At 43.6% G+C, this 72,089-nt stretch overlaps 1 protein-coding gene across 3 annotated transcripts; it reads right to left on the minus strand.

Annotated features, from left to right (window-relative positions):
* Window positions 1-1,550: 1,550 nt before the first annotated feature.
* kcnj15 (potassium inwardly rectifying channel subfamily J member 15) lies at window positions 1,551-31,958 on the minus strand. Of its 3 annotated transcripts, none has more exons than XM_033032486.1 (2): window positions 31,527-31,958; window positions 1,551-2,936 (listed from the first exon to the last, which is right to left on the minus strand). In XM_033032486.1, exon 2 carries the CDS (start codon window positions 2,918-2,920, stop codon window positions 1,814-1,816), a length of 1,107 nt encoding a protein of 368 aa, XP_032888377.1. In that variant the 5' UTR covers window positions 2,921-2,936; window positions 31,527-31,958; the 3' UTR covers window positions 1,551-1,813. The 3 variants fall into 3 exon arrangements, with proteins under 3 accessions (XP_032888377.1, XP_032888376.1, XP_032888379.1); XM_033032485.1 differs by lacking the exon at window positions 31,527-31,958 and adding an exon at window positions 18,539-18,903; XM_033032488.1 differs by lacking the exon at window positions 31,527-31,958 and adding an exon at window positions 14,599-14,611.
* Between the last annotated feature and the right edge of the window lie 40,131 nt (window positions 31,959-72,089).

The raw sequence follows: 72,089 nt of genomic DNA on the forward strand, positions 1-72,089 counted from the left end.
TGAAAAAGTCATGAGATTGAATGGAAGAGGACAAAAAGATGGTAGACACAAAATGCTGGAGTAACTCAGCGGGTGAGGCAGCATCTCTGGAGTCCAGACCCAAAACGTCGCCCATTCCTTCTCTCCAGAGATGCTGCCTCACCCGCTGAGTTACTCCAGCATTTTGTGTCTACCTTCGATTTAAACCAGCATCTGCAATTCTCTCTTACGACAAAATGATGTGTGTGGAAGGAGAGAAAGGGGTTGATGTCGGGGCACATCAAGTGAGGCAATGTCTGGATTGAGAGTCTGGAGGGGAGTGGACATAGCTGCCAGTCCTATTTGTGCAAATCAACATAGTTCTCTGCTGCTCAACATTCTGGGCAAATAGCTTGAAGCAACAGAAAGAGAGCCCTCTGTTCTCCTGTGCCAATAGTCCAAACTCTGAGAAGGCATTAAGGCTGCAGTGTTTGGCACAATGGCAGTATGTTTTCAGTATGTGACCTGCACTAACATAAGATATTACTTAATCAAAATGGATGGGATTGAAAGCCACTAATACCTCAGCCATGCCTACGAAAGGCAGAGAAATCAGATTCCCAAAAAGTTAATTTGCAAGTAGAATTGGTAGTAAGGAAGGTAAATATAATGCTCTTGTAAATTGATTTCAAGAGGACTTGAATTATAAGGCACTTGTCAGACCACATCAGGAGTATTGTGAGTAGTTTTGGGCCCCGTATCTGAGGAAGGATATGTTGGTTTTGGAGAGGGTCCAGAGGACGTTTACGAGAATGATCCTAGGAATGATTGGGTCAACAAATGATGAACGTTTGACGACACTGAACCTGTACTCGCTAGAGTTTAGAAGGATGAGGGGACACCTCATTGAAATTTACCGAACAGTGAAAAGCCTGGATAGAGTGGATGCGGAGAGGATGTTTCCACTAGTGGGAGAGTCGAGGACGAAAGGTCATAGCCTCAGAATAAAAGGACATGCCTTTAGAAAGGAGATGAGGGGAAATTTCTTTAGCCCGAGTGTGGTGAATCTGTGAAATCCATTGCCACAAATGGCTGTGGAGGCCAAGTCAATGGATATTTTTAAATTCTCGATTAATGTGGGTGTCATGGGTTACGGGGAGAAGGCAGGAGAATGGGGTTGTGAGTGAAAGATAGATCAGCCACGATTAAATGGTGGAGCAGACTTGATGGGGCCTAATTCTATAATTTGTGAACCTATGAACTCATGAGAAGGTGATGGTAAATGGGTTTGGAATAGATGAATCCCTGGTGAGGATGGACGGAATGGGCAAAATGATTCTGTGTGGTGTGATATAATTCCATGATTAGTCTACGATTCCTATCTGGTAAGCACCAGTTAAGACACAATGAGATAGGTTGTAAGGTGAAGCCAAGAGTGGAGCTGATTGCAGCTTTGAGTAAGGCAGAAAACGAACAAAGCATGCGACAAAGTTAAAAACAGTAGCTATCATTGCTTATTTAAAGATGAGAAAGAATAATAACCTGAACTAGATCTGAGGAACAATGATCTCGAAAAGGTGCTGCTAGAAAAGTTAGGTACATCATGAAATTTTAAGAAAGCAGAAAATCAAATGAAAACACTAGCAGTTTTCCCCCTTAATGTTTTTTTTACTATTTTTGATCTTGATGCATAAAGCCACTGGGATCCTTGCGACATTGGCTTTAACTGAAGGATTTCTTTCAATGTAGGTGTCCTTACTGAATGTCTATGATGTACCAAACAGATGTCTGTTAATTACAAAGCTTTCAAAAGGCATTGAAATTGTCCGTGTCATATTGGGTCCTGAAGATATTGTTAGACATTGCTATGAACTGTTTGGATTCGACTGATCAGGTTGTTCTGTTCATCCTCTCGGTACTGCTCTTCAAGCTTTAGCTTGTCAATGTCCCCGTACCCAAGGACATTGGAGGCAAAGTAAGGATTGGAGCTCTTCCTGAGCTTATCGAAGAAACTGAAGTCCACCAGGTATTTCCCATCAGGTGACAGTGACATGAGAGGCATGAACTCGTAGCCCCAGAGTATCTCCTCGGGCACGTAAGAGGTTCTGATCTGGCAAGCGGCACCAGTGGACTCCACCGTAGCATTTAAGATGACGACCAACTCAAAGTCCTTATTCCTCAGATTAGCTGATGTATACCTGTTCAGGGGGCTTTTCTCGTCAATGCTGTGATAAAAAGTCAAGGGGAAAATGAGGAATGGACTCACGGAGCCGGTGTCCACTTGAAAGTCCACGTGTTCCTGCCTGAGTTTAATGATCTCCCCTTCCTCTGTGATGTGGTTGTGTAGGAATTTCCCAGTGAGCTGGCACTGGAGGAGAAGGCTCTTCCTCATGTTGGCCACACGCAGCATGAGGCACAGCTTGTTGTCCCGTATGGCGACGGCGGCGTGGTAGCTGAACCTGATGGTCTCCGAGCGCTTTTTCGGCCTGGCGATCTTGGCCAGGAAGGTGCCCGTGACGAAGATCTCCGCCAGCGTGGTGATGACCAGCTGAGTGATCAGCAGGATGATGGCGAACGGGCACTCCTCCGTAATGCAGCGGAAGCCGTAGCCGATGGTCGTCTGGGACTCGAGGGAAAACAGGAACGCTCCCGTTAAGGTCTCGATGTTGACGACGCACGGCGTGTGGTTGGCCGGTGGGTGGAGTAACTCCAAGTCCCCGTGAACGAACGCAATGGCGTACCACAGGATCCCAAAAAGAAACCAGGTCATCACAAACGTGGCGGTGAAGAGGGTTAGTTTGTAGCGCCATTTCATGTCGATGACGGTGGTCCAGAGATCTTGGAGGTAGAGGAAGGCCCAGCCGTCTACTTGGTCAATCTTCACGTTGTTGTGGCCATTCTTCGACACGACGCGTCGTCTTATGCTGTGGGAAATCATGCTAACGTTCTCGGAGTTCTCCATCTTGAAAAGCAATGATCTACCGGACAGATGGGCAACAAAGAGGTTTGTTAAATACTCTGGGAATGTTGCAATGAATACTGCACAGATGCGCAAGTCAGTAACTGATATAGAAATACGTATGAAAACAAGCACTTTAACAGAATATAGTTCATTTGCAACACTTAATTTCCACATGGTTCCAGTTACATTTATTCACTTAAACATCTTGTCTAGAAACGTACGGAGTTGGTATATCCTCTGCACGGAGTTTGTACGTTCTCCGTGCGACTGCGTGGGTTTTCTCCGGGAGATCCGGTTTCCTCCCACATCCCAAAGACATACAGATTTGTAGGTTAATCGGCTTCGGTAAAATTGTAAATTGGCCCTGGTGTGTAGGATAGTGCTAGTGAATGGGGTGACCATTGGTCAGCACCGACTTGATGGGCCAAAGTTTCCACACTGTATCTCTAAAGTCTAAAGTACATCCCTTAATGGTTTTATTCAATGATATGCTGGAAAGTCAGTTGATTGTATTCCAAATGTAACTATATTTCATTCCTGAAAGCTTACACAGATAATTTTTCTCTTAATTAATCTCTTGGACCTCCTTTGCTGAGCTCTAAACTATGTCTGGTCCAGTATTCTGCTTTCTTGGGCCATTTATCTGTCTCTTCTATGGATCAAATACTATCCCTAATTCTTCTTCTTGCATATGGCGTGCACAGCCTAAAGTTGTAGGACAACTCGTTCTATTTGATCACGTGGACCACGTGAAGGTTGCAAGTTCCCACCCCTATCCCTAACTGAGCCACAAAGTACTGGAGGTCTGGGGGCTGTGAGGTCAGCGGCTCAGGCAGCTTTTCTGAGAAAAAGGATGGGTGACGTTTCGTGTCGGGACCCTTCTTCAGGCTTTTCAGTCTGGAGAAGGGTCCCGACCCAAAATGTCACCCATCCGTTTTCTCCAAAGACGCTGCCTGGCCCGCTGAGTTACTCCAGCACTTTCTGTCAATCTTTGGTATAGATAATCATCCTTGTTTCTTGTTTCTACCTGACCTAATTTCCTGTAAATCCCTGTATATTATTCTGAACTCTATCCAGCCCTAATGACATCCTTCCTGCTGAAAGTTTGACCAAAACTGAATGCAATTCTCCAACCTTCACCTCACCAACGTCTTGTGCAACAATAACATCATGTTCGAATGTCCGTACCCTGGCTGATGAAGGCCAATGAACCCAAAACCCTCTTTACCACCCTATCTACCTATAGTGCCACTTTCAAGGGATTGTGTGCATGAACTCAATAGACAATTGGCAATAGGTGCAGGAGTTGGCCATTCGGCCCTTCAAGCCAGCACCACCATTCAATGTGATCATGGCTGATCATCCCCAATCACCTGATCATCCCCATGGCTGATCATCCCCGTTCCTGCTTTCTCCCCATATCCCCTGACTCCGCTATTTTTAAGAGCCCTACCTAGCTCTCTCTGGAAAGCATCCAGAGAACCGGCCTCCACCGCCCTCTGAGGCAGAAAATTCCACAGACTCACAACTCTCTGAGAAAAAGTGTTTTCTCGTCTCCGTTCTAAATGGCTTACTCCATAATTCTTAAACTGTAGCCCCTGGTTCTGGACTCCCCCAACATCGGGAAAATCCTCTGCTTGTGGTTGACCATGGAAACCAGAATAAAGTATAATAACATTTTGGACAGCATGACTTGACTCTCGACTGTGGGAGAACCTGACGGAAACGCACGCAGTCAAGGAGAGATCTTGCAAAGTTTACGGAGACGGGACCGAAGGATGGTATTGATCCATTGTCACTGGAGCTGTGATACAGGTGCACTATTTGTGGGGGCCGCTGTACCAACTTTAACAATGGGATCATTGATATTCAGGATGTACAGAGGAGCTTGGCGTAGTGTTTCATATAAAAGACTAATCTCCCAAAGTCCAGCAATAAAGTTTTGTATTTGGTTAGCTATTCAAAGGGGTTACAACGCAGGTTTAAACTTCAGTTTTGCCGGTCAGATGCATTTGGAATCACTCTCGTGTGAGGTATTTTGGACTTGGGGCGGGCTCAGCAGAGCTTCACCAGAATGATGCCAATATTAAACATGGGTTACACAAGGAACTGCAGATGCTGGAAACTTGGGTAAAGCACATAAGTTCATAAGTGATAGGCGCAACACTAGGCCATTCAGCCCATCGAGTATACTCCGCCATTCAATCATGGCTGATCTATCGTTCCCTCTCAACCTCATTCTTCTGCCTTCTCCCTGTACTGTAACTCCTGACGCCCATACTAATCAAGAATCTATCAATCTCCACCTGTGCCAATGAATTCCACAGATTCACTGCCCTCTGGACTAAAGAAATTCCTCTTCATCTCACAGTGCTCAGGGAATGGAATGGCTATGTTTTGTTTCGGGACCCTTCTTCAGACTGACGAGAAAGGGCTAACTTCGCAGATTGCATGAACATGATTTTGGTTTGGTGCAGTTTACAGGGTGATGAAGGAGTTCGACATTTTGACAGATGGGTGAAAGAACATGTTTTTCTCTGGCGAGTAAAATTGATAGCAGTGAGACATGTTTGCGATTGAAACACGATCATTCAGAACGTAATTGAATGGCATTCGGTGCCGAGGGAGTGGCAAGACCATGGGAAAAATCCCCTCAAAATGCAATGAATACTGCGTAGTGGAACTTTCCATAAGGATGGAAGTTGACAAGATTTTTCGTCAATAAAATCAGATCTGTAGAACTCAAACATATCCTTCTCTTTGATTTCCAGATATTTGAGCACTTGATCTCAATGACCAATAGGGAATAAAGAGGAGTGGTAAAATCTCTGATTTTGAGGACTTGCGCCAAGGTACATGAACACTGTAAGATACATAGAAAGTAGGTACAGGAGTAGGCTATTCGGCCCTTCGAGCTAGCACCTCCATTCAATATGATCGTGGCTGATCATCCAGAATCAGTACCGTTCCTGCTTTTTCCCCATATCCCTTGAGCCCTAAGAGTAGCAATGTTACAAAATTTTGAGATTTTAAAAATCAAGTCTGCAATTTATCCCATCAGATAAAGCATAAAAATAAGTTTAATTTGACACCTAATTCACTTTCATATCTCAAGTATTTAAAACGTTATGGCCATTTTCATACTCGGAAATGAGCATCTTGTTCCCTATTGATTTTCTATGGACATAACAAAAAAGCTGTGATCGTGAACAGTCAAAAGCCCATAACTTTCTTAAAAATTAAGAGAACTGAATGAAATTTTCAGTTATCATAGATTGAAGCATTCTGAAACAAATATAAAATAATCTTACTTGGATGACCTGAAATTAAAGCATATAATTAGTTAGTTACCTAATTGTAGCTAATTTCAGACTTCAATTACTAGATCTAAACGTCTATCCATTTCTTAATAAATGATTAACATTTTTAAATAGCCTAAATGTCCAAATAATATTCATAAATAATTCACAATAAAACATGATTTTTAAATCTCATTTACATTAATTTATAGGCCAAATGGAAGGAATTTAGTGTTCAATTGCTGTAAATTAAAGTCCATTTAAATCAGCTTTCTAGTGGGTCCCTGTGAACGCGCTGGTTTAGAACGTTCACATTGCGGTAGATTTGTGCCTCAAATGCCCAGAAAAATACTGCGGGATATAATGGGCCCAAAATGAGCTACTCGCAATATTAAACTTTGTATAAAGGGATCTTAAGAAGCCCTTTTTAATGTAAAAATATACAGCCTACCTTCAATTGTTTGCTCTATGAGACCCTGCGGTTGCTGGTGGTCGCGGGTTTAGAGATTGATTTTTAAACTACTATAACTATTATACGAGGCCTTTAAAACTAATAATAGCTTTTGCGACGGGGTCTTCCAGCGATTTTTCGTTAATAATTAACTAGGCTGAACATCTTCGATTTGAACAGCCTAGAGAAAATCGTGTTTTAAACCCGCCCCCCTCTAAACGGCACCAAAATCGCGCACACCCGCAGCGACAGATTTTCAGCGACGCTTCAGGTAGGCTTTGCAACATACCTACTAAGAGTTATATCTAACTCTCTCTTGAAGTACAGACTCCATCATCAGCACCTTAATTCCAACCAAACTCATGTCCAAACTCTTGGACATTGGACTAAGTACCCTCCATTGCAACCTGATCATTGACCTCCTGACCCATAGACCACAATCAATAAGCGTCAAGGAAAGAGCGTTCACGTCGCGGCCCTGTTTACACCAATCTTTCCACCACCACACACGAAGCGCAAGACAGACACCATTGTTTGCACATGCCGTCTGGCTGAACGACTTCTAATCTTGTGTCCGGGCTCGATAGAAGAAGAATAAGGGTCGCTGACAATACATCCTCCATGAGAAATCTCACCATTGACACCCCACTAGGTTCTGTTCTTAGCCTCTTACAATGCTGCCTATACACTCACCCCTGTGCAGCCTAATTCTGCTCTAACTCCACTTACAAGTTCGCAGATGATACCACCCTAGTGGGCCACATGTCAAACAATATTGAGTTAGAGTACAGGAATGAGATAAAGAGTTTAGAAGAAGGTGATAAGGCATCAACTTCTCCCTCAGCAAAATGAAGGAGCTGGTATTGACTTCAGGAAATGAGGTGGAGTTTGCACACCAGTCTGTATCAATGGTGCTGAAGTGAAATTGGTCACGAGCTTCAAGTTGCTTGGTGTAAATCTCACCAACCACATTGAAGCTACGGGTGAGAAAGCATGCCAACACCTCTATTTCCTCAGAGGGGTAAGGAAATCTCTACACGTCTCCAATGACTATGGCCAAATTCCACATATACACCATAAAACGCATCCTATCTGGGTGCATTACAACTCGGTATGACAACTGCTTGTGGCGCAGTGGTAGAGTTGTTGCCTTACAGAACCAGAGACCCGGGTTTGATCTGGACTATGGGTAATGTCTGTATGGAGTTTGAACGTTCTCCCCATGACCTGAGTGGGTTTTCTCCAGGTGCTCCAGTTTCCTCCCACACTCCAATTTGTAGGTTTATAGGTTAATTGGCATTGATGAAAAATTGTAAATCATCCCAAGAGTGTAGGTGTGCGGGTTGGCATGGACTCGGTGGGCCGATGTGCCTGTTTCTGCACTGTATCTCTGAAGCCTATCATCTAAAATTAAGGTTCAAGGCAGAGAACTAGCTTCTGTCTGTCCCGTTGAGTTACACCAGCATTTGGTGTCTGTCTTCTGTGTAAACCAGCATCTGCAGTTCCTTCGTACACATTTTGCCGGCTGCAAAGTCTGCTCAAGGTATGACAACTTTGATGCTCGTCCCAAAACGTCACCCATCCCTTCTCTCCAGAGATGCTGCCTGTCTCGCTGAGTTACTCCAGCATTTTGCGTCGATCTTCGTTGTAAACCAGCATCTGCTGTTCCTTCCTAGGCATAGTTAGGCATAGAGAAAAACATTTTTCACACAGAGAGTGGTGAATCTGTGGAATTCTCTGCCACAGAAGGTAGTTGAGGCCAGTTCATTGGCTATATTTAAGAGGGAGTTAGATGTGGCCCTTGTGGCTAAAGGGATCAGGGGGTATGGAGAGAAGGCAGGTACAGGATACTGAGTTGGATGATCAGCCATGATCATATCGAATGGCGGTGCAGGCTCGAAGGGCCGAATGGCCTACTCCTGCACCTATTTTCTATGTTTCTATCTTTCATTTCTATTGTTTTCATCTTTGCAACTGCCTGCACTGAGGGCAAAAATAAATAAGATTTGGCTGCACAGAAGTTGAGCTGGTCTGAATAATGAGTAATAGATCTGCAAGAACTGACACAAAGTGCATTTGTATTGGTGACATTAGGTGTTGCTAATGTTGGTGTGTGAATATTGCTTGCCATTAAAATGGCACTTCATTACAATGAAGTGCCACAGCTACAGAGAAAGTACAGATTAAAAAAATAACAAGAGCTTCAACTTTCCCTTCAACTCTTAGTGTCAACAGAGGAGTAGCTGGACTTGCACAGAACCAGGCGCCCCCATGGAAAATATACCTCATTTTCTATCTTCCCTTCATTACAATAGTGGCCACACTTCAAAAGTACTTAATTGGCTGTGAAGGAATTTCAGGTCATGAAAGACTTTCATGAAGTAAATGAAGACTTTCCTTTATTTTATTTTCATTACCTCTCACATTAGTTAGAGTGGTGAGCAATTGTAAAAACATTCTTTGTTGAGGAATGTTTTGCAAGGAAAGTTAGAGTAATGTGAGAAAGAAAACCATAGAAATGTAAATGTACTCACAAATGCGAGTGATTTTCCAAACCATTGCTGCATAATGCAGTCTCAGAAGGGTGTACAGGAATTTTTAAAAAGTTCTTAATTTATTTAAATGCAAGTACGTTATGTTTAAAATGCTACAAAGCTCACAGTAGTTTGGAAACATCAGAGTTTGAAGAAAGTTAAACTGATAATCACAAACGGGAAAATACTAGTTTAGTTTAGAGATACAGCACCTTTGTTCCACCGAGCCCACACTGACCATCGATCACCCCTTCACACTGGTTCTATGTTATCCCTCTTTCTCTTCCACTCGCGACTTGCTAGTGCCAGTTTTACAGAGGACAATTAGACCACAAACCCGCACATCTTTGGGATATGGGGGGGAAACCAGAGTACCCGGAGCAAACCCACACGGTCACAGGGAGAACGTGCAAACTCCACACAGACAGTAACCAAGGTGAGAATTGAACCCGGATCTCTGGCACTGCGAGGCAGCAGCTCCAACAGCTGTGCCACTGTGCCACCTTACTGAATTTTCAGATTAGACACAGTATTTAATTTCACATCCCAAGGGCTATAAATCGCTGGAGGTGTCGGGTGTTCCTTTACGTTTTGTTTTAAGTGCAGTTTAACTTCAGACAAAAGTTTAATGTTAACCTTTTCCTATATTTTCCAACAACAATCAGAACTGTTGTCGATGTCAACCTAGTACTCTGCAAGTGAAAACAATTATTTGCAAACTTTTTAAAAAGGTTTGATATACCTATAAAATCTCATTCCAAATTCTTTGCAAACCTTTTTCTAAGATGTCACTGAAGTGTGGCAACACTTTGCCAACAGCTGAGCTGAATAGTATTAATAGTCATAAGCGCTGAAACACACTCTTCATCCCAGCTTGTCCATGACAACCAAAATGCCCCTTCTAAACTAGTCCCATTTGTCCACGTTTGACCCATATCCCTCTAAACCTTTCCTATCCATGTACCTGTCCAAGTGTCTTTTAAATTCTGATACAGTACCTGCCTCAACTACCTCCTCTGGCAGCTCGTTCCATATACCCACCACCATCTGTGTGAAAGAGTTGCCTTTCAGGTTCGTATTAGATTTTTTAAGTTTAGTTTAGTTTAGTTTAGTGATACAGCGCTGAAACAGGCCCTTTGGCCCACGGAGTCCGTACCGACCAGCGATCCCCGCACACCCTACACTATTCTACACACACTAGGGGCAATTTTACACTAATGCAAACCAATTAATGTACAAACCTGTATGTCTTTGGAGTGTGGGAGGAAACCGAAGATCTCGGAGAAAACCCTCGTGGTCACGGGGAGAATGTACACACTCCAGACAGCTTCCATAGTCAGGATCGAACCCGGGTCTCTGGCTCTGTAGGGCAGAACTCTAATGCTGCGCCACCACGCCGCGCTAAAGGTAGTGATTCAACTGGAGAGGAGGGGGCAGAAGCTCTTGCCCCTTTCACCTCAAACATATATATGGAAGATAGACACAAAGTGCTGGAGTAACTCAGCGGGTCAGGCAGCATCACTGCAGAAAAGGAATAGGTGACGTTTTTGGTCGGAACCCTTCTTCTGACTTAAATATATATACACTTGCTTTTGATTCCCCTACTCTGGGTAAAAAAACACTGTGCAATTCACTATTAGATATACACGTGCTTTAAACTCCTGCACTACACATTGTGGGTGCTTACACCAATATGGACTGGTTTACTAGATTGATGATTTTCTATTATAAATGTACTGGTTGTGTCATTGTATTTAATATGTCTATAAAGTTGTAGCATGCTAGGATTGTTCCCGTCCCAGTACTTATGACAAGTGAATACTTTTGGCTATTGACTTGCAGTAGCATAGAAATCTGAAACCCACTATAACACACAGCTAAATTAGTCAATCCATTAACTACAGAGAGTCACTAGCAACATTGGTTAACGTTGCCTGCCCTAAAGTCAGTGCAATAGTTTGCTTATAAGCTTTCACTTGTTCAGATTCCTCATCCACTCCACCTGTTATAAAATAACTGTGTGAGGACAGATACTGCAACTGAACTCATGTGTTCATTTGCCAATGGGATTTTTATTCCCTGGCAAGCCACAAGCGTGCTGGAGTTAAGCCCCTGTCCCACTTAGGAGACCTAAACAGCAACCTCTGGTGACCTTGCCCACCACCCAAGGTTTCCACGAGGTCACCGGAGGTTTTGGTCACTCTCCCTAATGGTCGAAAGTGGTTTCCGCGTGGTCGAGGCTTCATCTAGGTTGCTGCTATTTTTTCATCATGATTAAAACCGGCCTCGACTAAAAATAGGTTGCCGTTTTAAAAACCGATCATTTTTTTAGTCGCAGGTCTAGTCGAAGCCGGTTTTCTTCATAGTCGAGGAAGGTTTTCAACATATGCGTGGGAGGTGGTAGGAGGTTGCAGGTCACCTCGACCTTGATTTTTTGTTTTGGGTGATGGGCAAGGTCACCAGAGGTTGCTGTTTAGGTCTCCTAAGTGGGACAGGGGCATAACTCAGCAAGTCAGGCAGCAACTCTGGAGAACATGGATAACTGACGTTTCGGATCGGGACACTTCTTCAGCCTGAACTCTGACCGTCTCCTGCCTGGGTTTCATTCAATAAGGAAGAGCAGAATCTAGTGGAGTCTGGGTTAAAGGGAAAAGAACAGAGGACAACTGATGTCCAACGCCGAGTCCGAGCTGGAGGACAAACGTCAAAAGAACTCAGGATTCAAGAATGAGGCCTAAGCTGAGTTTTGCCGGCATTACTTGTTTTTATCCTAAGCAACAAATAACGATGCCACTACAAAATGCCAAACAATGACCACTTCCACCAAAAGAGAGCGTCACCATCTTTCTTTGACATTCAATAACATTACCAGCATCCTGAGGACCACCAATGACCAGCCACGTCTGACCAGCTACAACTATAGACAGGTCCAAGCCAAGGTACATTGTGACAAGTGGCTCATCTCCTGATACCCCAAGGCCTTTCCACCATCTACAAGGCACAGCCTTCTACAGCCATCAGGGCTGTGATGGAATACACTTAATTCGTTGATCATACATCTTTCCGTCATTATTTCCACCCTCTCCACATGTCCCTTCTTCCCGTTTCAAAGCTTCTCCCCATTCTAATCTGACAAACCGAAGGCTGTGGAGGCCATCAATGGATATTTTTTTTAATAGATTCTTGATTAGTATGGGAGTCAAGAGTTATGTGAAGAAGGCAGTAGAATGGGGTTAGGGGGGAAAGAAAGATCAACCATGATTGAATGGTGGAGTAGACTTGATGGGCTGAATGGCCTAATTCTGTTCCTGTCACTTATGACCTAATGAGGTACCAGTCCAGTATGCAAGTATCATTGTATGTACATGCATGTGGATTTGGTGTGGTGACTGGAAGATGTATGGATTTCTCAGCTCCATGCACATGCACAAAACTCAGACTTTAAGACAATACTCACTCACAACACATCACCATTATAGATAGACACAAAATGCTGGATTAACCTTCTTCAGTCCGAAGAAGGGTCTCGACCTGAAACTTAACCTACTACTTTTCTCCAGAGATGCTGACTGACCCTCTGAGTTACTCCAGCATTTGAGTTATTTCTTTGATGTAAACCAGCATCTGCAGTTCCTTCCTACACATGACCAGTATACCTACTCATCTGCCATGCAACATGGTGTGAACTCAGGGACTCTTCCCAGTACATTATTTGCCTCGGAACTGCCTACATCAATCAGGGGCTTTTGGTCAGATTGAATGAAGGACAGACTCTAGGCATTATTTACCACACATCCCATGAAAATGCATAAAATGGATGAGGAGAAAGAAATACGCAGCCGTGTACACAAAAAAGTAGAAAATTACAACATGTTTGAAGGTTACTAAGGAAACACAGTGACTCCACACTCCCCAGTGTACAAGAAGCTCAGAACATGCCTGTTTTCTGATAGGAACAGACATGTTGAACATGAGCTGAACCCTCCTGATCTGGGTGTTCCTCTCAGAAGGAGAACATGCGTAGAAGATTGAGGTAAATTACTGAGGTGACGTTATACTCGTCTGGGTGGTGAACAGGTTTAAAAGTTCAAGTTCTGGGTACAATAACACAAGATATAAAGTGGGATTAAATCAAAGGCTGAACTGAAAATGGTGAGCGCTTGACAAAGAGGATGAATGGAATGAATTTGGGAGTGTTTTGGGAGAGAAATGGGAAAAGATGATATAAATCAGTGCACAAATAGGGCAACTTGAAGAGGCAAGGTCTCCTGTTATGGGTAATGTTTTAAGCAGTAAACAACCGTCAAAGATAGAAATTGCTATTTTTTGCATTGTAATTTTGAATTAATTAAATATTTACCTGTTTTTTCAAAACCACGTGTTATCATAGACTATTGAAAAATCTATTCATTTATCTTGGATAATTCCTCCTATGAAGTCGAACAATGTCATGCAAATACACTTGTGTATACTCAGACTATTGTTTAATACACACACATGTGTCATAAAAATACTTTGTTGACATTTAAAATGAAACAAATCTTCAACATATTCAGGACAACAGAGTCATATGTTCATATGTTCTAGGAGCAGAATAATGCCATTCAGCCCATCAAGTCTACTCTGCCATTCAATCATGGCTGGTCTATCTTTCCCTCTCAACCCCATTCCCCTGCCTTTGCCCCACAACTCCAGACACCTGTACTAATCATAAATCTGTCAAACTCCACCTTAAAAATATCCATTGACTTGGCAATGAATTCCACAGATTCACCACCCTCTCACTAAAGAAATTCCTACTCAAAAATGCTGGAGAAACTCAGCGGGTGCAGCAGCATCTATGGAGCGAAGGAAATAGGCGACGTTTCGGGCCGAAACGTCGCCTATTTCCTTCGCTCCATAGATGCTGCTGCACCCGCTGAGTTTCTCCAGCATTTTTGTGTACCTTCGATCTTCCAGCATCTGCAGTTCCTTCTTGAACAAATTCCTACTCATCTCCTTTTAATGGTGTGTCCTTTTATTCTCTGGAATTCTCTGCCACAGAAGGTAGTTGAGGCCAGTTCATTGGCTATATTTAAGAGGGAGTTAGATGTGGCCCTTGTGGCTAAAGGGATCAGGGGGTATGGAGAGAAGGCAGGTACAGGATACTGAGTTGGATGATCAGCCATGATCATATTGAATGGCGGTGCAGGCTCGAAGGGCCGAATGGCCTACTCCTGCACCCATTTTCTATGTTTTTTTTTTCTATTCTGAGGCTACGGCCTCTGGTCCTAGACTCTCCAACTAGTGGAAACATCCTCTCCACATTCACTCCATCCAGGCCTTGCACTATTTGAGCCCCGAGAAGTTTGATTTATTCAGCATCCATTCATAGATACCATCATTGTGAAGTACCTTCAGAGAGAAACTCCATGCAGATGGAATTTGAAACCACACACACCCTCTTGCTAAACCCAGGGGAAAAGTGTGCTTTCAATTAATTACAGCATTGGAGAGGTCTGCTGCTTTCCAATGTGGTGGAGGAGTTCACTACAATTGAATGGAGTCACTCTGGGATACATCACTGCAACGTTAGCAGTACCGCAAATCCTTGTAAATTACTACCTCAGACTCCTTCCAGGCCGTTAGATTCAGTGAGACACATGCGCAGCAATAAAGCTGAGTGTAAATATGTTTCTGGAGAAGGGGGGGGGCAAAGTCTGGGCTCCTCAGAGTCAGGCTTGTGTCATCAATCTTTACTTTAGAGATACAGCGTGAAAACAGTTCCTTCCGCCCACCAAGTCCGCGCCGACCAGCGATCGCCCTGTACACTAGCACGATCCTTCCCACTGGGCACAATTTACAAGTTACAATTAACCTCCAAACCTGTATGTCTTTGGCGTGTGGGAGGAAACCGGAGCACCCGGAGAAAACCCATACAGGTCACAGAGAGAACGTACAAACTCCACACAGACAGCACCAGTGGTCAGGTTCGAACCTGGGTGCCTGGTGCTATGAGGCTGCAACTCTACCACTGCGCCACTGTGCCGTCCTAATCTTAATAATCTTTAGGTATGTATGCACACTGTGGTGCAGCTATAGTAGACGGGGACACTGTTTGTTGTGTTTCTTTGCACTTCTGGCGAGACGAAACTTCATATGAACACTGACCAGTAAACAGGATGTTGGATCACGTAACAATAAGGTCATTAAAGCCCCTGTCCCTCTATCCCGAGATACTCACAAATTCTCCCGCGTTTTCCTCTCGATTCAAACTCGGAGAATGGCCATAGCGAGTCCATAGGAGTCCGCAGCGAGTCCGTAGTTGGCCGTAGGAGTCCATAGATATTTCGTAGCGGCTCGTAATATTTACGATATATATGAATGATTTGGACGAGGGAATTGAATGCAACATCTCCAAGTTTGCGGATGACACGAAGCTGGGGGGCAGTGTTAGCTGTGAGGAGGATGCTAGGAGGCTGCAAGGTGACTTGGATAGGCTGGGTGAGTGGGCAAATGCATGGCAGATGCAGTATAATGTGGATAAATGTGAGGTTATCCACTTTGGTGGCAAAAACAGGAAAGTAGATTATTATCTGAATGGTGGCCGATTAGGAAAGGGGGAGATGCAACGAGACCTGGGTGTCATGGTACACCAGTCATTAAAAGTAGGCATGCAGGTGCAGCAGGCAGTGAAGAAGGCGAATGGTATGTTAGCATTCATAGCAAAAGGATTTGAGTATAGGAGCAGGGAGGTTCTACTGCAGTTGTACAGGGTCTTGGTGAGACCACACCTGGAGTATTGCGTACAGTTTTGGTCTCCTAATCTGAGGAAAGACATTCTTGCCATAGAGGGAGTACAGAGAAGGTTCACCAGACTGATTCCTGGGATGTCAGGACTTTCATATGAAGAAAGACTGGATAGACTCGGTTTGTACTCGCTAGAATTTAGAAGATTTATAGAAACTTACAAAATTCTTAAGGGGTTGGACAGGCTAGATGCAGGAAGATTGTTCCCGATGTTGGGGGAGTCCAGAACAAGGCGTCACAGTTTAAGGATAAGGGGGAACTCTTTTAGGAACGAGATGAGGAAAACATTTTTCACACAGAGAGTGGTGAATCTCTGGAATTCTCTCCCACAGAAGGTAGTTGAGGCCAGTTCATTGGCTATATTTAAGAGGGAGTTAGATGTGGCCCTTGTGGCTAAAGGGATCAGGGGGCATGGAGAGAAGGCAGGTACAGGATACTGAGTTGGATGATCAGCCATGATCATATTGAATGGCGGTGCAGGCTCGAAGGGCCGAATGGCCTACTCCTGCACCTATTTTCTATGTTTCTATGTTTCTATGTAATGCTAGCCGTAGGTACTCGGGGCATCAGGTAAGTCGGGACGTTTTTTCAGCATGTTGAAAAATGTCCACGAGTAAAAACAATAGCCCCGAGTACCTATAGCTGGCATCTCCGAGTTTGAATCAAGGGGAAAACTCGGGAGAATTTGTGAGTAACTCGGGAAAGTGGGACAGGGGCTTTACAGAAAACATTCATTCTGTTTGTCTCTCCACAAATGCTCCTGGTTAGTTAACTATTTTCCAGCGTCCATTTGTTTTCAATGCGTAGACCCTAAAGTTCATTCCAAACTAACGTTTGTGAATTACCAGAGACTTGGAGGCTCAGGAATGATTCCAGGTGGGATGAAGGCAGGCAGATTTCCACTCAGGAAGTTTGATACATTTTTCAATAGACAACAGATGCTTTTTGTTATGCTGTAACATCTTGGAAACTTTGAATCAAGCAGCATAGAAGGAGACCATTTAGCCCAGCGAGCCTGTGCCAAACCTTTGAATATGCAGTCCACTATTTCTCCAGAGTGCTACAATTTTAAAGTTTTTCAAGGTTGAACCCGACCTTGTTATGAAAGTTATTAATGAATTGGCAAGCGGCCATCCTTTCAGTAAGTGCATCCTAGATCAGAAAAAGGCACTGTGTATAAATAATCAGCATAGATTCTTGCATAGGTATTTAAATGTCCTGTTCTCCTGTAAACTTGCTTTAAAATTAGGAACTGTAATCAAATAGGCTCCATTAAAATTAAAGGAATTAATGCAGACTTAATGATATGGTAGGTTGCATCTCTGGAGAACATGGATTGAGGCGTTTCAGCTTGAGACCTTTCTTCAGACTGTTCTAAACAGTCAGAAAGAATGGCTGATCTATCATGCTTATTCCAAGATAGATAAGATTCGCTTAAATGGTACGCTCCCCAGTTTTGATATCTTAGTTTAGTTTACTTTAGAGATACAGCATGGAAACTGACCCACGCCAACCATCAATCACCCATACACGCTAGTTCTATGTTATCCCACTCCCTACACACTGGGGACGTTTTACAGCAGACCATTAACGTACAAAGGCCCGCAGGTCTTTGGGATGTGGGAGGAAACCAGAGCAACCGGTGGAAACCCACACGGTCACAGGGATAACGTGCAAACTCCGTACAGACAGCAGCCGAGGTCAGGATCAAATCTGACTCTCTGGCGCAGTGAGGCAGCAGCTCTACCAGCTGTGCCACCCATCTTAACCGGGTAGATCTGATGAAAGATCTTTATCTTTCAATGTTACCAATGTTTCCCTTTCCACAGAGGCTGTGCGACCTCCTGAGTGTTTTTCTGCATTTTCTGTTTTTATTTCAAACCCAATGCCTGCAGTTTGTTATATTTCCATTTATTATATCTGTGCTACTTCGTGTATGCCGGTTTTAACCGTTCTAAGGAAGTGATTCAGCTACATTTTGAACGTTTGCACTGAATTCGCACTCACCAACCCTCAAATGTCACTAACTTTCTGCGTGAAAAGAAAGAATCTTAATTCACTAATTTCTAACCTCATTTGTTGCTCATTTGTGCATTTCATTTTCCACAACAATTTTTATAAAAATCGGTCAAAAATCAATTACATTTTTTAAACGCCGTTTTAAATCAATCAAAAAAATAACAAATTATGAACTATTTTTTTCCCTGATAACAGAAGGAATCACCCACCAAACATGTATTGTGCCTCTTTACTGCATAATATTAGCTGAAGGATAAGTACAACACCATTCAGCAGATTTCCTTTCATCCGTTTTGGATAATTTTCAAGAGATCTTTTAAATCTATCAGGCAGATTTGGGGCCTCGATTTAAAATCACATCCATTACCTCTAACATTCTTTTTTTTTCTCCCCAGTAACGAGCCGAGATACAGACTAGTTTGCTTTTCTCAAGCCCAGAAAACAGCTCAATCATTTTCTCCGACTCCTGAGGTAAGGGCACAACCCAATACTTACATTAAACGAGTGACTTACAAAAAGAACTCACCGTGTAAACATTCCTGCCAAGTAAGAACATACATTGGAGTGGAAAGCAGAAAATACTCGGAAGAGACGAATAAGTGAACTTGATCCAGAAGATCGATGAAAGATTGTTTGTAACTTCATTGCAAGAAGCACAGCCCAGACGAAGTCCCTGCTATAAGTCAGGACATGCCCAGGAATGCAAGAGCGTTTGCTTTCTTGAGCAAGTTGTGATTTGTCCCTGTTTGGGAGCTTCCCACTGACAATTCCAGTCCGGGGGCAGGCTGGAGGCCAAAGGGATATCCTATCTTTCTGCTTCAGATGCTGATCAACTTGCGACCAGCACTTTGTCCTTATATTAGATTTCCGGCATATGCTCTGTTCAGTTAGCTGAGTGATCGGCTTTCGGTTGCCGAAAGTACTGCACTTTCAGAAGATCATATTTAAAGTTCTAAAGTAACATGTAATTGGACAATAACTTATGACTAGAAACGGAGCCAATGCCAAGACAGGAAGTCTATTTCAACATAATATTTTTAATAAAGTGGAGTGATAAATCAATCCTAAAAGTGCACGACTTTGTTGAGTGTGCCAGTTTTGGATAAACTAAAGCTGTCTGACAAACCAGGGGAGGGTAAAGATAACATGACACTATCTCAATGAAAAGCAAGGTAATTATCAAAGGGAAGACAACCAACATTAATTCTCTATCAACATCATTTGGAAGCAGATCGTCTGGCATCAATATATTTGTGTTTGTACGAGCTCGTGTTTTTAGTTTTAGTTTTTAGTTTTAGACATACAGCGTGGAAACAGGCCCTTCAGCCCACCAAGTCTATGCCAACCATTGATCACCCGTACACTAGTTCTATGTTATCCCACTTTTGCATCCTGCACACCAGGGGCACACCAGTTTGTAGATCAATTGGCACGTACAGAAAACCTGCACGACTTTGGAATGTGGGAGGAAACCGGTAGACCTGGAGAAAACACACATGGTCACAGAGAGAATGTACGAACTCCGTACAGACAGCACCCAATGTCAGGATAGAACCTGGCTCTCTGGCGCCCTAGGGCAGCAACTCTACCGCTAAGCCACTGTGCTATCCCATGTTCTAATTTATTTGTTGGAGGTGATGTTTTTCACTAAGGCCAGCGTTACTATTGACCCCCTATTCACACTTGGAAAGAGAGTGTCAAGCCTTCTTTAACTGTAGCAGTCCTTCTGGTGAAGGTTGCTAGTTTCAGATGGTAGCAGACACTGGACCTTGCATCAATGAATGAATGGGAATATTTTTCCCAGTCAGGCTGGTGTGTGACTGGGAATGGTATCCGTGGACATCAGTCTGCGGGTTCTACTGAGGCACAACATGTTTCAACCCAGCTCGTAGTGTCCATTGTGTGCAATGTCTACTGAGAACAATGCCCATGGAGTGTGCACTTTGATGAGTAATGGCGTGATTTCATGGCCGGTATTTATTTGATATTCCAGTTCTAAGTTTCATAATCTTGTACGTTTCAGTCACAAGTGGTAAACAAGCATGGAGCGGTGGTAGACAAATAGCATGGGGCCTGTGAGTCTATCCATTGATTTAGTGACCAGCTGGAACTGGTTAACTGACGTCAGCTAATTCAATACTTGTGGCACCTGGGAATCTATATCGATGGTTCTCCAAAGGCAGAGGCTACAGCAACAGCATGCGGTGCCCATGGATTGACAAATTCAATGACATGGGGACAATAGTAACATTTTATGATAGAATAGAAAAAAATCATTGGAATATATATATACACACACACACACATATACAGACACACATATACATACACCCACACACACATATGTGTGTATTAAAAAGTTTGTTTTAAAATTGAATACTTTGTAACTTTCTCAGCGTCCTTTATGTGGCAACTCTTTTCATACCTTATGTGTGCAAAACAAAGAACATCGCTGTGACTTGTCACATGTGACATTAAAGTAGAATTCATTCAATCATCTATCTATCTATACTATTACTAAAACTCTCATCTTGTCCTCTTCCGGTTTGCGTTGTTTTCAAATTTGCGCAAAAACGGTACCCTATATCGCTCGGATTTTTTCGCCACCTTACTCACCGTTCTCCTCTGCTCCCAGCGCACCAAGTTTTGTCCCGATCGGTGAAATATTAGAAAAATTATGGGTCTGTTATTCGCCGGGACGGCGACGCCCCTTCCGGCACCCGCTGTCAATCAAGGCGCCGAGAATAAAGCTGAAGGAGGGGGGAATGCGGGCTGTGTTCTACAGGTGGGGGCTGGCTGTGTTCGCGGGCGGGGGCAAGCTGTGTTGGCGGGCGGTGGCTAGCTGTGTTCATGGGTGGGGGCTGTAAGCGCGACAGGCACTGGGGACGGGAGCCGCTGATTGCAGAGCCGGGTCATGCAGCCAGTAAGTGCAATCGGAACTGGGGCCGGGAACCGGTGAGCCCACACCCCCCCCCCTCACACACTCCCCCTCCACCACACCCCCCCCCCCTCCCTCACATACCCCCCTCCCCCACACACACCCACCTCCCCCTCACCTGTGAGTGAACAGTGAGCCCACAAGCCGTGACTGAGTGAACTGTGAGTCCACAAGCCGCAACTGAGTGAACTGTGAGTCCGCAAGCCGTGACTGAGTGAACTGTGAGTCCACAAGCCGTGACTGAGTGAACCACGGGTCCACAAGCCGTGATCAGGGGTGTCACAACGGGAACACGTCAGTCGCTCCTGCCCAGTGGGGGGCTATGCGTGAGTGGTGGAATATTGGAATTGGTGGAGAGGTGGAATAGTGCATTGGAGGACCAGGCTTCCCGTGTGAGAATGGGATCCAAAGGTTCCCACTTAGTCTATTAGAATATATATATCACTATTGTCCCCAAATCACTGAATATATATAACTTTTTTTTGGTTATTATGGGTTTTACAGGGTACTACGTTTACATATCTGCTGTGTTGCTGCAAGTAATAATTTCATTGTTTTGTTTTCGGGGCAAACGGCAATAAAACACTCTTGACTCTGGATTAACAAATGTTCTGGGTGGAAGATTGCAACCTTCACGTGGACTGCCCTGTTTCAATGAATGCAATCAACCCGGCGTGCACAATCAAATAAGATCAAATAGACCAAGTTGTCCTACAACTTTAGGCTGTGCACGCCATATGCAAGAGCACTTACACTTTATGTGCAATGAGACGAATAATACTGTAATGTATTGTATTGTATTATTTGGTATTAACCTAAAGCTTACGAGAGACTTAAGCCTGGATATTGAGGAAACTTTGGATTTCAGCAAAGGTGACACAGTGGCGCAACTGGTAGAGCTGCTGCCTCACAGTGCCAGAGACCCAGGTTCGATCCTGACCTCGGGTGCTGTCTGTGTGGAGTTTGCATGTTCTCTCTATGACTGCATGGTTTCCTCCGGTGCTCGGGTTTCCCCTGACATCCCAAAGAGTTGCTGGTTTCTAGGTTAATTGGTGAGCAGAAGGGCCTGTTTCCATGCTCTATCTCTAAACTAAAACAAAGGAGGATCAGGGAGATATCTAGCAAGAAATATTAAAACAGTTATGTTATAAAACAATTAAAAAAAAGGAAATTAAACATGTTTGTTTGTCTTCACAGAAGAAGAATTGGATAGTCTTCTGAAAGTGAATGAGAAGCTGAATTAGTGTCTATGGAGCTAATGGATGCACTGGCTGTCATCTTCTGAAGGTTCAGAAATGTCAAAGATTTTAGAATGGTTGCAAAGGTGGGACGAAAACAAGCATAACCGTATTATTTATGAAATAAATGATAAGATAATGAATGATAGCTGGACATAAGGAGTATCAAAAATGTTTGAATTTATTGTTACAAAATGCTAACAGAAGACCTGGAATATAATAGGATTGAGCACAGACAAAATGGATTTATTAAAAATAGATCATAATTTGACCAATCTTTTAGAGATATTTGAGGCATTTTGCAAAGTGGAAAAGGGGGAACTAGTAAAAGTGGTGCGTTTGGATTTTCATATGGCCTTTGATGAGGTGCATATTGGTTGAAGGACAGACGACTGAGAGTTGGAATAAAAAGGTCATTTTCAGGTTGGGTTATTGGGACAGGTGGGTGTCATAAAGATCGGTGTTCGGGCCCAAGCTTTCACTGCCTATATCAATAATCTGTTTGAAGGGATCAGGAGCAATAGGCCCTGAGTGTTGATGTGGTTCAAAGAGGAGATATAGGAGAGAGCACAGAAGTGGCTTATCGAATATGGTAAAAGATAGAAAAACTACTAAACTAAACGTCTGAAGAAGGGTCTCGATCCGAAACGGCACCCATTCCTTCTCTCCAGAGATGCTGCCTGTTACTCCAGCTCTTTGTGTCTATCTTTGGTTTAAACCAGCATCTGCATTTCCTTCCTCCACATTACTATCTACCTCATTGAACACCCTCTGACTATCTTTGATCGGACTTTACTGGACGTTATCTAGCACTTACCATTATTCATATTATTCACTCTATCATGTATCTGTACATTGTGGATGGCTCAATTGTAATTACGTATTGTCTTTCCACTGACTGCTTGCACCCAACAAAATCATTTCACTGTACCTGGGTACATGTGGCAATAAACATAACTTTTATTTAGATGCCGAGAAAATTATAGTATTGCTGTTTATAATAATAATAAATTTATTTGTGGGCGGCGCCTTTCAAAAGTCTCAAGGATGTCCTTTCACATGAATGAATGAATGAATGACTGTTAGTACACAGATACAGGAAGCAATTAACAAGGCAAATAGCCTCTTCGTCTTTACTGAAAGAAAAATTGGGCACAAGAATAAAGACATCTGATTGCAATTGTAAAAGGCTTTGGTGAGATTGTAGCTGGAATTAGTTTAGTTTAGAGATACAGCGCGGAAACAGGCCCCTCGGCCCACTGAGTCTGCTACAACCAGCGATCCCCGCACATTAACAATATCCTACACACACCAGGGACAATTTACACTTATACCAAGCCAATTAACCTACAAACCTGCACATCTTTGGAGTGTGGGAGGAAACCAAAGATTTCGGTGAAAAGCCATGCAGGTCACGGGGAGAACGTACAAACTCCGTACAGACAGCACCCGTATTCGGGATTGAACGTGGGTCTCTGGGGCTGCCAGCGCTGTAAGGCAATAACTGTACAGCTGCTCCACGATATTGTGTATAGTTTTGCTACCCAAGAAAGGATATATTTGCTGCTGGAGGAAGTATAAAGATAGTTCACCAGATTGAGCACTGGGATTATACTCCGAGGACAGATTACATAGTACGTGCCCCCACACTCGATTTTATATGAGAGATAATTTCATTGGAACTCACAATGCTCTTGTGGACTTGACAGAGATGGTGTTTCTCCTCGTTGGGATATACGTGGAACTTTGGGTCCATAGACAATAGACAATAGGTGCAGGATTAGGCCATTCGGCCCTTCGAGCCAGCACCGCCATTCAATGTGATCATGGTCATAGACTCAAAATAAAGTGTCAGCCGTCATGACAGAGATGTGAAGACGTTTCTGCATCCACACGACAATGAATCATTAAAATTCTCTGCCCAACAGAAATGTGCAAATTCAGGCACTGAGTATATTCACGAGAGCTTGAAAGATCTTTGGATGGCAAGGCAATTAAGTTTCCTGATGAGAGTTCTTTGACCTCTTTCTTTTTCCATAGTTGCTGCCTGACCTACAGGGTGTTTCCAGCAGGTTTTGTCTTATCTTCAGTGCCACAGCTGAAATGTTATCAGCTCCTAATAAGCTTTATCTAGTGCTCTCAACCTTTTTCTTGAAGTCTACTGTGATGACAAGTCATGTCATTACTTTACCAGTACTGATACTATGCTGACCGACCTATATTTCCCCCTGTGTTCAGACTCTCTTAACATGTTGGTATTAACGGAGCTATCTACTTTTTCCTCTGGCACTTGGCCTTTCTCCAAAGATTTATTATGTGTAGTAATGCCTCTTCTATCTCTTCCCCAGATTCTTTTAAAATGTGATACAATCCATCCAGATCAGGGCCTGAACATCGGACCGTCTGTAGCGGCAAACTGTGGAGGGTTCAAAGGCACCGACCACGGGTGAACAAAGGAGGAAGATGACTGAACTTTAATGCCTGCCATCACAGTGAGGAATGTTGATTCCACTGTGGTGGATGTTTATGTTAAATTTTATTTTATGTGTATTGTGTTGTTTTCACTTAGTATGGCTGTATGGCAACTCAAATTTCACTGCACCTTAATTGGTTAAGTGACAATAAATACAAACTTGAACTTTTATTCTTAAAGTTTGCTTGGCCTATTTAAGATATCCCATTTTTATATTTTAAATTCATCATTCAATGTTACTCCCATCTGCTCCATCTTCCCGCAATGTTCAAAATTTAAAATCAAATTTAATACATCTGCCACCTTTTCATTTATTCCAGGAGGTGCTGTCTTTTCTTTTCCTTGATGCCTATATTCCCATTCAAAACTGTTCTATTTAATTTGATATGTCTATGATATGTTTTTGTTTTTTTACGTAACTTGGTGCGGCCATTTCTAAGTTCATTTTCTGCCTTTCTATTTTTCTTATTGACTTCTCTCCAGATCCCCTAGTAATTTTTCTTATCATGTATTACTTTGTTGTCAATGCATTTACTGTAAGCCCCTTTCCTCGATTACTCTCTTATGTCTTAATTTATCCGACTCTCATGAATGGTTTTAGAAGATCGTATTTCTTTCCACACCCCGTTGAACATCATTTCAAATTTCCCTTCTGCTGTTTCGTCATTTTGTTTGTCAATGTTATTACCTATTTTCACAAGATCTCTTCTCACCCTCTCAAAACCATAAGTTCTCATCACAACAAGGTCCTTTTCTCTAATCAACATTTAATATTATGATTGTCATTGCCTCAATGTTCCTCTACTTTTACTTCTCTTATTAAGCTTGAAAGGATTCTGAACAGGTTTACGAGGACTTATGTCAAGTCACATTTATTTATATAGCACATTTAAAAAACAACTCTCGTTGGCCAAAATGCTTTACATTTGTTATAAGAATAGCACAACAAAACAAACTACATACATGTATACATGTAGCCATCACTCAGAGGACATCAGGAAAGGCTTGGGAGTATAGATAAGTCTTTAGTCTTGACTTAAAAGAGTCGATGGAGGGGGCAGTTCTGATGGGAAAGGGGATGCTGTTCCACAGCCTAGAGGCTGCAACCGCAAAGGCGCGGTCACCCCTGAGCTTATGCCTAGACCGCGGGATATTCAGCAGCCCCAAGTCGGCCGATCTGAGGGGCCTGGAGGTGGAGTGGTGGGTGAGAAGACTTTTTATGTAGGTGGGGGCAAGCCCATTGAGGGCTTTGTAGACAGAGGAGAATCTTGAAGTTTATACGGAACCGCACAGGGAGCCAGTGGAGAGAGGCCAGGATCGGGGTGATGTGGTCCCTTTTTCGGGTGCCCGTCAGGAGTCTCGCTGCGAGAGGGTGTGAGCTAGAGGGAGAGGTTGAGTAGGCTGGGCCTCTATTCCATGGAGCGCAGGAGGATGAGGGGAGATCTTATAGAGGTATGCAAAATCATGAGAGGAATAGATCGGGTAGATGTACAGAGTCTATTGCCCAGAGTAGGGGAATCGAGGACCAGAGGACATAGGTTCAAGGTGAAGTGGAAAAGATTTAATAGTAATCTGAGGAGTAACATTTTCATACAAAGGGTGGTGGGTGAATGGAACAAGCTGCCAGAGGAGGTAGCTGGAGGCTGGGACTATCCCATCGATTAGATATATGGATAGGACAGGTTTGGAGGGATATGGACCAAGCGCAGGCAAGTGGGACAAGTGTAGCTGGGACAATGTTGGCCGGTGCGTGTGAGTTGGGCCGAAGGGCCTGTTTCCACACTGTATCATTCTATGACTCTATGCTTTAGTTTGTTCCCCAATATCATCTCCAATAATGAATACTCACTTGTGGGACATTTTACAAATTGGGTTAAAAAGGATGCCTGCCCACAAATCAGGAACTGCATTCACAGATTCTCCATTATCAATCTTTCGGAACCAGGAATAATTACCTACCACCACCAATGTAGCAGAGCTGCAAATTTTTGATCCAAACTATGCTATCAATATAAACAAGGAACTGCAGATGCTGGTTTACAAAAAATGACATAAAGTGCTGGAGTAACTCAGCAGGTCAGGGATTTCTGAAGACCATGGATGTGGTGTTTTCTATCCATGGTCGCCAAAGATGCTGCCCGACCCACTAAGTTACTCCAGCACTTTGTGTCATTATTAGTTATCAAGTTGAGTAAATGTCTATTGCTGTTGCTCCCAAACAATTTGAATGAAAACTTCACATGTTCCCATCCATCAAAAACCCAAACCACCATAAACATCTGATGCTGCCCAAGCATGATGACGCTCTGTGTGCTGGTCCCAGATGTAGATGAGCAATCACTCATTACAATTGCTCCACTCTTTTAAATCTCTACTCCAACAGCAGCATTTCCTACTTTAATTATAGTCTTCTTAAGGGCCTGTCCCATTGTACGAGCTAATTCAAGAGTTCTCCCGAGTTCCCCTTATTCAAACTCGGAGAATTACGGTAATAGCCGCTCGTAGGTACTCGGGGCTCTCGTGGACATTTTTCAACATGTTGAAAAATCTTCACGAGTCTTCACGAGCTTACCGCATTTCCCGAGTACCTGCCGTTAGCGTTACGAGCTGCTAAGAGACGTCCCGAGCTCCGACGTACCCGCTACGTACATTCTACGAGCTTACCACGAGTTTTTTTAACTCGGGAGTGCTCTTGAATTAGCTCGTACAGTGGGACATGCCCTTTAATCTCCTTTCAGATCAGTCGATTCTCTGACTCTCAGGCAAGTGAACCATCCTACCAACAACTAGACAACTCCTGATCTACCTCAGTGGAGACCCTCGGACTAACTTTAATCGGACTTTACTGGACTTTGTCTTGCACTAAACGTCATTCCCTTTATCATGTTTCTGTACACTGTGGACAGTGTACGCATGATTGTAATCATTTATAGTATTTCCGCTGACTGGTTAGCACACAACAAAAAGCTTTTCACTGTACCTCAGTATACATGACAATGAATTAAACTAACTACCTACATGGGGATAGACACAAAATGCTGGAGTAACTCAGCGAGTCAGGCAGCATCTTTGGAGAAAAGGAATAGCTGACATTTCAGGTTGAGACCCTCCTTCCAACTGAAGAAGGGCCTCGACCCGAAACGCCACCTATTCCTTTATCTCCAGAGATGCTGCCTGACCCGCTGAGTTACTCCAGCATTCTGTTTCGGTCTTCGGAGTAAACCAGCATTGCAGTCCTTTCCTACATATTTTAACTAGAAGGGGAATTAGCTTTGAAGATTTTACGTAAAAGGATTTTGAATGCATTTCCCAGATGGATTACCAGTTGAGTAACTTAACCACAATGCCCTCCACTAACTAGTAGCCACATTTACACGGCTACAACAAGAACAACACTTCAAAATCAAAGTACTTCTCTGGCTGTAAAGCACTCCAGGCAGTCTTGAGTGAAATATCCTCCATACATGAAAAGCTTTTCTTTTTTTCTAAGTTTAGAAATAATGCTGGCAGTTAGAGGTCAGTGAGAGCCCAAAGCCATATGTGTACACGTAAAAATACATTAAAATAAACATTCTATCTTTCTGAAGTGTAAAAATCAATTTTACTTTCAAACCTCAGGATGTCCTAAAGTATTTTGCAGCAACTGAGGTATTTTTGAATTAATTGAAATTCACACACATTTAAATTAAATGACAACACAATAAATGATTGAATAATTTGTTTACGATAAGTGATCAAGTAATTATTAGTCTTCTAAAATTTCGTCATTTCAATTGCTTAGCAGTTCCACCACAGAAGCAGACCATTGGGCCCCATCTGGTCTATGCTGATGCTATAATTCCAGATAAGCCTGCTCCCATCATAGTTCAATTAATATAAGGTAGACACAAAATGCTGGAGTAACTCAGTGGGACAGGCTGCATCTCTGGAGAGAAGGAATGGGTGTCATTTTGGGTCGAGACCCTTCTTCAGATCAAGAAGGGTCTCTGAAGAAGGGTCTCGATCCGAAACGTCGCCCATTCCTTCTATCCAGAGATGCTGCCTGTCCTGCTGAGTTACTCCAGCATTTTGTGTCTTTCTTCTAAATAAGATGTCGTGGTCAGTATTAAAACCTGATATACATTGCGACCATTGGGTTTTCAAAGGCTGCTTCCTTCAAATCTCTTCCAGCCTTATCCCCATCTATGGTCACTTCACTAAGATCTGACCTTTACTTCTCTACAGATTCAATCACTCCATCACTGGTGATCAGTTGCCAAGCTCTAGAATACCTGCTTGTAACGTTTCCATTGCTTAACCTTTCATTCTACCTTGAAAACATTCCCCACTCACCCTAACTCTTCAATCAGACATCTGTCAGCTGTATTAAGATCTCCCCACATGGGTCTGTCATGTTTTGTTTGATAATATCTGAAAAAACTGAGTTCTTCCTGGGACAGGTCCAGGAGCAAGTCAATATATATGTTTGTCAATCTATAATGTTCCTTGTTTCTACATATGTATTTATACACATATATAGATATAGATATATATGGCATTTTAGTGAGACACACACATATTATATATGTATATATATATATACACACACATATATGTGTATATTGTGTGTCAATCTGTAACATCCATTGTTTCTATGTTTACACATATATATATAAACATATACATATGTACATACACATATATATACATATGGCATTCAATCTATATACTATTTAATATATATATATACTATTTTATATATCTATATCTATATCTATATCTATATAGATAGATAGATGGACTTCCATATGATTTAAATCCAGCTGAATTTTTGTTTGAAAAACAACTGAGATCTTGCTGTTATGAAAGTGCTATATAAATGGAAATTGGTGTTGGCAAGAACTTAAAATTCATTGTTACATAAACCATTTTTCTCACTTTTTTTTCTCTTGTTCTGTCACTCTATTTTACCTCAACTCCTACTCCTATCTTTTCTTTTCCTTTATGGCTCTCTCCCCCCCTCTCTCACCATTTACTGCCTTTTCACTATGAATTTGGACTTTACCTTCATCCTAACATTGCTTATCTCTGACTGCATATTCCACCGACAAATACCATCTCATGTTGATGATGGAGCTCACCAAAATATGACCTTGAACCAACATTAGTATTAATTGATCAGGCTACTACAGTGAGGTGGGAGTTGACAATATTAACTGCCCCATTGCCCTTTTTCACTACCCTACCACACTGCAGAAGGATGAGGGAGGATCTTATAGAAACATATAAAATTCTTAAAGGATTGGACAGGCTAGATGCAGGAAAAATGTTCCCCCTGTTGGGGGAGTCCAGAACCAGGGGTAACAGTTTAAGAATAAGGGGTAGGCCATTTAGGACTGAGATGAGGAAAAACTTTTTCACCAGAGAGTTGTGAATCTGTGGAATTCTCAGCCACAGAAGGCAGGGGAGGCCAATTCACATGATGTTTTCAAGAGAGAGTTAATTAGATTGAGCTCTTAGGGCTAAAGGAATCAAGGGATGTGGGAGAAAAGCACGAACGGGGTACTGATTTTAGATGATCAGCCATGATCATCTTGAATGGCGGTGCTGTCTCGAAGGGCCGAATGGCATACACCTGTACCGATTTTTCTATGTTTTTTTTGTTTCTATAAAAGCCTTCTCCAGGGCAGCTCCCAGGCTCTGGAACTCCCTCCCCCAACTGATCCGCAATTCCGTGTCCCTCACCATCTTCCAGTCCCGCCTCAAGACCCATCTCTTCACCTCTGCCAATCCTTAGCCCCACGACCCCCTCCCTTTTCATCTGTGCATTAATTGCCTCATATTGTGTTTTATATTGAATTCTGTCTTTACTTTGTGTACTAGTCATGTCTCTACTATTTATTTCATTCCCCTTACATGTTTTTCCTCTACCTGCTAAATTTTTGTAATGTGTCCTTGAGACTCTTGAAAGGCGCCCATAAATAAAATGTATTATTATTATTCAAGTGTCCTGCGGTAGTGAATGGCTCTGAAATAAACGAAATGCTTACGCTTCCTTACTGCCAACTGCTGCCTGTTAAGATACTGACCATCCTGGGGAATAAAAACAGAACTAAACAGAATTAATCACACACACACATTTTCAAAGACTAATATTTAAAGCTTCATACTGAAGAACGGGTTAAAAAAAACCTAAAACCTACAGTCTCTCGATAATAGTTAACTTCATTGCACACTTTGCCAATCAGACTGTACTGTCGCGCACTCAGAAGTACTGCAACAGGCGCTCACAAACACACACGTTGCGAAATGCAATTCTCGCTCCATTCATAACACGAAGCAAGGAACCAGGCTCTTCCAGGGAGGAACTCTCTTGAATTGTTTTCCCCATTCAACTATATTCTCACACTAAACAGACCAGGAAAAGGGGGGAGGGAGGGGGGGGTGGAAGACAGAGAGAGAGAGAGAGGAAGTCACGGTATTGAAGTCACATCTTTTTCACTCAAATTCTCGCACAGAACATAATCAAATCAAAGCAGAAAGCAGCCCATGAACTCGTGATCAGAAGAGGTTAATCTCTTTAAGGTCGATTCATTAATATATTTATGGGAAACTTTTTTTAAATAAAGGATGATCGCCCCACATGTCCCACGATTCCGAAAAGGAAATGTTCGCTTTTTTGGGGAAAAAAAGCTATTTTCTGCAGCGTCAAATGTAACACTAATAACATTTCGTAAACAGATCAAACTATTATAAGGCATCAGACAGCCAGACACACGTTAAAATCACCAGGGCTGGAATTGTCATGAAATAAAGGGGAACTTTATAGGCAAGATATGAGAGCCAATGTCAAAATATATAGAGAGAGTTGAAAAGTTTATCTTACCTTGAGAGAGGAAGGATTCAGAGGGTCATCGTATGGGGCTGGACTGGGTTACAGTGCGGCGAGCGCTCTGCATGCACCGGTAAATGATTTCGGTTTCAAAGGGCTATGAACGGGGAGGGTACAGGGGGGGAGAGGGGGGGTGCGAGTCTGTCCCAGAACGGGTGTTACCTGCGGGGAGAGATATGGGGAATAGGAGGCTTTTTATTTTAACCGCCCCCCCCTCCTCTCGTCTCCCAGTGATGTCATTAACCCAATTAAAAAAAACTTTTTTCAAACACCACACACAAGAAAAACTCAGAACCTAAGTCCCACGCTTGGTTGAAATTCCAGCTGAATCAAACGACACCAAAACGTTGCATTGATATCAGTAGACACAATCTCAAACTGCACCCATCGAAATCCCCCCATGTACCGACCCCATGCACTCTTGTATCAAAAAAAGGCAAAGTCAGAAAGTATGCGGAAAAGGAGTTGATGGAAAACGGGCTGAGTTTGTAAAAGTGGGTAGGAAGACACACGATTGTTTTTGTTGTTGTAGTTTACATACCGAGAGGGAGAAAGGCGTTGAGATAAAAAAAAAAAGTCTACAATGGTTCTATTCTTTTAAATATACTACACATTTGTCCTGGTACGCGGCTCAAAGGAACTCGCCGCATTTTACCATGAAAATTAAACAAAAATAAACTCATTACCGATACAATTGGCAGAAATTGAGCCACCAGTTTGTGCCAAGCAGGAAGGTGTAAAAATGTCTTTCAATAACACTATTTTTGTGAGTGGAAATCTTATGTTGGTAACACAGGGCGTTAAGGTTTCAACTGCACGCTGTTTTTAAACGAGGAATGGTTTCGAATGCATTGTTGAAGACTCAAAAACCCCAGCTTGTCATTAAGATTGAAGGTCACGTTCTATGAACACATTAAAATATTAACCCTGTTTCCCTGTCCGCATATGCTGTCTGGTCAGTTGAGAACTTCCAGCATTTTTGGTGGTATTAGTGACATGGATCAATGTGGGGGTTTCTATTTAATATTTTTCATTAGGGTCGGGAATTATTTCATTAATTAAACACAATTGACGTTAAAATCCATTGAAATTTTTGAAAATCATAATCCATTCATGTACATTTTATATAATTCACAATTACATCTGTTTTTTTATTTCTTTCAGGTCTTTCCAAGACTTTTAAGACGCAGTAGACACAAGGAACTGCAGATGCTAGTTTACTAAAAAATGGAGACTCAAAGTGCAGGAGCAGATTAGTTTGGTTTAGTTTAGTTTAATCTAGTTTAAGCTAGTTTAATCTAGTTTAGTTTAGTTTAGTTTAGTTTATTGTCACGTGTACCGTGGCACAGTGGAAAGCTTTTTTTTGTTCCATGCTCTCCAGTTAGGGGAGGGGTTGCCAACTTTTTTTGTCCCGTTTACCACTGGCAACTTTAATAGCATATATCAATGTTATTTCACTTATTTATGAACAACTAATGATGAACAGATACTGGTATATAACCATATAATCATATAACAATTACAGCACAGAAAACAGGCCATCTCGGCCCTTCTAGTCCGTGCCGAACACTTACTCTCACCTAGTCCCATCTACCTGCACTCAGACCATAACCCTCCATTCCTTTCCCGTCCATATACCTATCCAATTTATTTTTAAATGATAAAATCGAACCTGCCTCCACCACAGCTACCACTCTCTGAGTAAAGAAGTTTCCCCTCATGTTACCCCTAAACTCCTGTCCCTTAATTCTCAAGTCATGTCCTCTTGTTTGAATCATTCCTACTCTCAATGGAAAAAGCTTATCCACGTCAACTCTGTCTATCCCTCTCATCATTTTAAAGATCTCTATCAAGTCCTCCCTTAACCTTCTGCGCTCCAGAATCAAACACAGTCATTCAATGAGAAAAATATGTACAAAGCCAGAATCAACAAATTTACCCCCTGGGTAGGCGAAATTTACCTCCTGGGGCAAATTTACCCCAGGTTGGGAACCCTTGATTTAGGGGAAAGACCCAGCAGAGCAACTCAATGAGTCTCTGGAGAAAGACACAAATAGCTGGATTAACTCAGCTGGACAGGCAGCATCTCTGGAGAGAAGGAATGGGTGACGTTTCAGGTCGAGACCCTTCTTCAGACTAGTTAGGGATAAGTGAAATGAGAGATAGAGAAGTTGATGTATGGTTAGATGATGTTTCGGGTCGGGACCCTTCTTCAGAAGAAGGGGACGAAGAGACCTGAGCTGAAATGTCATCTTTCCCTGACTCGTTAAGTTTCTCCAGCACTTTGAGTCTCTTGAAAAGAAGCAGTGTTGGTGATGGGTGAAAGGTATTGTAGATGCCACCATACTCACAACCCTGCTGGGCATTGGAAGACTTGGGTTACTTTGGGAGTGACTTAAAGCCAATGCCCAGTGTACGAGTGGCCAAAATGCAGAATGAAGCTCCCTGTGCTCTTGAATCAGGTGCTACCATTCATTGCACAACCTGCATCTGCTATTCATGGAGCCGGACACCTTCTATCTGATAGTCAAGCAGAGTAGAACAGTGGGCAGCTTTGTCATTGCCTGCTGGCAGTACAGTGCCCACAATATCTCATGTTCAATACTCATCCAGCAAGCAATTGCAGCAGTAACAGTAATTAAACTTAACTGACTGCTCTGGGCTGCATCAGCCTTTCTTATCTTTAATAGATGTAAAACCACTAGGTACCAGAATTGGAAGATAGACACAAATAGCTGGAGTAACTTAGCGGGTCAGGCAGCATCTCTAGAGAAAAGGAATAGGTGACATTTTGGGTCGAGACCTTTCTTCAGACAGTCAGGGGAAATGGGTAGCATGAGATACTGTGATGGTGCAGTGGTCAAATTTGTTACAAATCTGAACTAATAATCCTAATCAATCCAGAACCCGAGTCAAATCTCACCATGGCATTTGTGTCAATTTCACATAGCAACCTGGAATTTACAGTAAAACATGAACAAAATATAATATGAAAAAACAGCTGGATTGGTGTAAAAACCCATCCAGTTCTGATAATCCCCTTTGTTTTGTTTTGTTTTGTTGAGTTTATTTTATTACTTTCTATATGAGTTTGGGAAGGAAACTTACCCTCGTTACCTGGTCTGGCAAATGTGTAACTGCAGATTCATATTTCATGGTTGGCTCTTAAATTCCCTTTGAAATGGCCAGTTGGTTGTACAATTACAGCCCTTTTAAAACAAGGAAGGATTAACACAGGATGGGCCATCCAGTATCAAACTGAGCACGGAATTAGGACATAGCATAGTTGTTCCCAGACCAGTGATCTTGTAAGATCCTCCTTCTGGGGACTATGGGGTCTAAGTCGGGAGTTCTGTTCCACAAACTAGTCACGCAACGGCTGGTATAATTTTAGTCCAGAATCAAACATAATGGACAATGCACCAGACTTCTCCATCACGATCGCTGGATATGACTTGTCTAACTGGCAGGACAGATCCACCCAAAGTTGTGGCATAGAAGCACACAGGCAGGAAGAAGTAACCTTTGTAATCCTGAACATAAATTCCATGCTCCATAAAATATCATGATATCTGGTCAGATAAAGACAAGGAAACGCCCTCCGGATTGTTATCTACTATCCTCCACTAGCTGCTGAATCAGGGCTCCCCCATGTTGAACAACAACTTGGAAGAAGTATTGATAGCAGCAAACATAGAAACATAGAAACATAGAAAATAGGTGCAGGAGTAGGCCATTCGGCCCTTCGAGCCTGCACCGCCATTCAATATGATCATGGCTGGTCATCCAACTCAGTATCCCGTACCTGCCTTCTCTCCATACCCTCTGATCCCCTTAGCCACAAGGGCCACATCTAACTCCCTCTTAAATATAGCCAATGAACTGGCCTCAACTACCTTCTGTGGCAGATAATTCCATAGAGGACCTTCCATAAAGGTACAGAATGTACTCTGGCTTGGGTCATCAGTGTTCAAATTTGACAGCTAGCCTAGTAGTGAGTGAACAAACATGAGGGATTAAAGGGCATCAAGTGCTGGAGTAACTCAGCAGGACAGGCAGCATCTCTGGAGAACATGGATAGGCAACATTTCAGGTCGAGACCCTTCTTCAGTCTGAAGAAGGGACTTGATCCAAGATGTCGCCTATCCATGTTCTCCAGAGATGCTGCTTGACTCAACCAGTTACTCCAACACTATGTGGCCTTTTGTGTAAACCTGCATTGGCAGTTCCTTGTTTCTACAAAGAATGATGAGGTGCTGATAAGGCTTCAATAGGGGACAATTCTGCATTGGACAGCAAAAACAGCACACAGTTGACAGATATGAATGATCAACATATCTGATTGAAACTCTATGGGCTCTATCACAGCTGGTCATGAATAATGGTGAACAATTAAATGGCGAATGAGGGGAGGATGCTCCAAGAACAACTTGCCATCCCAGCATGTGAAAAACATGAAGCATGAAGCAGCATATTTAGCCAGGTGCGCTGAATAGTTGATCCTTTTGGCTTTCTCTTGCGATCCCCAATATCAAATTCCATTCCCAACAGCACAAAAACAGTATCTTCACCCGAAGTTTAAGAAAGAATTGCAGATGCTGGTAAATAAAAGGTGGACACTCACTGGAGTTTAGAAGGATGGGGGCAATCTTATAGAAACATATAAAATTATAAAAGGACTGGACAAGCTAGATGCAGGAAAAATGTTCCTAATGTTGGGCGGGCCCAGAACCAGGGGCCACAGCCTTAGAATAAAGGGGAGGTCATTTAAGACTGAGGTGAGAAAAAACTTTTTCACCCAGAGAGTTGTGAATTTATGGAATTCCCTGCCACAGAGGGCAGTGAAAGCCAAGTCACTGGATGGATTTAAGAGAGAGTTAGATAGAGCTCTCGGGGCTATTGGAGTCAAGGGATATGGGGAGAAGGCAGGCACGGGTTATTGATACGGGACGATCAGCCATGATCACAATGAATGGCGGTGCTGGCTCGAAGGGCCGAATGGCCTCATCCTGCACCTATTTTCTATGTTTCTATAACACAAAATGCTGGCGTAACTTGGTGGGTGAGGCAGCATCTATGGAGGGAAGGAATGGGCGACGTTTCTGGTCTGAAGAAGGGTCTTTACCTGAAACATCGCCCATTCCTCCTCTCCATAAATGCTGCCTCACCCGCTGAGTTACTCCAGCATTTTGTGTCTATCTTCACCAAAAGGTTTGAGTTTAGTTTGGTTTAGTTTAGTTAACTGTCACGTGTACCAAGGTACAGCGAAAAGCGTTTGTTGCGTGTTAACCAGTCAGCGGAATGACAATACATGATTACAATCGACCCATCCACAGTGTACAGATTCATGATGAAGGGAAAATTGGGAATGACGTTCAGTGCAAGATAAAGTCCAGTAAAGTCCGATCAAAGGCAGACTGAGAGTCTCCAATGAGCTAGATAGTAGCTCAGTACTGCTCTCTAGTTGTGGGTACGATGGGTCTCAAGGGCAATTATGGATGGACAAGAAAGACTGGCCTTGTCAACAATGTCCATATCATGATGATGAATAAAAAGATGTCTCACCTCTAAATCAGGACGTGGGTTCAAGTTCAGCTCCAGAGACTCACGTTGGCAATTCAAGGCAAACACATCATTGGTTACAGATTGTTGCTGTATTCCAGGTGAGAGTTTAAACCAAGGTGCCAACTACCCACCCAAAGCAATGAGTCACAGCAAACAGACCACACTATATATATATATATATATATCTTGGGAAACAAAGTATAAGAGAAGAGAGGGGTCTCAGTGCACCACAGATAAGTTAAGGTAGATAAGATGCTGGAAAGGTAAATAGGACAGAAATCCTTTTTGATTGAAATACAGAATAAAACAGCAGGGAAGTCATGCTGGAAGCCCCTAGTTGTGCCACAGATCGAATACTATGTTTATTTCTGATCACCGCGTTACAGGAAGGATGTGAGAACAATAGAGAGAATTCAGCAGAAGTTTATGAGGCCAGTGTTAGGGTTGGGGGTCTGGTTGAGAGGAACACTTAGTTAATCTGGTGTTGTTTTCTTTGGCTAAATGGAGATTTAATTAAGGAGTATAATATTTTGGAAGCTTGGCTGGATTGAATGGTAAGGATCGATTTCCCTCAGTAGTAATTAACGGATGTAGGTTTAACATGCCAATTAGGATTAGAGAGGGATTGACTTTCACACACAGCGCGATGGGGGAGCTGGAATTTGATCTGAAACATGGGTGTGGCAGGAACTTCTGTTGCTAAGAACTCAGGAGAAAACTCAAAGTTTCTTAACCTGCTGAGCCACATTAAAGGTGTTGGGAAGTGGGTTTAGAGTGGACAGTTCTTTTCTGAATGGTCTGGTTGTGACGCAGTGAATTGTATTTCCTTTCATATAAATGTCAGTGATCTCACGGTCATCTGTGGAACAGCATCCATCTTCTCATCAGAACTGCCCCCTCCATCGACTCTTTTAAGTCTAGACTTAAATCTCATCTCTACTCACAAGCATTTCTTGAGGGCCTATGAGCGCTGTATGTATGTATTTATGTATGTATTGTTAGATCTATGTAGCACTGTATGTAGCATGTTAGTACCTGCACTGATCTAAAACACTTTGGTCAACGAGAATTGTTTTTAAATGTGCTATAGAAATAAAATTGACTTGACTTGACTTGACTTGACCTCTAATAAATCTACAACAGAAACCCATACTAAGGGTCCCACATGACCCATCGCAGAACCTCCTCAGCAAAGCCAGCAGCATAATCAAGGTCGAATCGCACCCCGGCCACTCCCTCTACTCCCCTCTCCCATCGGGCAAAGGTGTAGAAGTGTGAAAACGCACACCTCCAGATTCAGGAACAGTTTCTTCTCAGCTGTTATCAGGCAACTGAATCATCCCACCACAACCAGAGAGCATTGCTGAACTACTATCTACCTCATTGGTGACCCTCGGTCTATCCTTGATCGGGCTTTACCTTGCACTAAACGTTATTCCCTCATCATGTATTTATATGGCTCGATTGTAAATATTATTGTCTTTCCGCTGATTGGATAGCACACTGCAAAAGCTATTCACTGTGCCTTGGTACACGTGACAATAAAACTAAGCTGTAAACAGTAAATCCTGAGATGGCAAGCTTTACGAACCATAGGTCCACGATCTCCTGCCCCTCCACAGATACAATGCTAAGCCTGTACCAGCAGGAGACAAGGTTGTACAATCATCATCTATGAATAAAATTGTTTCTTTGGCCACTTTCTTCCATCCATCCAGGAATGAAATCCAACCATCAAGTTCATCCAATGAAATCCAACCATTTAAGAATAAGGGGTAAGCCATTTAGAACGGAGATGAGGAAACACTTTTTCACACAGAGAGAGTTGTGAGTGTGGAATTCTCTGCCTCAGAGGGCGGTGGAGGCTCTGGATACTTTCAAGAGCGATCTAGATGGGGCTCTTAAAGATTGCGGAGTCAGGGGATATGGGGAGAAAGCAGGAACGGGGGGTACTGATTGTGGATCATGATCATATTGAATGGCGGTGCTGGCTCAAACGGCTGAATGGCCTATTCCTGTGCCTATTGTCTATTGTCTATCACACCAAGCCTACAATGGTACGCAGATGTTGTGCCTTCCCTTTGACGGTCCTCTGTAAAGCTCGATGCTTCATAAACAAACAGAAGGTCTCAGCATCTTTTCAGTAACGGTGGACTACATTCTCCAGGCTTTTTAATTGTAATTTCATATTCCCCTGGTATTGGTGATCAGAGAACTCACGTTAAAGCATATCTGATTTTGTGTCCTTCTCAATCCATGCAGAAAAATGATTCTGTATCGGAAGCTATTAACCTGAGACACGCAAATCTTTTTTCCAAATGCTTATCTATGCACATCGAGGAGAAACGGAGAAAATTGTTAACTAAAAAATATGTAGCATGAAGTATATCACCCGCAGTTTTCATGAACAGTTTGCCAGTTCTTTTGGGCTCGGTACATAATTTGTAGACTCTTGGTCTGCAGAGATAGAAAGGAAACGATTAAGTTACAAATGAGGATGTGTCCCTAATCCTGAACACACAGAGCAGAGATGTAGAGATCCACAAGGCTGCATGGTTTTGTTTTCACCTTCCTAAGTCTTTACAGATGGACTTTACAGATATAGTGTAGAAGTGAACCCTTCGGCCCACCGAGTCCGCGCCGACCAGTGATCACCCCATCAAAATTTTAAACCACACTCAAAATAACAAAAAAAAAGATAGACAGTCTGTTGGCGAGTCTGCAATCGTGCGGCGCCCCTTGGTGGTCAACCTGTATCCGCTGTCCAGGTGTCAACTCCTGGACATCGGCGGGACCAAGTGCAGGCTCGGCGATCGTTTCGCTGAACACCTCCTCTCAGTCCTCCGAATGTCCCTGTCCCACTTAGGAACCCTGAACGGAAACCTCTGGAGACTTTGCGCACCACCCAAGGTTTCCGTGCGGTTCCCGGAGGTTGCAGGTGGTTGCCGGAGGTTGCAGGTAGTGGAAGCAGGTAGGGAGGCTGACAAAAACCTCCGGGAACCGCCTGCAACCTTGGGTGGGGCGCAAAGTCTCCAGAGGTTTCCGTTCAGGTTTCCTAAGTGGGACAGGGGCATTAACCTACTGATCTCCCGGTTGCTCAACACTTTAACTCCCCCTCCCATTCCCAATCTGACCAATCTGTCCTGGGCCTCCATAGTGTCAGAGTGAGGCCCAGCGCAGATTGGGGGAACAGCACCTCATATTTCGCTTGGGTAGCTTACATCCCAGCGGTATGAACAGCTTCTAACTTCAACTAGCACTTGCTTTCCCTCTCTCTCCATCCCCGACCCCTTCCCAGTTCTCCCACCAGTCTTTCTCCGACTACATTCTATCTCTATCCCGCCCACTCCCCTGACATCAGCCCAAGGAGTCCGCGTCAACCAGCGATCCCCATACACAAGCATTATCCTACACACTTGGGACAATTTACAATCTTTACCAAAGCCAATTAGCCAACAAACATGTACGTCTTTGGAGTGTGGGAGGGAACCAGAGGACACCGTGAAAACCCACGCAGGTCACGGGGGTAAACGTACAAACACCATACTGACAGCACCGGTAGTCAGGATCAAACCCGGGTCTCTGGTGCTATAAGGCAGCAACTCTACTGCTACACCAATGTGCCTGTTGACTGTCCAGCACTTTGCAACATCCTAGACATAGAAACATAGAAAATAGGTGCAGGAGTAGGCCATTCGGCCCTTCGAGCCTGCACCGCCATTCAATATGATCATGGCTGATCATCCAACTCAGTATCCTGTACCTGCCTTCTCTCCATACCCCCTGATCCCTTTAGCCACAAGGGCCACATCTAACTCCCTCTTAAATATAGCCAATGAACTGGCCTCAACTACCTTCTGTGGCAGAGAATTCCAGAGATTCACCCTGAAGTTGTGAAACGATATTGGTTCAGTGATTTTATTTGACAGCAAAGAAGAGAAGTTTCACTGGCCAATTGGTATTAAAGGTACCCCTTGTGCTGATAAGCACTTTATGTACTGGTTCAGATCAGGCACAGGAGGATTGAAATAGCTGAGAAGTCTGTGGAAATACTTTATGTACAATTCTGTCTGCCTGTGATTTTCCATCCAGTTGAGTTTGTGTGCTTGTGCCTGTGCTCATTTTGTGCCAGAACAATTTTACAGCCAAGTAAAGATTTGAATGACTGCCTGGCCCATATCTGAACTCTTTTGCTGTATTTACTCTTTACACCTTGAATCAATTTTAATTGCACATAAGAGAAGTTCCAGAGAGTCAATTATTATGATAGAAGACAGCTAACATATTTATCTAATTTCCTTTTGAACGCTATTATTGAGTCTGCTTCCACCATCCTTCCAGCCAATACATTCCAGATCATAGCTCACTGCATTTTTTTCCTCAGGTTACTCTGGTTACCACACTTCTACCGCTAGAATCAGCAGTTTCTTACTTATCCTGTCAAAACCCCTCTATATTTTATATACTTACCAGGACACGGGTCATCGGATCCATGCCACCTCAGAGTACAGTAATCCTATTTTCCCTCTTCTTTTTCCTGCAACTTTTCAGTTTTTCACATGTCCATTAATTCCCCTTTAATTCTTTGGCCACTTACCTACACTAAAGAGCGACTTACAATAGCCAATGAACCTACCAGTACATCTTTGGGGTGTGGGAGGAAACTGGAGCATCCGCTTGAAATCCATACTATTGCAGGGGAAACATGTGGGGCGGCACAGTGGCGCAGCGGTAGAGTCGCTGCCTTACACAGAGCCCCGGGCTTGATCCTGGCTGCAGGTGCTTGTCTGTACGGAGTTTGTTCTTTCTCCCAGTGACCTGCGTGGGTTTTCTCCGGGAGCTCCGGTTTTCTCCCACACTCCAAAGATGTACGACACAAAGGCTGGGTGTCGAGGTCTTTGCGTTTTGTATTAAGGCGGCACGGTGGCGCAGCGGTACAGTTGATGCCTTATGCCCCTGTCCCACTTAGGAAACCTGAACGGAAACCTCTGGAGACTTTGCGCCCCACCCAAGGTTTCCCTGCGGTTCCCGGAGGTTCCCGGAGGTCTTTGTCAGTCTCCCTACCTGCTTCCACTACCTGCAACCTCTGGCAACCGCCTGCATCCTCCGGGACCCGCACGGAAACCTTGGGTGGGGCGCAAAGTCTCCAGAGGTTTTCGTTCAGGTTTCCTAAGTGGGACAGGGGCATTAGTGTATGTGTGCATCGATGGTTGGTGTGGACTCGGTGGGCCAAAGGGTCTGTTTCCACGCTGTATCTCTAAACTAAACTAAACTAAACTAAGCTAAACAGATGCGAGTCACTTCTGGCTAGTGTACTGTAGACATAGAAAGGCCTTGGAATGTCAGGAGATGTGTCAAAGATGCCAGTAATGTGGAAAATTAGATCCTTAATGCTCACTAAACCAGAAACAGAATATTATTACGTGATGAAATCTGTTGGTGCATTTTGCAAATATTACTTGGAAATTATTTTTTTTCAGATCTTTTTGAAACAGCATAGGGGAAAATTTTAATGTTTAATGCCAGAAAAATGGTACTGACAAATATTTCGTCCCATGTCTCCAAATCATGTCCAGATTTCTGGAATACTAATCCTGTCATTTAACTACACTCTGACTTGCCTGCTCCCATTCCCAGTATAAAAGACCCCATAGTTATATTCAACAAAGTGCAGATTCTTGGTGTTTTGGCCATTCTTTATTCCACAAACAATATCATTAAAAGGATTATCTACTCATTTTTCTGTTGGGTCTTGCCGCTTTGGAACACAGAGCACAGGAAGATGAGGGATGATCTTACAGAGGTGTATAATATCATGAGAGGAATAGATCGGGTAGATGCACAGGACATAGGTTTAAGGTGAAGGGGATAGATTTGTTAGGAATTTGAGGGGTAACTTTTTCACACAAAGGGTGGCGGGTGTATGGAACAAGCTGCCAGAGGAGGTCATTCAAGAGTCAAGAGTGTTTTATTGTCATGTGCCCCAGATAGGACAATGAAATTCTTACTTACTGCAGCACAACAGAATATGCAAACATAGTACATAACGGGAGAAAAAAAGTTCAGTGTGCATATTTACACATACACACACATACTCAATAAATAAGCAAATATAGTCCAATAATAATAATAATAGTCTGTTGCAGTTCAGAGCTTATTTGTTGTCGTGTTTAATAGCCTGATGGCTGTAGGGAAGAAGCTGTTCCTGAACCTGGATGTTACAGTTTTCAGACTCCTGTACCTTCTTCCCGATGGCAATGGTGAAATGAGAACGGAGAGGTTGAGAAGGAGTTTCTTCCCAGAGGCCATTTTAGGACTGTAAACTCCTATCTCATCAGGGATTAACTTTTACTGTACCACTCTTCTGCATTTTTTTAAATTGCTGTTTTTTTCCCTCCGCCCACAATATTTAATATGTAAAGAATATGTGAGTCTGTTTGGTTGTTTGTTTGTTTGTCTTTTTGCACAAAGTCCGCGAGCATTGCCACTTTTCATTTCACTGCACATCTCGTATGTGTATGTGACGAATAAACTTGACTTGACTTGAGTGTGTGGCCAGGATGATGTGTGTCTTTGATGATGCTGGCTGCCTTTATGTGGCAGCGACTTCGATAGATCGCTGGTGGGGAGGTCAGAGCCGGTGATGGACTGGGTAGTGGTCATAACTTTTTGCAGTGTTTGGCTGCTTGGATATGGAAGATGTGCAAAGCTTGGTTGAAAGTTTCAGCCAAATAAAATAAATTAAAAAAACTACAGTAACCTTCACATTTTGTACTTTTTAAAATGTTTTTGTCAAATTGAAGGACAATCCCAGGGTGTTTAATGAACTATAGGTCAGTTCTTCAACTGAAATCAAAGCTTTTAAAAATAATTCTTGCTATGATTGTGACAGATCGTTTCCTTCTGGGATGAGAATTAGATTTTCCATATTGTATCAATTTGAATAAATCTGGTGCGAATTATAATAAATCCGGACCAAATGTCTTTGTAGCTTCAAAGGTAGATAATCGTACCTCGATAACACATTGATGGCTTCAGAGACGGAGAAATCTTCATCTTTATCTACGGTCACATTTGTAATGTTAAAGTTCATAAGTTACAGCATAGGGACAGAATAAGGCCGTTCTGCCCATCAAGTCCACTTCGCCATTCAAATATGGCTCATCTATCTTTCCCTCTCCATTCTCCTGCCTTCTCCCCATAACCCCTAACACCTGTACTAATCAAGAATCTATCAATCTCCTCCTTAAAAATGTCCATTCACAGCCTCCACAGCCGTCTGTGGCAAAGAATTCCACAAATTCACCGCCCACTGACAAAATAAATTTCTCCTCATTTCTTTTCTAAAGGTGCATCCTTTTATTCTGAGGCTATCTACGTCCACTGGTCCCGGACTCTCCCACTAGTGGAAACTAGTCCTCTCCATATCCACTCTATTCAGGCCTTTCACCAGTTTAATAGATTTTTATTGTCAAGATTTTTTCCATACAATCTGGGCCCATTGATTGTTTGCTATCTATAACCAAGTCAAAGGCCCTTTGCCAGTATCTAACTGTTCCCCATGTTATTATTCTTCAATTTACACACTCCCAGTTCCTGATTTCTGAAGCTATTATCACTCTTGTTATGATAAGGATACTCGCATAGAAACCTTCCTCGGCTAACTCACCTGAAATGGAAGATGGACACTAAATGCTGGAATAACTCAGCATGGTCAGGCAGCATCTCTGGAGAAAAGGAATAGGTGATGTTTTGGGAATGTAATGGAGGGGTTAGGGGGTGGGGGTGGGGGAGACTCTGCTGGGCCAACACTGAACATACTGAAGTCTGAGTGGTTAGGAGTGAATGAGTCTTGGTTCAAGAGATGATGTAGATAAGCTCAAATGTTCAAAGTACAAGACAGGATGGCAGGTTAAAATGCATTGGAGTGGTCAAATCAAGAAGTAATTATGTCATGAATAGTGGTTTCAGTATGAGTTACTTTGGGGTGGGGGGCAGAGATTTAGGTCAATATCCATCTGATTTTGACCTCTGCCCTCCCCCACCCACGCTAAGAGCCTCATATATCTATTGAATCTCCGTATCATCCCTTTCATTGTCTATTCTCTTGCTTTGTAGCACCTCCCCAAATTATTCCTTCCCCATGACGCCATTCTGCTGAGCTGACAAGATCAAAAATATCTTACCGCCTGTACAAAGCTTTTCTCCTGTTGACAATGTTTGTATCACCTGCCAACTTCTTGACTGTTACAGAAAGCAATGAACCATATCCAGGTTTTCAGTCAGGAAAGCAGTTTGCAACCAGTACATTTTCCTTCCGGCCAGTGAGGTGGTTTGGCATCCAATTTACCGCTCTCCCTTAGGTCCCATGGGGTTTTACATTTTGACCACGCCACCACGTCGAACGTTGGTAAAATCATGAATGGTTGGAGGTTGAGGGGAGACTTGATAGAAGAATATAACCATATAACCATATAACAATTACAGCACGGAAACAGGCCATCTCGACCCCTCTAGTCCGTGCCGAACACATAATCTCCCCTAGTCCCATATACCTGCGCTCAGACCATAACCCTCCATTCCTTTCCCATCCATATAACTATCCAATTTATTTTTAAATGATAAAAACGAACCTGCCTCCACCACCTTCACTGGAAGCTCATTCCACACAGCTACCACTCTCTGAGTAAAGAAGTTCCCCCTCATGTTACCCCTAAACTTCAGTCCCTTAATTCTCAAGTCATGTCCCCTTGTTTGAATCTTCCCTACTCTCAGTGGGAAAAGCTTTTCCACGTCAACTCTGTCTATCCCTCTCATCATTTTAAAAACCTCTATCAAGTCCCCCCTTAACCTTCTGCGCTCCAAAGAATAAAGCCCTAACTTGTTCAACCTTTCTCTGTAACTTAGTTGCTGAAACCCAGGCAACATTCTAGTAAATCTCCTCTGTACTCTCTCTATTTTGTTGACATCCTTCCTATAATTAGGCGACCAAAATTGTACACCATACTCCAGAATTGGCCTCACCAATGCCTTGTACAATTTTAACATTACATCCCAACTTCTATACTCAATGCTCTGATTTATAAAGGCAAGCACACCAAAAGCTTTCTTTACCACCCTATCTACATGAGATTCCACTTTCATGGAACTGTGCACAGTTATTCCCAGATCCCTCTGTTCACCTACATTCTTCAATTCCCTACCATTTACCATGTACGTCCTATTTTGATTTGTCCTGCCAAGATGTAGCACCTCACACTTATCAGCATTAAACTCCATCTGCCATCTTTCAGCCCACTCTTCCAACTGGCATAAATCTCTCTGTAGACTTTGAAACTCTACTTCATTACCCGCAACCCCACCTATCTTAGTATCATCTGCATACTTACTAATCCAATTTACCACACCATCGTCCAGATCATTGATGTACATGACAAACAACAGTGGACCCAACACAGATCCCTGTGGCACCCCACTCGTCACTGGCCTCCAACCTGACAAACAACCATCCACCATTACTCTCTGGCATCTCCCATTCAGCCACTGTTGAATCCATCTTGCTACTCCACCATTAATACCCAACCATTGAACCTTCTTAACCAACCTTCCATGAGGAACCTTGTCAAAGGCCTTACTGAAGTCCATATACACAACATCCACTGCTTTACCCTCATCAATTTCCCGAGTAACATCTTCAAAAAATTCAAGAAGATTAGTTAAACATGACCTTCCAGGCACAAATCCATGTTGACTGTTCCTAATCAGACCCTGTTTATCCAGATGCTTATATATATTATCTCTAAGTATTCTTTCCATTAATTTGCCCACCACTGACGTCAAACTAACAGGTCTATAATTGCTAGGTTTACTCTTAGACCCCTTTTTAAACAATGGAACAACATGCGCAGTACGCCAATCCTCCGGCACTATTCCCGTTTCTAATGACATTTGAAATATTTCTGCCATAGCCCCTGCTATTTCTACACTAACTTCCCTCAATGTCCTAGGGAATATCCTGTCCGGACCTGGAGACTTATCCACTTTTATATTTCTCAAAAGTGTCAGTACTTCCTCTTCTTTGATCCTCATAGTTTCCATAGCTACTCTACTTGTTTCCCTTACCTCACATAATTCAATATCCTTCTCCTTGGTGAATACCGAAGAAAAGAAACTGTTCAATATCTCCCCCATCTCTTTTGGCTCTGCAGATAGTTGGCCACTCTGACTCTCTAATGGACCAATTTTATCCCTCGTTATCCTTTTGCTATTAATATAGCGGTAGAAACCCTTCGGATTTACTTTTACCTTACTTGCCAAAGCAACCTCATATCTTCTTTTAGCTTTTCTAATTTCTTTCTTAAGATTCTTTTTACATTCTTTATACTCCTCAAGCACCTCATTTACTCCATGCTGCCTATAACTATTGTAGATCTCCCTCTTTTTCCGAACCAAGTGTCCAATTTCCCTTGAAAACCATGGCTCTTTACAATTTTTACGATTTCCTTTCAACCGAACAGGGACATAAAGATTCTGTACTCTTAAAATTTCACCTTTAAATGTACTCCATTTCTCTTCCACATCTTTCCCATAAAACAAACTGTCCCAATTTACTCCTTTTAAATCCTTTCGCATCTCCTCAAAGTTAGCCTTTCCATAATTATATTGAAACTAATGGTATTGTGATCACTGGACCCGAACTGTTCCCCAACGCATACCTCTGCCACCTGACCCATCTCATTTCCTAACAGGAGGTCCAGTACCGCCCCTTCTCTAGTAGGTACTTCTATGTATTGTTGCAAAAAACTATCCTGCACACATTTTACAAACTCCAACCCATCCAGCCCATTTACAGAATGTGTTTCCCAGTCTATGTGTGGAAAATTGAAATCTCCCACAATCACTACCTTGTGCTTACTACTAATATCTGCAATCTCCTTACATATTTGCTCTTCCAATTCTCGCTCCCCATTTGGCGGTCTATAATACACCCCTATAAGTGTTGCTACCCCTTTCCCATTTCTCAGTTCCACCCAAATAGCCTCCCTAGACGAGCCCTCTAATCTATCCTGCCAAAGCACTGCTGTAATATCTTCCCTGATAAGCAATGCAACACCTCCACCTCTTGCCCCTCCAATTCTATCACACCTGAAGCAATGAAATCCTGGAATATTTAGTTTCCAATCACAGCCCTCCTGCAACCATGTTTCACTGATCGCCACAACATCATACTTCCAGGTGTCAATCCAGGCTCTAAGTTCATCCACTTTTCTTACAATGCTCCTAGCATTAAAATATACACATTTAAGAAACCCACCCTCTCTTATTCTCTGATTATTTTCTTTTTCTTCTCTCTCCCCTACATTTTGGGTCAGAGTGCTACCATTCTCTGCCCCCTGCTTCACACACTGACTGCTAGCTTTCCCAATTTGAGTCCCTCCCCCCAACCATACTAGTTTAAAGTCTCCCCAGTAGCCTTTGCAAATCTCCCCGCCAGGATATTGGTCCCCCTTGAGTTCAAGTGCAACCCGTCCTTTCTGTACAGGTCGCACCTTCCCCAAAAGAGGTCCCAATGATCCAGAAACTTGAATCCATACCCACTGCACCAGTCTCTCATCCACGCATTTATCCTCCACCTCGCTCCATTCCTACTCTCACTGTCGCGTGGCACAGGCAGTAATCCTGAGATTGTTACCTTTCCAGTCCTTCTCCTTAACTCTCTACCTAACTCCCTAAATTCTTCTTTCAGGACCTCTTCTCTTTTTTTACCTATGTCGTTGGTACCTATATGTACCACAACTTCAGGCTCCTCTCCCTCCCATTTCAGGATTTCTTGGACACGTTCAGACACATCCCTGACCCTGGCACCAGGGAGGCAAACTACCATCCGGGACTCCTGTCTGCGTCCACAGAATCGCCTATCCGACCCCCTGACTATAGAGTCCCCTATTACAATTGCCCTCCTCTTCTTTTCCTTACCCTTCTGAGCAACAGGACCGGTCTTTGTGCCAGAGGCCCGGCCGCTGTCGCTGCCCCCAGGTAGGCTGTCTCCCCCACCCTTACTCAAACACGAGTACTTATTTTCAAGGTGTACAGCCACCGGGGTACTCACCAGTCCCTGCCTCTGCCCATTGCCCTTCCTAACTGTGACCCAGTTTTCTGTCTCCCGTGGTCTTGGAGTGACCACCTCCCTGTAACTCCTTTCTATGACCTCCTCGCTCTCCCTGAGCAGACAGAGGTCATCGAGTTGCTGCTCCAGGTTCCTAACGCGGTCCCTTAGGAGCCCCATCTCGACGCACCTGGCGCAGATGTGGACGTCTGGAGAGCACTCAGACTCCATGACCTCCCACATCTGACATCCAGAACAGTAAACTGCCCTGGCCCTCATTCTCCCCCTTAACCGAATACAATAAAGCCTTACCCGGGATACAAGCCAATCAGCTGCTTCCTCTGATCCTCTTCCACCAATCAGAGGCTTCCACCAGAATCCTTCTCTGGAAGTGAGATGGAACGTTACAGATTTGGGTAACTCCTCCTCTCACCAACGGCTCCCCGGGCCTCTGTAGAAGCAAACCCCGCGCTGTATTTATACTTACATACTTATACTTACATAGATACGGTAAACACTCAGAACCTTTTCCACCCAGGGTGGAAATGTCCAACTCTAGAGGACGTAGCTATAAGGTGAGAGGGGGAAAGTTTAATGGAGATGTGCGGGGCAGGGTTTTTACATAGAGATTGGTAAGGCCATGGATTGGGTTGCTAGGGGTGGTGGTGGAGACAGAGGCAGATACGATAGTGGTATGTAAGGGGCTTTTGGATAGGCACATGAATGTGCAGGGAATAGAGGGATATAGAAACATAGAAAAACAGAAAATAGGTGCAGGAGTAGGCCATTCGGCCCTTCGAGCCTGCACTGCCATTTAATATGATCATGGCTGATCAACCAACTCATATATGGATCATGTATAGTCAGGTGAGATCAGTTTAACTTGACATCATGTTCGGCGCGAACATCGTGGGCCGAAGGGCCTATTCCTGTGCTGTGCTGTTCTATGTTCTATGTTCATTGCTAAAATCCATGTCAACTACATTCAATGCACTCCCCCCACTGAGCATTGTTATCTCATCAATAATCTCAATCAAGAGACACTAAATCATGAGAGGAATAGATTGGGTCTAGAAAGATGAAGAGAAGATTTATGAGATGCTGCCAGGACTCAAGGGCCTGAGCTCTAGGGAAAGGTTGAGCAGGCTAGGGCTCTATTCCTTGGAGCGCAGGAGAATGAGGGGTGATCTCTTGGAGGTGTACAAAATCATGAGAGGTTTAGTTATACTTTTACTGAATCGTATGCAAAAAAAGGAATTTCACTGTTCCTATGTACGTGACAATAAATAGACCATAGACAATGGGTGCAGGAGTAGGCCATTCAGCACTTCAAGCCAGCACTGCCATTCAATGAGATCATGGCTGATCATCCACAATCAGTACCCCGTTGCTGCCTTCTCCCCATATCCCCCGACTCCATTATCTTGCCCTATCTTGCTCTCTCTTGAAAGTAACCAGAGATCCGGGCTCCACTGCCCTCCGAGGCAGAGAATTCCACAGACTCACAACTCTCTGTGTGAAAAAGTGTTTCCTCATCTCCGTTCTAAATGGCTTACCCCTTATTCTTAAACTGTGGCCCATGGTTCTGGACTCCCCCAACATTGGGAACATGTTTCCTGCCTCTAGCATGTCCAAACCCTTAATCTTATGTTTCAATAAGATGCCCTCTCATCCTTCTAAATTTCCGAGCATACAAGCCCAGCCGCTCCATTCTCTCAGCACATGACAGTCCCGCCGTCCGGGGAATTAACCTTGTGAACCTACGCTGCACTCCCTCAATATCAAGAATGTCCTTCCTCAAATTTGGATACCAAACTATACACAATACTCCAGGTGTGGTGTCAGTAGGGCCCTATACAACTGCAGAAGGAAGTACCATTGAACCATTAAATTCCCTGCCTGTACATGTGTCTATTTAAATGTTTCTTAAACATTGCTAGCATATCTGCTTTCACCACTTCCTCTGGCAGTGCATTCCAGCACCCACTACTTTTTGTGCAAAAATGTCATATATTGAGCAAACATTTGCCTGAACCTTTTTTATCCAATTTTCAAATCTTTGTTTGTTCTGCCTTCTAAACTCGCTAATTTTCATTCCAATTGTTCCATTACCATTTCTACTTTTCGCTGAATTTATTTCCAATCCACTGCCAAACTAGTTTAAATGCTCTCCATTAGTAAATATGCCCATTGGGTTGGCACGGTGGCACAGCGGTAGAGCTGCATTACAACACCAGAGACCCGAGTTTGATCCAGACTCTGGGTGCTGAGTGATGTTTTCACGTTCTCCCTGTGACTGCGTTGGTTTCCTCCAGGTGCTCCGGTTTCCTCCCATGCTCCAAAGGAGTACAGGTTTACGGGTTAATCGTGCAAAGATTTGCTGCCGAGATGCACACATATAACAGTATCAATTTGCTGTAGCACACTCAGCATGAAGGAAAAAAAATGAGTTGAGAAATTTTAATAATCGCATAAATTATCTTGGTTACCATGCAAGGAATTATCATAAAATACAACTTAAAATGAATTAGTTATTGTTAGTGGAATAATTTAGGTCATCTGAATAATAATTTTAATAACCTGCGGAGCCTGCGGCTGAAGCCTAGGTCGGTGCCACGGTGGTGTCCAGAGATCTCCATTTCAATCCCCATCTGAATGGAGATCTCTCCAATTGCCCACGTGGCATTATTACACACTGAAATAAACTCTGGGTTCAAATTCATTCCGAACGGTGGCCATAGTGAAGAGTGGCCATAGTGGAGCGGTGGTCGATGATGGCACCGACCGATGGATGAGGACCGACACGTGGAAGTGAGGACGCCGCTGCCGAGGAAAGGAACGAAGGAGGACCCAGCATGGGGGGACTGCCGTGAGGGAGGGGGAAGAACAATGGGGACCCTGTGTGGGGGACTGCAGTCAGGGAGGAGGGAGGGGGGAGAACAAAAGGCACCCAGCATGCGGGGGGGTGAATTTGTAACTCTGTACGCGCCCTTTATGGGCGACTATTTGTATACCTTGGGTATGCAAGCAAAGAATCTCACTGTGACTTGCCACTTGTGACAATAAAGTATTCAATTAAATTCAATTCAATAGATTATATATCCACAGCAGGATGTTCAATTTTTTGGGCATTTTTTTTACATTCGAGACAGAGAAATGTTTCATCGCCTAACTACGGTAAAATTCCAACCTTCTTTATCTAACCATTCAGAAGTGTCAGTAGTTTGACATCTGACTAACTTTCTTCCACTTAGTGGGGCCCCAGGTCCCACGCTTTCTTTTGATTCATCAGGGGGGCACAGCGGTGCAGATGGTAGAGCCGTTGCCTCACAGTGCCAGAGACCCGGGATAGATCCAGACCTCTGTGTGGAGTTTGCACGTTCTCCCCATGACTGCGTGGGTTTTACGCCAGGTGCTCCGGTTTCCTTCCACATCCCAAAGCCGTACGGGTGTGTAGGGAGTGGATGAGAAAGTGGGATAATATAGAACTAGTGTGAACGGGTAAACACATTCTCTGCCTCAGAAGGCGGTGGAGGCCAATTCTCTGTATGCTTTCAAGAGAGTTGGATAGAGCTCTTAAAGATAGCAGAGTCAAGGGATATTGGGGGAAAGGCTGGAATGGGGTCCTGAGTGTGGATGATCAGCATAGATCACAGTGAATGGCGGTACTGGCTCCAAGGGCAGAATGGCTTACTCCTGCACCTATTGTCTATTGTCTAATGGTCAGACTGGACTCGGTGGGCCAAAGGGCCTGTTTCCATGCATGTATCTCTAAACTAAACGAGACCCTGGTACCTAACCTCCACTCCACAAGAACGGAGAACCCCAATCACCGTACTCTCTGTTGACTCACTGGAGTCCCAGTTCAATGCACCCTCCCACTCACCGGCCCAGGTTCCCATGTTCCTTAAACTCACTTAAGCCCCAGTTGCAATTCTCCCTTTCCCACGCACTCTTTCAACTGAACAGGTTGTGATCAGGTGAACTCATCTGATTGCCGTGGAAATGTATGATAATATTATGTAACATATAAAAAATTAAATGAAAAATGGTACGACAGCTAATAGTCTATAACATTTGCCTATCTGGCTCTATCCGCCTATCAATGTCCTTATCTAGCTGGATTATTGGTGATTTAATGTAGTTTGGTTTGAAAATGACAGAGCAGGCTACTCTCCTGACCTTACATTTAATTTTCATTTAATTTTAAGCACGTCATTTGAAAGTGTTCAGAGAATGGTTTGTGTCAATGAACTGGGTTTGATGTTCTCTTGTCTGTGAAGGTCAATCAATATCAGGATACTTAAAAGGCCCACCTTACTGTTTTGTAGTAGTTTAATCTATATCTGTTAAATTGCTAACATTAGTTGAACAGATAAGATTATCACCCGATACTCAAACACTTTGGTTGTTTTTATCTCAAGTCATTTGGGTTAATATTTAGCAGGAAATAAGGAAGTGCCTCTACCACTCTTACAGAATCTGACAGACTCTGATGGATGTTTTTTTTTGGTATTATTTTTTTTGTTCCTTCATCTCCCCTTCAAACCTTCTGCAGGATACATCCCCAAGCTATTTCCATTAGAAGGAGAGCCAATATGCCCACCCTCTTTCTCTTGTCTGTGCCTCTCATACTTTTAAACAACTCCGTCAAAACTGCTCTCAGACTCCCTGTTCCAAAGGAAATAAACCCAGTCGTGTCAGTTTAGTTTCGTTTACTTCAGGAAGGAACTGCAGATGCTGGTTTAAACCGAAGATAGACACGAAAAGCTGGAGTAACTCAACAGGACTGGCAGCATCTCTGGAGAGAAGGAATGGGTGACGTTGAAGAAGGGTCTCGACCCAATACGTCGCCCATTCCTTCTCTTCAGAGATGTTGCCTGTCCCACTGAGTTACTCCAGCTTTTGGTATCTATCTTTAGTTTAGTTTAGTTTAGTTTATTTTAGTTTAGTTAATTTAGTTTAGAAATACCAGCATGGAAGCAGGCCCTTCAGGCAGAGAGTTAATGCCGGCCATTGATCATTCGTTTACAGTAGTTCTATGTCATCCCACTTTCCCAGCTACTCCCTACACACACAGGACAATATAATTAACCTACAATCCACATGTCTTTCAGATATGGGAGGAAACTGGAGTGCAGTGGGAGGCACAGCGTTAGAGTTGCTGCTTTACACATCCTGACCACATGCAGCTTGCACATTCACCCTGTGACCGCGTGGGTTTTGTCCGGGTGCTCCGGTTACTTCCTACATTCCAAAGACGTGCAGCTTTGCAGGCTAAATTGGCTTCTGTAAAATTGTCCCAAGGGTATAAGATAGAACTAGTGATAGTATGGATGATCAATGGTCGGTGTGGACAGGGTGGGCTGAAGGGCCTGATTCCATGCTGTATCTCTCAACTAAACCAAACTAAACACCTGGAGGAATCCCCCACAGTCACAGGGAGAACGTGCAAACTCCACCTGTGGTCAGGATCAAACCCGGGTCTCTGGCATTGTGAGGCAGAGTTCTACCAGCTGTGTCACTGTTACCGCCCTGAGCTCTCCTCATGACCAACCTTTGTTAGCCTCACCAACATCCTCGTAAATCTTCTCACAAACTTCACGGTCACTGAATAGCTTTTCAACATTTAATAGTTGAGATTGCTACGAAAGTGAAAAAAAGAGTAAAACAAACGATGAAATTATGAATGCAACAGTGATAATGATTTTACATGACAAGCAAACCCTCCCAGCATCTACACTGTCAATAAGATAGACAGGAAATGCTGAAGTGTTTGTTAACATCAAATGTATTACCAGGCCAACCACAAAGGGGACGGCACATCAATGAATGCATTACGCAAGGAAGATGTACCTCAAAGTGTGCTGGCATTAAGAAAAAGGAAGGTAGACACGAAATGCTGGAGAAACTCAGTGGGACAGACAGCATCTCTGGAGAGAAGGAATGGGTGACGTTTCGGGTCGAGTCTGAAGAAAGGAAGGAGTATCGCTGAGTTACTCCAGCATTTTGTGTCGAGCTTCCTTTTACAAGTTTCCTGTTTCCTAGCGCCGAGGTACATCTTCCTTGCATTATGTGGGTATTCAATGATGTGCTGCCCCCTTCGTAGTTTGCCTGGTAACACATTTTATGTTAACAGACACTTGAGACAGACTGAGACTGTCCCGCCACTCGCAAGAGTCTACTGCAGCATGTGAGTTACGTGGAAATCTTCAAGTTGTCATGCAAGAACACGCAGGTGTGATATAAACAACTTTTGTTTCTTACCCTGGAATTTAGCTGTGCCTGGTTACAGAACGTATAAAAGATATAAATAATACCTCTTGAATCCATTCCCATTCAATCAACACCGGATTTTGTTCAAATCTGACCCAGGTCTCTTAATCTCCTGGTTAACATATTGCATTTGTTTGAATGCAACACAGTATCTTTTACATAGTTACTTATTCTACCCCGTGACTAGCATTTAACCCTTTGAGCTGATGATTCACTACCATTGTTGTTAAACACTCTTGCTTTGTATTCAAAGGGACTTACTTGCGAGAGCTGATGCAGGATTCCCAATAAGTGAATCCGCAAATCGAATCAGTAATAAAGAAAGCAAACTCAATTCTAGCATTTATTTCAAGAGGGCTTGTATACAAGAACAGGGATGTAATGATGAGGCTCTATAAGGCGCTGGTAAGGCCCCAATTGGAACATTGTGAGCAATTTTGGGCACCATATCCGAGGAAGGATGTGCTGGCTCTGGAGAGGGTTCAGAGGAGGTTTACAAGAATGATCCCAGGAATGAGTTGGTTAACCTATGATTAGTGTTTGTTGGCACTGGGCCTGCACTCAATGGCTTTTAGAAGAATGAGGGGGGACCTCATTGAAACATACAGAATAGTGAAAGGCTTGGATAGAGTGGGTGTGGAGAGGATGTTTCCACTAGTGGGAGAGTCTTGGACTAGAGGTCATAGCCTCAGAATTAAAGAACGTTATTTTAGGAAGGAGATGAGGAGACATTTATTTAGTGAATCTGTGGAATTCTTTGCCACAGAAGGCCATGTCAGTGGATATTTTTTAAAGCAGAGATAGATTGATTTTTGATTAGTACGGGTGTCAGAGGTTATGGGGAGAAGGCACGAGAATGGGGTTTAGAGGGAGAGATAGATCAGTCATGATTGAATGGTGGAGTAGACTTGGGCCGAATGGCCTAATTCTATTCCTATCACTTATGACCGTATGGATGTCCCTCTGTGACTTGATCTTCACTCCCATCTCTTTTTAGGATCAGTCAAGTGATCCTTCCCCTCCTTTACTCTGCCGTACTTTGGCCTTGGTAATTACAAATAGATTTGAATTTCATCTACCAGACATTAATTTGACAATATGGATTAATTACCCCCAACAACAAAAAATGTCCATGTCCGTAGAAGTTCAAGAAATAGCACATATCCATGACATGTTGTTAATCCTGCCATGACTGTTTGCCTCTTTCAAGTTATCTTCAATCTTGAGTGGTTCTTACCATCAACATTTTATTAGTTCATAAGTTCATAAGACATACTGTAGGTGCAGGATTAGGCCATTCGGTTCATAAAGTCTGCTCTGCCATTCAATCAAGGCGGATCAATCATTCCCTCTCAATCCCATTCTCCTGCCTTCTCCCCGTAACCTTTGATGTCCAGAAGCCCCCAACCAACAAACCCACACATTCAAAACGAACGCAGACAGAAAATACATAAAATACAATGTGGACACTACCTGAGAGCAATAAATACTTAAAAAGACCACTAATTAACTATTTTTAAAAAATGCAAAAACGCATCCCCCTACAGCCTAGCGGTCCGTATTATAAAATCTAATGGCTGCAGGGGTGAAGGATCTCCTGAACCGCTCCGTTTTACAGCACAGGGAGAGGAGCCGGTTGTTGTTCCGAGTGCTCTTTTGACTCTCCAGAATTACATGGAGGGGATGCCCGGGGATTTCCAGGATGACCTGCACCTTGCACCTCATACGCCTCTCAAACACATCCATCCCAGAGTCCACTCTCCCCTCCAGCACTGAAGAAGTATTTAAACGAACACATGAACAAGTAGAGAATAGAGGAATCAGGGCTACATTCATTCAGATAGCTTTAGTTAGATTGATGTTGTGGTTGGCACAGACATGATGGGCCAAAGGGCCTATCCCCGTACTGTAATATTCTGTGTTCTAATTAGATCTAACAATGAAGATGTTTCACGGCTATTCTAACATGTGACAATAAAGTACCACTGAACCATTGATTATTATGAGGGGACCAATTTCAGCAAAGACTAGCAAAATAAAAAGTCAAAGTAGTATTTACGGATTGCACACGATGCCACAAAAATAAATAAATGGTCAAAAATCTACAGTACTTCAGGCGAAATATTAGAAAGGATAAAGATATGGCTAACCAACAAAGTACACAAACTGGGTTGAATGAGTGGTTTAGTTTGGTTCAGTTTATTATTGTCACATGCACCGAGATACAGTGAGAAGCTTTTGTTTATGTGCTTTCCAGTAAAAAAGTCCACAGTGCAAAGATCAAGGATAAAAGGTCCAATATTTAGTGCAAAGAAATTACATGAAGTAAGTATGGCATCTCTTAGCGTGCTGGTCCCATGGAGGATCTGCTATCATCCATTACAATTGTTCCACTCTTTTGAATCCTTAATTTACATTTTGGCAGGCTGTAACTATTGGGGTGCATGGATGCATGGATCTGGTTGTCTTCTCATATGAAAGGCAGACAGTATCTGAAGAAGGGTTTCGACCCGAAACGTCACCTACTCCTTTTCTCCAGAGATGCTGCCTGACCCGCTGAGTTAAGGGCGTGTCCCACGAGCATGTGACCTGCATGCGGCAAGCACGACCTAAAGGGCCGGTCCCACCAGCATACGCCTGCGTGCGGCAAGCGCGACCTAACGTGGTCGCTTGAGCCGAACGGCATGCGGCAAGCGCGACCAAACCAGAAGCGGGAGCCACGCGCAGGTCGAGTGAGTGACACGGCGTCGAGGCGGCTGCGGGCCGGTAGGCCGTTGCCGCGCGGAATTTTTAAACACGCTCAGTTTTTCGGAGCCCCGCACGATGTCTGACCAGCTCCGCACAACTCCATACGGCTCCGGCGATTGAAATGGGACCGGTCCCGCGAGGCCGTATGGCTCAAGCGACCACGTTAGGTCGCGCTTGCCGCATGCAGGCGCATGCCGGTGGGACCGGCCCTCTAGGTCGCGCTTGCCGCATGCAGGTCGCATGCTCGTGGGACAGGCCCTTAACTCCAGCATTTTGTGTCCATCTTCAGTGTAAGCCAGGGGGTGGGAGATTGCAACCTTCATGTGGTCCACCCTGCTTCAACGAATGCAATCAACCTGGCATGCACAATCAAACAAGATCAAATAGAACATTTTATCCTACAACTTTAGGCTGTGCATGCCATATGCTAGAAGAAGAAGAAATGTAAGCCAGCATCTGTAGCTCCATCCTACACGGAGAGTTTGCTACCGGCACATGTAATCAGAAGGACAAAGGCCCTTTTTGTAAAGGGATAGGTTACAAAAATAGGAATGTCTTTCTAAAAATTATGCAGCTCACTGCTGAGAACACATTTTGAGTACTGCGTGAAGCTTTGCTCTCCTTATCGATGGGAGTAATTCAGAGAAGATTGACAAGGTTGCACATGAGGTTGTTTTATGGGGAACAACTCAGCAAGTTGGACCTACATTTATTGGGGTTTAGAAATTCCAAAGGGGGTCTGCCAAGGTAGTTGCTGAATGCATGTTTCCCATTGTGGAGAAATACAGGAATAAAGTAATAATGAGTCATCCATTTAAGGTGGAGATAAGGAGGAATTTCTTCTCTCAAAAGGTTGTAAATAGTTGGAAGTCTTCACAGTAGCGCACAGTGGAAGTTGAGTCAATGACTATATTCATTACTGAGATGGACAAATTGTTGGACTATAGGAGATACAGAACTATGACCAGCAGATTGGGTGGCACGGTGGTGCAGCAGTGGAGTTGCTGCCTTACAGCGCTAGAGACAAGGGTTCAATCCTGACTACGGGTGCTGTCTGTACAGGGTTTGTAACTTCACCTCGTGACCACATGGGTTTTCTCCAGGTGCTCTGGTTTCCGCCCACAATCCAAATAATGCAGGTTTGCAGGTTAAATGGCTTTGGTAAAAAAAAATTGTAAATTGTCCATAGTGTGTAGGATATTGTTGGTGTACGGGGATCGCTGGTCGGCGCGGACTCGGTGGACCGAAGGGCCTGTTTCCACGCTGTATCTCTAAACTGAACTAAACTGAACTAAGATGGGAAAGGCAGGATCAGAGCAGCCATTATCTTTTTGAACTGCAGAGTAGTTTTGATGAGCCAAATGATCCATCTAATTCCTTTGTTCATGTTCATATGTAACAATAGACAATTAGGAAATATCTCAGATTTTCATGTTGTTATGTAACTATAGACAGGTAGGTCGGAAACATCTCAGATTATCATTACTAACTCAACATTTAAATGACAATTTTTTTATTGTCACAAGGTCAATTTACTGTGATTCTGATAGATACATTACAACAGATATACATTCATACAAAGGTCCCCTTTGATTTCCTGATAGCTATATTTTATGGGTCAATGTGTGATTTAAGTTCAATGGCAGTTCCATTTAAAGTTGGCAATATAAAGTTTCAGAAAAAGTTATATTTTAGTTCCTATGTTACTCAGAGAAAGGTAAACATCAAACTAGGTTAGTTTCCAAAATCAGTCCATTATTAATTGTATGGCACAAACTGAGCTGTGAGCTCTCGATAAAGTTCCCTTTGTCATTTTCAAAGAAGAAAACAAGGCAAGATGATATTGATCTTCTGTTGCTCAATTTATTGAATATCAAACTGTTTTACAATGTTACATGAGAAAGACCTTCAGCTGTCACTGGTGTCACCTACCTGTAAGGGAAGTTTTACCAAGAAATATCATTCACAATAGCTTGTTTCTGTTACTAGTAGAATTTCTGTTGCTAAAAAGGTGTCTAGCATTCCCCACTGTGAAACGAAGTAGGATTTGCGATGTGTTTTGGGGAATGGTTTAAACTAGCCTTCACGTCGTAAGCAAAACTCAAATTAAGGAAAGAAGACTTTATGACCTTCCATCACAGTGGGGGATATGGAGAGGAACCGCTGTGGTGGATGTTTATGTCGGTTTGTGTCTTGTTGCTTTTTTGGTATGACTGTATGGCAAACCAAATTCCTCGTATATTGTAAAACATATTTGGCTAATAAATTATGATTATGATTAAAAAGAAAGCAAAGAGGGAAACATAGAAACATAGAAGATAGGTGCAGGAGTAGGCCATTCGGCCCTTCGAGCCTGCACCGCCATTCAATATGATCATGGCTGATCATTCAACTCAGTATCCTGTACCTGCCTTCTCTCCATACCCCCTGATCCCTTTCGCCACAAGGGCCACATCTAACTCCCTCTTAAATATAGCCAATGAACTGGCCTCAACTACCTTCTGTGGCAGAGAATTCCAGAGTATCACCACTCTCTGTGTGAAAAATATTTTCCGCATCTCGGTCCTAAAGGAATTCCCCTTTATCCTTAAACTGTGACCCCTTGTTCTGGACCTCCCCAACATCGGGAACAATCTTCCTGCATCTAGCCTGTCCAACCCCTTAAGAATTTTGTAAGTTTCTACAAGATCCCCCCTCAATCTTCTAAATTCTAGCGAGTACAAGCACTAGAAGTTAGAGAAGTAGTAAGCAAAATAAAATAGACAACAAAATTAAAGCAGTAAATGAGGCAAATGTATTAAATGTTAAAGTGAAAAACTTCAATACACTGTATCTAAATGCTCACATTATTAACAACAAGCGAAATTAAGTAAGCTCAAGTGTTCTCATTGAAGATAGACACAAAAAGCTGGAGTAACTCAAAGGGTCAGGCTGCATCTGGAGAAAAGGAATAGATGACGTTTTGGGTCGTGGCCCTTCTTCAGACTGAGAGTCAGGGTAGAGAGGGATTCGGGAGATATGATAAGGTACATAGAACATATTCATGCAAAAAAAGACAGATTCTCATTGCCATTGTGGACACACGGCAGCCAGGTGACCAAAACTGGGAACTAAACATCTCAGGGCGTTTGACGTTTTAAGAAGAACAGGCCAAAAAGGTAGGAGAGTTGTGTAATTGTGAGAAATTATCTTAGGTCAAGATCATAATGCAAACTAAAATTTATATGAGTTGAGCTAAAAAACAGCTCGGGGCAGAAAACATTAGAAAGAGTTATTTGTAAGCCATTAAATGGTGATTGTAATATAGGGTTTGGCATAAATTGGCTTATTAGAGATAATATCCTCTGACATGGTAATACAAAAACTATAGATTTCAACCTATACAGAGACATAGATATAGATACATTTAATTATAGAGATGACAGGGTAATACAAAAACTACAAGAGACTTAAATACTATATATAGACAGGACAATCATGTTTCCAGTGTAATAAAGTATAAGATGAATTCATGTAATTATTCAAGCAGGCTTTTCTGGATAAGTATGTTCAGGAACCAACTGGGGAAAGGCTATTTTTGGATGTCATTTTGTACAATGAGGAAGGAGTAACCGATTATCTTGTTATTAAGCAAGGTCAAGTGAGGGACCATCACAGGTGGACAGCTGAATTTACAATGGAGAATAAGGAAATGGCAGAGGAATTAAACAATTACTTGGAAAGAAGACAGATAAAACCCAGCAGATATGTTCAGGAAACAAACATCCAACAAGAATGATGAACCGGAGTCATAGAGTTATAGAGTAATATTTGTAAGGCAGAGATAGATATATTATTGATTAGTACAGGTGTCAGAGGTTATGGGGAGCAGGCAGGAGAATGGGGTTAGGAGGGGGAGATAGATCAGCCATGATTGATTGGCAGAATAGACGATGGATTGAATAGCCTACTTCTACTCCTATTCCTTAAGACTTATGAGTAAACAGTGTGGAAACAGGCCCTTCGGCCCGACTTGCCCACACCATTAGATTAGATTAGATTAGATTAGATAGCCTTTATTGTCATTCAGACCGAAGTCTGAACGAAATTGAAGCAGTCATACATACAATACAATAAAAAACAACAATAAACACATATTAACATCCACCACAGTGAGTCCACCCAACATCTCCTCACTGTGATGGAGGCAAAAGTCTTAGGTCTCCAGTCTCTTCCCTCCTCTTCTCCCTCTGCGCTGAGGCGATACCCCCCGGGCGATGTTACAACTGTCCCGCGGCTCAAACACCGCGGCCCGGGGTGGTCGAAGCTGCCGCCCACCAGTCCTGCTGACGCAGCCGCTGGCCCGCGGCCGAACCCCGGACTCAGGCCACCGCTGCCAGAACGCCATCCCAGCCACCGGAGCACCGTTCCAGCCCCGAGCCGGATCGCCCTCACGTGAGTACCGTTACCGTCTCAGCCCCGCGCCAGGCCGCCCCGACATGGGCGCCGCTCCTCCCTCGGGCTGGGCCGCCCCGACATGGTGTCCGCTCCTCCCTCGGGCTGGGAACGCCGTACCTCCCCGAGCTCGGCCACTCCGACGGGAGCACCGTTCCTTCCTCGGGCCGGCCGTCCTCACGGGAGCGTCACAGCCCCTCACGAAAGCACTGTTCCAGCCCCGAGCCGGGCCGTCCTCACGGGAGCGAGACCAGTGCGAGTCCTGGCGGGCTCTGCCTCCTGAGCCTCGAGGTCGCCAGCTCCGCCAATAGGCCTCAGCGCAGACGGAGGCAGAGAAGGGGAATACAACAAAAAAGTCGCATTCCCCCGCAGGGAGAGACAGCAAGCCCCGTTTCAACATGTCCTAGTTATACTAGTCCAACCTGCCCACGTTTGGTCCAGAGCCCTCCAAACCTGTCCGATCCATGTACCTGTCTAACTGTTTCTTAAATGTTGGGATAGTCTGTGCCTCAACTACCTCCTCTGGCAGCTTGTTCCATACATCCACCACCATTTGTGTGAAAAAATTACCCCTCAGATTCCTATTAAATCTTTTTTCCCTTCACCTTAAACCTTAAATGGTTGAATACAAGGAGCAAGGGCCGGTAGGAGGGTGAACCAGGGTTATGCCTCAAGCAACTTCAAGGTCGGCTGCAGGAGGCATTCCTGGGGTACAAAGATGGCCGGGCGAGGAGAGGAACGTCAGTTTACGAGACAATCCAGTCGAAGGCAATGAAGGAGCTGCAGGAGCTTGGCACTTACCTGGATCGGGTACTGCTCCAAGAAACCGAGCGTGTGGGTGGACTGGACTGGACTTTGGAAATGGCACCAAAAACATGGCAGCCCCTGCATGTGTAAATATGAAAAAAAGAATTCCAGAGTGCAGTTGCATATGTGACAAATAAATCACCATAGAACCACCATTGAACCATTAACAAAATGGATACCAAACACAAACACCCATGGGTTTTTTTCAGTTGGCATGGTGGAGCATTGAAATTGATGTAAGCATGATGCGTGCTGGACAAAATAAATTTTCAATTGGAATAAATAAATGTCCATTCGAACCCTTGCACGTGCAAATTTCGTAGATAAAGTGGTTGATATGTGGACTGCACTGCCAGAGGAAGTGGTGAAATCAGATACAATTACTATGTTTAAGAGTTTAGACAGACAATTAAATAAGCAGGGCATTGAAAGATACGGGCCTAATGCAGGTAAATATGACATAGGACATTTATTGTCACATACACCAATTGGTGCAGTGAAATTTGAGTTACCATGCAGCACACAAATAAGATAACCACAACATTTTAGAATTTAACATAAAACATAAAAAAACATCCCCCCACAGCGGAATCAAAGTTTCCCACTGTGAGGGAAGGCACCAAAGTTCAGTCCTCTTCCTCAGTTCACCCGTGGTTGTGGCCTATTGAGGCCTCCGCAGTCGCCGCTACGGGCCCGATGTTTCAGGCCCTCAAACACGCTCAGCGGCCCGGAGCCTCCGAATCGGTCCTTTCCTGCCGGAGACCGCGGTTTCGAAGTCCACAGGCCGAGCTGGGCGGAGATTTAACGCTGACGACCTCGGCGAGAGATCCCAGGGCTCTGAGATGTTAAAGCCAGCGCCGCTCGCGGCTGGAAAGTCAACGCCGCCTGCGGCCGGAAATTCGGCGGCGCCAGCGGCTGGAAGCTCCACAGACCCCAGCTCCACGGGGATCACTGGTTTACCCGATTTCCCGAGTACCTACCGTTACTCGTACGAACCGCTACAAGACATCCACGAATCCTTCGATACTATCCCACCTGCCCAAACTATGAAGGACAATAAGGCAGGAAAATTGATTTGAGGTTGCCTGCTGTTGTCAAGTAGCTGAACCATCCTGAACCAGCCCAGACCATCACGCAATAACCAACCCTCCCCCCCTTCCATTGTCTCCATGTATTCCTCACGCTTCCTCGGCAAGGCCACCAGCGTAATCAAGGATGAGTTGTACCCTGGCCACTCACTCTTCTCCCCTCTCTCATCAGGAAAAAGGTAAAGAAGTATGAAAACACACAACTCCAGCTTCAGGGACAGTTTCTTCCCAGCTGTTATCAGGCGACTGAACCATCCTATCAACAACTAGTGAGCAGTCCTGAACTGCTACTACCTCATTGGAGACCCTTGGACTATCTTTGAATGGACTTTACTGGATTTTTTTCTTACACTAAACGTTATTCATGTTATTCCCTTTATCAGGGAATAATAATGGCTCGATTGTATTGTAATCATGTATAGTCTTTCCGCTAGCACGCCACAAATGTTTTCCAATGTACCTCGGAACACTTGACAATAAACTAAACTCAAACTCAAGGGCAAATGTATCACCTTTGCTGGAAAAAGGAATAAGTACGTACTTGGCGACTGGCCCGTTTTGCCTCTGCGGTGGAAAATGTTTCAGAAACAATTAGCAAGGAAGAAATTAATGAACAAATGCCCAGGTTTGATTTAATAAAGGATAAACAGTGTGTAAAGACAAATAAATCAGAAAATGTGGGAAATACTCAGCAAGTCATGCAGCATCCATGGTGAGGGCTCTTTAAATTAATTTTACTGCATCAAGTTTGTTGGGTCTGTTGTCAACTAATGGTTAGGATCACGGCTTGCATGTCATAGAAACATAGAAAATAGGTGCAGGAGTAGAGGCCATTCGACCCTTCGAGCCTGCACCGCCATTCAATATGATCATGGCTGATCATCCAACTCAGTATCCTGTACCTGCTTTCTCTCCATACCCCCTGATCCCTTTAGCCACAAGGGCCAAATCTAACTCCCTCTTAAATATAGCCAATGAACTGGCCTCAACTACATTCTGTGGCAGAGAATTCCAGAGATTCACCACTCTCTGTTTAAAAAATGTTTTTTTTTCTTATCTCAGTCCTAAAATATTTCACCTTTATCCTTAAGGACAACATATTTACCTTCATGTAAATCACATGAAACCTGCAGCTCACTTTACTTCTATTTTACATTATCTGGAAGGGATTGTGCCAACTGTTTGTTAGTTTAGTTTTTTAGTTTAGAGATACAGCGCGGAAACTGGCCCTTCGGCCCACCGTACCCGCGCCGACAAGAGATCCCCGCACATTAACACCATCCTACACATACTAGGGACAATTTTACATTTACCAAGCCAATTAACCTACAAACCTGTACGTCTTTGGAGTGTGGGAGGAGACTGAAGATCTCGGAGGAAACCCACGCAGGTCACGGGGAGAACGTACAAACTCCGTACAGACAGCACCCGTAGTTGGGATCGCACCCGGGTCGGTATTAATGCCCCTGTCCCACTTAGGAAACCTGAACGAAAACCTCTAAAGACTTTGCGCCCCACCCAAGGTTTCCCTGCGGTTCCCGGAGGTTGCAGGTGGTTGCCGGAGGTTGCAGGTAGTGGAAGCAGGTAGAGGGACTGACAAAAACTTCCGGGAACCTCCGGGAACCGCACGGAAACCTTGGGTGGGGCGCAAAGTCTCCAGAGGTTTCCGTTCAGTTTTCCTAAGTGGGACCACTGCGCCACCATGACTGCCCTATGTTTGGGTTCGTGCATGGTGTTTATTTATACCAATGTATGCAGTTTTATTAGTGTATATCCAAATTGGTCTTTAAGATACTGAGGGATAGCTGGTGAGTTTTTGAAGAAATTTCTTTAAAATGTCTTCACCAATGCTACTCTTGCAATCATAGAACATAGAACACAGAACAGTATGGCACAGGAATGGGTCCCTCAGCCCACAATGTTTCTGCCGAACATGAAGCCAAGATAAACTGGTCTCATCTGCCATCACATGATCCATAACCCTCTATTCTCTGTACTTCCATGTGCCTATCTAAAAACCTCTTAAACGCCACTATCGTATCTGTTTCCACCACCACCACCACCCATGTCAATGTGTTCCATTGGGCCCCACTACAATCTGTGTAAAAAAAACTTTCGCCGCACATCTCCACAAAACTAAAGGGCCTGTCCCACCAGCATGCGGCTGCATGCAGCAAGCACGACCAAACTGGAAGCGGGGGCCGCGCGGAGGTCGAGTGATCCCCGTACAGGGCCTGTCCCACGTGCGTGCGACTGTATGCGGCGAGCGCGACCAAACCGGAAGCGGGGGCCACGCGGAGGTCGAGTGATCTCTTACGAGTTGACGTGAAGTTCGAGCGAAGTTCCCGTGTGACGTATGGCGTCAAGACGCTGCGCACGCCCGTCGAGGCCGTTGCCGCGTGGAATTTTTGGACAGTGTCAGTCTTTCGGAGCCCCGCGCGATGTCGGGACCAGCTCCGCACAACTCCATACGGCTCCGGCGACCGAAGTGGGACCGGCCCCGCGAGGCCGTACGGCTCAAGCGACCACGTTAGGTCGCGCTTGCCGCATGCAGTGGCATGCTCGTGGGACAGGCCCTTAATGGAATAATCAAAGGAGATGAGATCAGACAGCAAAGGGCATCATGAGTTAAAGCAATAACCGTAAACTTGTTGACTGATGAAATAGATCATAGAAGCTGTTTAGCCTGCTCCAAGTTTATTTGTTCTAACACCAGGTAGCTTCTGATTGACAAGGGCAAATGCCATGTGAAATCTGTAAGCATTCTTAGCAAATTCTAACCTGGAACTTCCCTGTATTTATATGACACCTTGAACATAAGAACAATCTATAAAAAGCATAGACACAAAGTGCTGGAATAACTCAGCGGGTCAGGCAACACTTCCTTCCCTCCCTTCCCCCATACAGCAATTTCCCCACACCCTCCTCCTTCTTCCACTGAAAGGCAGTTAACCAGTTCTACAGTTCGCATCAATGTACAGTATCCCTCTTGGGATCAAACCATCTCTCGCCAACAATCGTCATAATCCTCCCTGCTTGAGGTTATCTGCTGCTGATTTATCTTGGTTCCCCCCCTATCCCCCACCCTCCACTATAATCAATCTGAAGAAAGGTCCCAACACGAAATGTCACCTAACCACTTTCTCCAGAGATGCTGCCTGACCCGCTGGTATAAACCTGCACCTGCAGTTCCTTTGTGTTACCATTAAAACTATACGTGAGAATCAAGTGAGCAAAATTCAGTTAGAAAGTGACTTTGTATATCACGTACTCTGGTTACATCTAAACATTACCAATCTGTCCCATGCCCACATTCTTTCTCTGAATATATTTGCCTTTATAGAAGTATTTATCTACTTCTAACAGTGGTTTGGGTTCAAATATCTCTTCTACAGCACATTCCAAATTGTAATAATCTTTGAATTAATAAACTTTCCCCCGACCTTTGTGCTTTTGTTAACTGGCCTAAATGATGGCATTGTGTCATTCATTGACTAGCCACAGAGGCAATAATCATTCTTTAATTACACTTCCAGTATTTTGAACACCTTCTTAGATTATTTTCTGTCCCATTGAACATAGTTTTTTCTCTTCTGTTAACATAACTGCATATCTTCCCTGGTATCGCCTTGCAAATCTACTTTCTTCATGGCTCAATGAAGTTTATCAAGATGTCAAACAGAATACTTTGCATAGTTTCATTCAAGAACAAAGGATAACAAGTACCATAGTGTAAACTGAACATTGATTATCAAGATATACTCTTTCTTAATCATGGGTTGTCATTTCTGCTGACTGGATAGCACGTACAAAAGCTTTTCATTGTACCTCGGTACATACGTGAAAATAAACGAAACTGAACTATCCACGCAATTTATAGTACCATTATCAAATATGGGGCTTATGTTTTTTACGTTAAATATTCCCTACAAAACAATAAAATGAAAACAATATCAAATGATTCCGACAGTTGCACATTTATTTCATGATTGAAAGGCCATAGTTTTCATCCTATGGGATAAATCCTATTAATTTTCTTCCTACAAGAATTGATACTTCTCTAACATTGTAATTTGTGTTATTTAACATTGATGAGTATTAATGCTGATATGATATTGCTTTAGTAGCAGCGGGCATTCTGCATCTAATCATCCAGGTATGTCATTATCCTTGTAAGATCAGCCCCATTTTAAATCAGGCATTAATTCAGCATGTTTTTGAGATTACAGATATTGCTGATACAGTCACAGAGTGATACAGTGTGGAAACAGGCCCTTCGGCCTAACTTGCCCACACCGGCCAACATGTCCCAGCCTCACTAGCCCTACCTGCCTGAGCTTGGTCAATATCCATCCAAATCTGTCCTATCCATGTACCTGACTAAAGGGCCGGTCCCACAGTACGAGGTAAATCAAGAGTTCTCCCGAGTTTTCCCCTGATTCCCCTACCCTTTCACAGCTACCTGCTCCAATCCCCAGAATGCAACAGTCAACCATTTAGAACCTCTCATCCGTTTTCTCCTTCAATCATCCATTTTAAGGTCATAAGGTCATAAGGAATAGGAGCAGAATTTGGCCATTCGGCCCATCAAGTCTACTCCGCCATTCACCACCCTCTGACTAAAGACATTTCTCTTCATCTACTTCCTAAAAGGACATCCTTTAATTCTGAGGCTATGACCTCTAGTCCTAGACTCTCCCACTAGTGGAAACATCCTCTACACATCCACTCTAGCCAAGCCTTTCACTATTTTGTATGTTTCAATGAGGTCCCCCGTATTCATCAAACCCCTATTCATCAATGGGGACTGTGTGGAAAGGGTCTCAGACTTCAGATTCCTGGGCACACAAATTACAGAGGATCTCTCCTGGACTACAAACACCACCACAGCAGTCAAGAAGGCCCAGCAGCGACTCTACTTTCTGAGGATCCTCAGGAAAAACAACCTGGAGGAGAAGCTGCTGGTGTCCTTCTACCGCTGCTCCATCGAGAGTGTGCTGGCGTACTGTATAACCACATGGTATGCCAGCTGCTCTGCAGCGGACAGGAAAGCCCTTCAAAGGGTCATCAACACCGCACAAAAAATCACTGGCTGCCCACTGCCCTCCCTGAAGGACATCTTCAGCTCTCGCTGCCTTGGCAGGGCAGCCAACATCCTGAAGGACCCTTCCCACCCTGGACACAACCTGTTCCACCTGCTGCCCTCTGGCAGACGGTACAGGTCTTTCAAAACTCGCACAAACAGACTCAGAGACAGCTTCTACCCCATAGCCATACGTGAACTTAACAATGCAAAATAAGAAATAACACTCACATTCAACTGAATGGTTCTACCTCAGCTGCTATTGTTATTTATCTGTAATTTTTTTAATTTTTTTTTAATATGTATATATTTTTACCTTTTCTTATATATTTAAAATTGCTCTTGTGAATCGCACCGTGGGATTGACTTTTAAATTTCGTTGTACCATGTGCAATGACAATAAAGAGATTCATTCATTCATTTTCATTTTTTTTAACTTCAGTATAAACAACGTCTACTAGTGATGTTCTCATTTCAAAACTTGAAAGACCCATGAACATATCACATAATCGATGTATCAACAAAATGTCATTTGGTGACCTGCTCTGCATAATCTGATTAAAGGCAAGATGCATCCAATCAGAAGATAGACACAAAATATTGGAGTTACTGAAGGGTCTTTGTCTGAAGAAGGGTCTCGACCCGAAACGTCACCCATTCCTTCCCTCTAGAGATGCTGCCTGTCCCGTTGAGTTACTCCAGCATTTTGTGTCTATCTTCAGTGTAAACCAGTATCTGCAGTTCCTTCCTACACACTGCACCCAATCAGACCCGTGTTGAAGTCTTTTAATATTTTTTGAATCCATCACAGATTCACATTTCTTGGAATGAATCAGGAGAGCTTCAGGCAATTAGCTGGTTTCCTGTTGGTGAAAGATTTTACCATCTTCAGGTCTTCCCTTCATCAAAGTTCTGAGATACTTTTGTAAAAGTCCTGGAGGTTTATCAGAAGAAGGGTGAAGGGCTTGTTCTCTTTGATACTCTACAGCATACAAACATTTTTAGGGCACACCAGTAATTTGATTGTTTGATTGAACGATAAAGCATGCAAACAGGCCCATCGAGTCCACGGTGATCATCGATCACCCATTCACACTAGTCCTGTGCTTTCCCCTTTCTCATCCACTCCCTACACACTAGGGGCAATTTACAGAGACCAATTTACAAATACCAAGTCTCCTTGCTGGGACCGCAGCTATTTACAATATACATTAATGATTTGGATTAAGGGATTAAACGTGACATTAGCAAATTTACAGATACACAAAGCTGGGTGGCAGTCTGAACATTAATGCCCCTGTCCCACTTAGGAAACCTGAACGGAAACCTCTAGAGACTTTGTGCCCCACCCAAGGTTTCTGTGCGGTTCCCGGAGGTTCCCCGAGGTTTTTGTCAGTCTCCCTACCTGCTTCCACTACTTGCAACCTGAACCGCACGGAAACCTTCGGTGGGGCGCAAAGTCTCCAGAGGTTTCCGTTCAGGTTAGGACGATGCTATGAGGATACAGGGTGACTTGGACAGGTTGGGTGAGTGGGCAGATGCATGGCAGATGCAGTTTAATGTGGATAAATGTGAGGTTACCCACTTTGGAGGCAAGAACAGGAAGGCAGATTATTATTTGAATGGTTTTCAAGTTAGGAAAAGGGGAAGTACAACTAGATCTGGGTGTCCTTGTACATCAGTCACTGAAAATAAGCATGCAGGTACAGCAGGCAGTGAAGAAAGGTAATGGCATGTTGACCTTCATAACAGAGGAGTTGAGTATTGGAACAAAGAGGTCCTTCTGCAGTTGTACAGTGCACTAGTGAGACCACATCTGGTATATTCTGTGCAGTTTGGTCTCCAAATTTGAGGAAGGACATTCAGGGAGTGCAGCGTAGGTTCACAAGGTTAATTCCCGGGATGGCTGAACTGTCAAATGTTGAAAGCATGGAGCGCCTGGGCTTGTGTACACAGGAATTTAGAAGGATGTAAGATTATTAAGGGATTGGACACGCTAGAGGCAGGAAACATGTTCCTGATGTTGGGGGAGTGCAGAAGCAGGGGCGATAGTTTCAGAATAAGGGGTAGGCAATTTAGGACAGAGATGAAGAAAAACTTTTTCACCAGAGAGTTGTGAATCTGTGGAATTCTCTGCCTCAGAAGGCAGTGGAGGCCGATTCTCTGGATGCTTTCAAGAGAGAGTTAGATAGAGCTCTTAAAGATAGCAGAGTCAAGGGATATGGGGAGAAGGCAGGAACGGGGTACTGACTGTGGATGATCAGCCATGATCACAGTGAATGGCGTTGCTGGCTCGAAGGGCTGAATGGCCTACTCCTGCGTCTATTGCCTATTGCCTAATCTCTAAACCCACTTGTTGTTGCGCGGCCTGTGGACTTTGGGAGCCGTGGTCTCCGGGGAGGAAGCGGCCGTTCCAGATACTCTAATGCCGCTAAAGAGTGTTCTCCCGA

This window comes from Amblyraja radiata, chromosome 14 (genome assembly GCF_010909765.2).
Source record: "Amblyraja radiata isolate CabotCenter1 chromosome 14, sAmbRad1.1.pri, whole genome shotgun sequence".
NCBI classification, from domain to species: Eukaryota; Metazoa; Chordata; class Chondrichthyes; order Rajiformes; family Rajidae; genus Amblyraja; species Amblyraja radiata.

Coding starts and splice junctions, on each gene's coding strand:
- kcnj15 (XM_033032485.1), bottom strand. CDS start 18,657: ATGAAGTTACAAACAATCTTTCATCGATCTTCTGGATCAAGTTCACTT. Junction 2,937..18,538: donor TTGGCAGGAATGTTTACACG/GTGAGTTCTTTT, acceptor TCTGTCCGGTAG/ATCATTGCTTTTCAAGATGG.